Below are 72,089 nucleotides of genomic sequence, written 5' to 3' on the forward strand. Positions count from 1 at the left end.
TATGGACTGATCAGCCGAGCCTCATTGGTAAGGAAATAAGAGGGGTCGGAATCAAATATATTCGTCGACCAAAGAGAAAAAAAATAAGATGAAGAATCAAATCTTGACTATGGACAACATATTATTTCTCAACATGAAAAGAAGAAATAAAAAATGGCTAAGATGAAATGTGGAGATATGAACTCCTAAACAAATCTCTCATCCAAAAATGAAATGGATGGAAAGATTAGAACTTGATTTTGAACTGAAACATAGAGAATGCTCCAAGAGTTTTTTTATTCAGTTCAAAGATCAGAAACTAAGAAAACTCCGATTTGAGTTTACTCCTTATCGGGAATGATTGAGGTATGACCTCGAACTTGATTTCTCTTCAAAATGAAAGAAGAAGAAATCAGATAATGATTCCGATTTGAATCTACTTCTTATCGGGAATGAGTAAGATAGATGGAAATAATGTTGAAATATGGTATGGGATGAATTGAAAAAATGAAGGAGATGAATAGAGTTACTTCATCCAGCCATTATGAATTAATGGAGAATGAAGATGAAGATGAAGATGAAGTTTTGCGGAAACAAGATTGCAGAAACATGTCCTATGAGGAAGCCTGCTCTGATCCAAGATGCAGAGTAAAAGAGACAGGCCATGAAACCTGCTCTGATACCATGTTGAATTTTGAGATGAAACAAGAAGATAAAAGTTTAGAGTTTCAACTCAATTGTATTTCTCTTGATATATTTCATGAATGAAGCAAAACTACACCTACTGATATATATATACACACAAAACGAGAATTTTATAATTACTCTAAAACTAAACATAGATATGGATTACGCAGAACACGGATGTGGACTAATGATTCTTCAATTCATACACATCTAATATCTTCAATACTTAGCATTTCTAAGGTATAGTGAAGACGATAACGTAATTTAAGTTGATGATTCAAACCATCGTTTTATGTCAATATCATTCCAACCAAATTAGTCAAATAAAAAATTATTTAGTGGCGAAGGCAATTGCTGAACTAGAAATTAGTTAACGGGATCAGCTGATCACTTTCAACGATGGCGGAGCGGAACGTTTTATAGGAAACCAATACAAACATTTTGACAAACTCTTACTCTTTAGGAAATTGGGAATTATGCATTCAACATCTCTTCTGATGGAATATTAACAACGATATATATCTGACTGCGTTTGATTTTGAAAGGATAGGTACAATTTGATGGCTTTCGAAGTGCAATTAAATACCAATTCATGCATTAGAATCATCTACTTGATTTTCACACTCAACGAAACTATTAGCTAGTACTATGTGTATAATGGATGGCGTCTAGTACCATGCAATAAATTGTTGCATCTAGTAATGTAGCTGCACCGAAATACTCAATGAGCATATATATACTAGCTAGCATCTCTTCTTGTAATGTAATAATGATCTGTACGTAGGCACTCAAAAATAATGCTTCATACGTACATAACTTTCCTCCTTTTATCATTAAATACAAAATTAGACCTCCACATTAAAATTAAAAACTCATTTCATTTTAGAAAATGCTTGAGACCCCAAAAAATTATACAAAAACTCATTACCAAATGATGTGGAATGTGCCACATAATTAATTATATGGAGTTTTTTCTTTAGTGGATTTGTTACATGTTTATATTTTCCATAAAATAAAGTTAAATGAACATAAAGTATATGAAATTTTCCAGAAGAATGAAACGCTTCACGTATTGCTGCTAGCTTCCACATGGCAAATATATCATAATTGATAAATGATCAGACGACAATATGTAGTTGGTTTGATGCTTTGATTGAAAAGTTTTAAAAAAAATCCTATTAAGGCAGAAAAATTGTGGTTTAAGAGGAAACTCATCAGAACTGCAAAATTGGTGAACTCGTTCTATGGTGGTAGACAGTCACTTTTCTAATGGCCATGAATGAATTAGTATTCAATTCGACCAGCAATTCTTGTATGTACCACCATCACCCATCAATATTCACAACATAATTGCATAGTCTCTTCATGGAAGTAATGATCTGCAGAACCCCATGATATTTTATCATGTAATCCTTTCAAACTCTAGGGCTACTTCTCTCATGACCTTTCTTATTTGTCTCAAATCAGGCGAGTAGTGCAGAGGTTGAAGGAGGAAAAAGAAGAGGCGCAAGAAAAGTGGTGAATTAGGGTTTTTGAATATTAAAACTAAATAAATTGTATATTGCAATTGTTTTACATGATACAAAAATCCACCTATCCATTGAAAAAAATATAAAATCCACCTCACTAATAACTGTTTCCAAAAAGCAATGACATAGTATATGCCACGTCATTTTGTATTGAAACTTTATAATATATTTTGGTGCACGTAGCACTACTTTTTCATTTTTTTCTAAATGTCACCGTCATTAATTGATGTAATAAGAATACTACAATACTAGCTAGAAGAGTGCTAATGCGCCATAATATGACGTTAAATCCGACGCCGCAATCCTATGTGATATGTCACGTCACATTGCCATATCAATAATAAAAATTATGTAAAAATGTTATTTTAAATGAAAAGATAATTATATCATTGTTAATCAAACAGTTCTAAGTTATTATAAAAAATATATTTTTTTGTTCTTTTTATCATCTTCTTTTTTATCACAATAATGGTTCTAAAATACAATTAAAAAAATTGAAAATTACGAAAATATGCTTGAAATATGTGTGTGCACGGGCGAAATATATATATATATATGCACAAAATATATTTATTTTTAAATTTTAGACGATGTAAGGTAAGTATAACATTTATATTTAAATGAAACTTTTGGTAAGATTCTTTTGGTTTTTTTCTAAAAGGGAATATTATTTTGTTAAGATATAATCTATTTAAGAGGATATATAAGGTAACAAATGTTATTTTTCCTAGAGTATACAGATCTTAATCAATACCATATTTAATACAATTCTGTTAATGATAATATTTCTAGTGACAAATATGTCAAGATTCATGATTTTCTAATTAAATTAATTTATATTTATGATTAATTAATGACTATTATACAATTACCGTATAGGCACCCCACACACACACATATATATATATATCTGGCCAGCGCACACACACACATATATATATCTATATATTTCAAGCATATTTTGTATATATTGTATTTTTATTACATTTAAAAAAAATAAATGATATAAAAAAGAACTAATTTTTTTAATAATAATTTAGAACCTTTTGATTGATAAGAATAAGATTTTTTTTTTCATTCAAAAATGATATTTTGTGATTAATGTAATTACTAACATAACAAGATGATGTGGCATGACACTTGGAGTTACGTCGCCAAAAATATGACGCTAAAACTTTTTTCTACTAGCTATCATGGCTTATTTCCAAACATTTAAACTTAAACGAGTATCTCACGTAATAGTTGGTACATTATTGAATCCATTCGAATTGTAACTTTTTCCTACCACCTAAGAATTTACGGTAATGTACCTAGTACCTACAGATTACGCCTATGTTTACCCAGGATGAAATATTCACAAGTTATATACAAAAACCTGACTGTGATGTGACGTAATAAAACAGAGAGAAAAAAAAAAGAGAACATGAGAATAGGTTGGCCGGAGTCCGGAGAGTGCATGGCATTCACATATAGTGCGTTGTGTACTTCAGTCAATGTATGCTGCTGTGGACCGTGGTCCCTTTGAATCTTAGTTATCATGTCGATTTTCCATTTCCATATAAACAACAGTCTTACCTTTACACCATTCTGCTACATTTGCAGAAAAAAGAAACCAAGTTCTGGCATCCCTCATAACTCATCCACATCTGTCCCTAACACCAAATACTTAAATCTCTGATCAATCAGTGAGACTTTCCATTTGACTTTGCTTAACTGGGTTGAAGTTCCTCTCATATTTCAAATGGTGGGGACTGGGGATCACTGAATATTGTCAATGACGGTGTGAATAGTCCTGTCAATTTGCTCTACTTGATGTATCACCGGCCAAAGTTTATATATTTCATCAAGTTCTGTGGTGGGCAATAGTCAATTGTTGTTAAAGTTTGGCACTTCAGGTGAGAGCTTGAGGAAGCAGACAATAGTTTGATGCAATGAGGATCAAACCCAGTTGGATTTCAGTGTTTCTGAGGTGTATTACCCATTTGTTTATTTGATGTCGTACTAAACTATTCAACTAGTTTCTAATCTGAAAGTGAAATGCTTTTTGTTGATTGGGTTTGTAAGTTTTTATTACTATTGGTTCTTTGTCCTTTAGTTTCAGGCTGGATGGTATTAGTAGCTGTAGCACTATCTGGTCTTATGACTGGAAGTCTGTAATGATGAAACTATGAAAGTGACACCATTGTCTTGGAAACTTTTTGGGGACTTGTGAATATTTTTTTTCCAAATTCTTTGATTGTGTTGTTTTGTGAATCTGGAAAAAAAAAATTTGATGCGAGTGGGAGGACCATTCAGTATTCTTCTTTTGCAAGTTGAGATTATGGGGTAATTGCGTCTGTCTGTGCTTTCTGTCCTCTTTCTTCTGTGTGCTAGCTAAGTATGAATCTTTCGCTGTGAACAAGTATCCTAGTGTGGGCTACCCTGTAATGGTCTGGAAACTCTTTTTAAATCATAAAAATATCCATCTACAGTGGTGATTATCCTATTCTGAGGTGCTTTCATATTTAAAGAGCTTGTGGCTTTTGAGTGCTGTATATAAGTAATCTAAAGTAAGGTTCTTGAGCTCGGGGGGATGAAGAGCAGGGGAGGGAACCGCCCTGAGGTTTGCTTTTTATAATAAGCAGTGTACTTTTTGTTGAGTGCTTTTTGATGAATCAAAGATGAGTTCTTGGTTACTGATGTTCTTCAATTGCATTGATTACAGGCCTTCTGGCCTTCCATTATGATGAAGAAATGGTTGAATATAAAGCCCAAGGTTCATGATTTTAGTGCAGATGAGGTTGAGACCGAAACTGAAACTGAAAGTGAAGAAGAAGGTATGGGGTTTTAGCTTCCTACATTTACATTAGGTTTCTTGTGTTTCCTGGTCTCTGCTTAATCATGTTTTCTGCAATGGTTTCTTGCAGTTTCCTCTCCTAAAGAAGCAAGAACGCGCATGCGTGGGGATCATGGCCTTAGGACAGAGGGGAATCAGTCAAGTTTCTCAATTCAACTTCCAGGCAATACTTTTATTGGGTTTTCTTAATTGAGTCCAACCAGTGTTGAAGTCACTTAAAAAATCTGATCTTTTTCCATCATATAACCATTTGTAGGTGTTCAATCTGTGCTATGATCTGGTATTTCTATTTTATGAAAAAGCAATTAGATTGGTTTTGGTTGGTGGGCAGCTACAAATTGATATAATTGCTGCAATCCTGCAAAACATTGGACCTAAGTTCTTTCATTTCTTGTCAATATGAGGCAACAGATAGTATAAATGATGGGAACCCTTTAAAATACCACTTGGGAATTTTAGACATCAAGCTACTTGTTCTATCAAATTTTGGAGTGTGTGTACATTTTTCTTGTCTAATAATGTACATATATTATACTTGGTTCAGATCCACCTTCTTTTGGCTATCGATTAAGACATAGGAGAGGAAATTCAGAAACTGTGCGTGCTCAGTACATAAACACAAAGGATGTGAGGTTTGTCTGTGTTTTTCTACCTCCTGCAATGCTAGGCCTAGAAGTAGCACCAGTTTGGTTCTTAATGGAATTTCCTGTGGCGCTTGTTTTCATGTAGGGTGACAATAGGCACTTGGAATGTTGCTGGAAAAGTTCCAGATGAAGACCTTGAAATTGAAGATTGGATTTCTTCTGAGGAGCCATCGGACATTTACATTCTTGGGTTAGTATTTTCTATCTCCTTGATCTAGGCACATGATTATAGTGTTTTTAGCAGCAGGCGTGCGTCCTTCCTTCATCTGCAAGTTCCATGCAAGTGTTGACCTTTATTCTGGATAATGCTGTTAATATAGTTTTTACATTTACATTAATCTGCCACACCTATAACATATATCTTCTCTGCAAATCACTAGTTACAAAGTACCACGCCTTTCTTTGATTTTGTTGTTGTTAAGGAATCTATTACTTATAGCATTTTATATACATTGCCCTGATAAAAGGAATGAATGGTTAAGTCACTGGTGGAAAATGGCGACCACAAAGAACTACATTAGTGGGTGCGTTTAAATATATGTAGAAGAATATACACAAGATGCTCCTCTGCGTGTTCGACACTTGAAGAAGCCTGCGAAGAAATCATTTATAGTTTTATACTATCATCCTAAATATCATCATTTTTGCTGGCTTAATCTCATTTTCCATTGCTCTATAAATCCACTATGTTTGTAACATACTTGGATTATAATGCTTTTAAACTAGTTTATTGAAGGATGTGAAGAAGTTAGCATATAGTTGACGTCACATTGTTTTAGCTTTTCTAAATGGTTTTAAGCATTGATGCTATTGGTGTGCATTGATGCTTAGCTACTTAAAATTTCAGCCTAGCAGAAGCTTAATGTTAGACATGTCTATCTAAACATAGTCGGTATTCTTAGAAATAACCAATAATATTGTGGGTGCTAAGAAAGTTTTAATGTAATTTTGATTGGCACTAATGTATCAGCTGTATCGTTCAGTTTTCAAGAGGTTGTCCCTTTGAATGCTGGGAATGTATTAGGAGCAGAGGATAACAAACCGATACCAAAGTGGGAGGCAATCATTCGAAGAACTCTGAACAAATCACTGGAACCTGAAAGCAAACATAAATGCTACAGTGCACCACCTTCACCAGTACAAAGGACTTCTTCTGTTGCTGATGTACTTGCTGATGAGATTGATGATCTTCCACTCGGATTGCTGTGCCAGGAATATGTTGGAGCTGCTAATGGTTGTGAATTGGAACAAGTTGCATTGACTAAAGCACTGAGTATCCAAAAGAATTTACAGTTGCAGAGAATTTATGGCATTGATTGCGATAGCAGACTACATTGGCCTGAATGTTCGTTAGATGCTACCCCTCAAGTTGTCTTCTCAAATTCTAAATTGCGGCGTGTCATGAGTACTTCTGCAAGCATTGGTTTTAATTTTCAAAATCCTTTATTATTCGGTCCACAAAATTTATCACTAAAAGGTAGTGGATTGAAAAGATCACACCATAGCTTTGGGAGTCTGGGATCAGTGTTGACGAAGCAGAAAGAGATGCCAGACTTTCTTGACTCTCTTGCTGCTATGTCCGACAGGTTTTCAGAAGAAGAAGAGGACACCTTCAATGAAATGCCATCAGCAAAATCTGATAACGAAGTAATCATAGATGGGGTGAAGTTTCATCCCACGTACGTGCGAATTGTCAGCAAGCAAATGGTGGGCATATATATATCCATCTGGGTGCGGAAGAAGTTGAGGAGACACGTTAATAACTTGAAAGTATCTCCAGTTGGGGTTGGTCTAATGGGCTACATGGGAAACAAGGTAATGCCTTTTATTGAATGTACTGACATCTTTTGCAAAAGAAGTGTGAGGATGTTTTGGAGATATGTTTGCAATTTCTTGTATGTAAATTGCATTTGTTCAAGCTTGCTAATGTTAGGTGCTGTTTTCATTTCTTATGATCATGTTCCCCTTGCATTGCTCTTTAAGATCAGCTTCAAGCTGAAGATTGCATTTATTGTGAAGGAGTTAAACTTTTAAAGCATACACACTGATTAATCGGTAAATGTTCTTGCCTTTATGTTGTTGGCCATCATTTTAATTCATGATTTCTGAATCAGGGATCAGTTTCTGTAAGCATGTCCCTTTTTCAGTCACGAATGTGCTTTGTATGTTCTCATCTGACCTCTGGTCAGAAGGAGGGGGCTGAGCAGAGGCGGAACTCTGATGTGTATGAGATTATACGACGTACCTGTTTTTCATCTGGCTTCGATACCGATCAGCCACAGACAATTCCATCCCACGAGTATGCATATAATTATTCCTTCAATTGTGGATGATATTGTTTCTGTCAACTGGTTTTTAGTCTAGATTTAATTGAAGCACACAGTTTCTCTATCATCTATTTATACCCTAAAGAAAGTTGCTTAAACTACTTTAGTAATTAAATACCTATCACTTTCTATTCATACTAAGCTCATCTGTTTCATGAAAACTCGGTTATGTCTGGAGAATGTCAATATAGAGTTATAGACAACAATTGGATTGTAGAAACTTCCTAAATAGATATGCCAAAAGGCCAGACACATTCAAGTAATTGTTCTTGACCCATGAAAGCAAAATCCAAAAAGGGATGTTGAAAATAGAAACTTTTGTTGTTGTTTATATGCTGTGGATACTGATTGAGAATATTATTAGAAGTTACTGATTCAGAGTATTATCAGAGTTTAAATGATAAATTAATGAGAAGTGTTGACGAAAATAAAACTCCACCAGTGCTTTTCAGTTTCTTATGGCTGAGCTAATTGCTTAGTTACTTTAAGTCTGGGATCAACTTATGTCCTGGCCCATATTAATTTTATATCTGTTACATGCAAACATGAATTGCTATCCAATGAGATTGGGTGCTTTGTTAACAGCCAAAATGTTTATTAAGAGTATTTAGATGATATATTGTTAGAAGTGATGACTGAGCTTAATATTCTGAGGTACTTTTCAGTTTTCTTATAGCCGAGCTAGTCGTTTAGTAACCTTAAGTATGTGATCAAGTTCTATACTGGCCTCTTCCTACTACCTTTACTTCATATCTGTTATGTGCAAACATGAAACTGCTACTTAATGTGTTTGAGGTGCTTTTATAAACAGTCAGATTTTCTGGTTTGGGGATTTGAATTACCGCCTCAATATGTTAGACACAGAGGTAAGGAAACTCGTTGCTCTGCAAAAGTGGGATGAACTTCTCAACAATGATCAGGTGAGATCATCACTCTTTGCAAAAATTATGCTCACTGTTCCAGTCTAGTTATTAGTTCCATTATGTGCTTCTCCGATTTGACAGTTTGAACCTTGAAGGACGTTTTATGTGTATAGTCTTTTAAATCTTATTGTCTTGGCCAAAGAAACAAAGTCTTGTAAATTGAAGTGGTATTTGATGTCATCACCCAATGTGCAGCTAAGCAAAGAACTCCGGAGTGGGCATGTATTCGAGGGTTGGAAAGAAGGGCCGATACATTTTCCACCTACCTACAAGTATGAAATGAACTCTGATAGATATGTTGGCGAGAATCCAAAAGAAGGAGAGAAGAAGAGATCACCAGCATGGTGAGTAAAATTTTGGGGACCAAGCAGAGTATTTTGAGTCAACTTTATCAAATGAAATTGTCAGTGTCCTTAAATTTTGTGAGAATGTGGGGTGTTGTTGCATGAATATAACTTTGCATTAGTGCCGTGGTCTGGAAGTCACGAACCCTCTACCATGTCAATTGGTTTTGGGTTTGGATGCCTAGATTTCTTATAACATGTTCACTTTTTCCCCTTCCGTTTTGGCGAGAGAGAGTTGTTTAGTACCACATGTGGAATAGTTTGCAGCTTCACAAATATAGATGTCTTTTCTATTCAAGATATGGATTAAGTTATCACTATGAGTCGGGCAGTTAGTTACTAGTTCCTCTGTCTGCTTGGTTTGTAACAGGTGCGATCGTATACTATGGCTAGGAACAGGCATTAAACAACTTTCTTATAAGCGGGCAGAAATAAAGCTTTCAGATCACCGACCTGTTAATTCCAACTTCGTGGTTGAAGTTGAAGTCCTAGATAATCAGAAGCTACAAAGAGCTCTCAATTACACTAATGCAGTAACACATCCCGACATTTTCTTGGATCAGGATGAGGATTTTGAATTTTAAGTAGCTGAGACGAGGTAACAATCCTGAGAATCTTTTGTTTTCCATATGATTGTTTTTTTTCTCTTAAGCTGATAGAGATTTGCCTAATGTGAATTGCATTGGCAAAAGCTTGATGATAGACAGTTTACGTATGAGTCTTAGTCATTGAAATAGTCTGGATGGCCTCCTGCCTGTGGTACATACTTGTTAGGGAAATGCTGCTGTTTGTGTCGAGCTGTTTATATTGTGATCATTCGCTGTTGCATATTTTGTATGAAGAACATAATGATCATGTTGCTGCATCTGTATGCATATCTGCTGCCTAACGTGGAATTATTTTTCTACAGACCATTCGACAATGTTGAAACGTTGGTTGGTATCTTTTTTTGACAGACGCGATTCAATCATTGAGGATGCTGCTCACAAATTCTGTTACTGTTATAGCTACATGGATAGAAATAGCTAGCTAGCTAGGATAACAACAAACCTTAGAATTCTTAGATATTATACAAGGTAGTACTGTATAGTTGGGAAAAATGAAAATGAAAAAGAAAAAAAAAGAGCATCTTAAACTTTAACTTTGCACCTTTGACTCCCTTGGCCTTGTCTTTTGTCTATAGTTAGATTTGTTGGGTTGCTTGTGAGGATGTGACACTGGGGGACTTGGAAGTCTATAAAGGGATCATATTCGTAACAGTTGAATATCACATTGATGTGATTAACAGAATATGAAAGTTACAGAGTATCTTCCACTTTGGATGTGTATCTTCTCGTGGATTTCTGAGGATTGTCGACGAAGCAAAACCAATTATTGTTTTTAGAAAATGAAAATGTGTATCTAAAAACGAGGGAGACCTTAGCTGATTTATCACCAATGCACTTTAGCAGAAATGCACGTTGATATCATTAATCAAGAGTACTTAATTAACGTTGCTGCATGAGGGTCTTACACTTCCAGGAACACTTCCATTGTTTGTGAGCGCGAGGAGAGAAGGAGAGGAGAGGGCATCTTATCGATCAATAACATATAGTATTTGCGATGCTAATTCCAGTATTCATTAGAGTTTGAGACTTAATGATAAAGGAATGAGAATAACAAATGTAATTTTTCATCAAATATATTATAACATATATCAAAACAATAAGGTAAGTTTAGAGAGCTAACGCAATATCTATACAAACATGACAACAAATAGTCACAAGCATATAGAATGCAAACTAGTCAATCATATCATATGAATAAGTTGCTAATTGCTTATTTGTTCTACTTGGAGGAATTGAAAGGAGAATCACTCCAAACCAAGCATATGCTAGAGCACAAGGCCGAAGGCTACTCACAATCATCCGCCAAGAGAGCAATGGATCGGAGCATCATGCTTGGACAACTCTAACATGATTTGGTATCGTATTGATCGCCATCCATGCTTACTTCAAAGTGGCATAAGATAAGTAAAATGCTATGTCTCTCTACACACTTACAATAAGAGTTATTGCCACAATCTTTACATAATGTTACTACTTTTTATGTATGCTTACAAATATATCACACTTGATATGCATGCTCATATGACTTTTACGCATTTCCTACATTATTTTTGTAGAGTTAGCAAAAACACATGTCATACCTTACGTCATGCTCTTGTCAAACACCCATAAGCATGTTCACAAAACGCAAAATGCCGTTACCTATCTCGCTACAAGAACTTACTATACCATAACCATGTTTACATTTAATTGTAATTCAATTAAATAAAAGTAATGTGGTGACGAACACACTTAAATATCAAACTTGATTGTGCTAATGAAACTAGGAATTATTCAAACCATTGTTCAAAAGAACAATTAAATTTCTTATGCGAACTGTTTCATTAGACAACAAAGAATACAACGATCTCAAAAATTACAAAGTCAAAGCTACTTGCCTCCCCAAAGAGCAGGAGATTTTCTCGTATAGCACGATAGATTTTTCCTTGCATAGCGCAAGACATTAGCCCAAGCGCATAGCGCGCACAAGGCCACATTAGCCCGAAGAGGAAACATTAGCCCAAGTGCACAACGCGCATGAGGCCACATTAGTCTGACGAGGTCACACTAGCCTGAAGAGGCAACATTAGCCCAAGCGCATAGCGCGCATGAGGCCACATTAGTCCGAAGAGGCCACACTAGCTCGAAGAGGCAACATTAGCCCAAGCACACAACGTCCATGAGGCGACATTAGCCCGAAGAGTCAACATTACCCTAAGCGCACAACATGCATGAGGCCACATTAGCCCGAAGAGGCAATATTAGCCCAAGCGCACAGCGCGCACGAGGCCACATTAGCCCAAAGAGGCCACACTAGCTCGAAGAGGCAACATTAGCCCAAGCACACAACGTCCATGAGGCGACATTAGCCCGAAGAGTCAACATTACCCTAAGCGCACAACATGCATGAGGCCACATTAGCCCGAAGAGGCAATATTAGCCCAAGCGCACAGCGCGCACGAGGCCACATTAGCCCAAAGAGGCCACATTAGTCTAAGCACATAGTGCGCAAGAGACTAAAGTATTAATCCAAGCACATCACGCGAAATAATCCAAAAGATCAGTCCGCCACATCGCGTACGACGAGCGTTGAGACTTTCCTCGCATAGCGTGAGAGTTCATTCAGACGCATCGCCCACAACAAGCGTTAAGACTTTCCTTGCATAGCGCGACGGTTCATTTCGGCGCATCAAACAACCGAGCGCTAAAACCTCACAACTATGAGAGAAAATTCTAGCATAAAAGTGCCCAAAATAAATCATGAGCTACCAGCTCGACATTCTCTCACCAACTAGGGGTTTCGGGGACTCACTTGCACACGCATGCCAAACATATTAAACTCATTAAGCGTGGGTTCGTTGCACCAACTATCAAAACTTGATACGTTCTGGAAATTACGAACTCGAAGCTCACACCCAAGCGGCAACAAAGAGCTCAACGCTCACGCCCAAGAGGCAATGATAAACTTAAACTCATGCGACGAAAAGAGTCCACACTAACTCGAAGTCCTTGATAGTTAGACCTCGTTAAAGTCATACATAGGTGAGAGTCTTAGGTAACTCAACTTAATATGTTGACCTGACTTTTTCTTGCGCTTGGCTGCACATTTACGCATCATGCGCATCATATGCTTACCGTAATATGCTCACACAAACATGTGCACTCTTGAGCTTATATTTCCATATTATATTCGGGACCATACATATACACACGCATCAACATGTGTCAAGCATGCATAGCGTACATATATGCTAAAAGCATATGGTAACTATACATGATTATGTTACTCAAGACAATGAAAATACTTCATGCATATATGCTTGTATCTTTGTTTTGCAGGCTCGAGAGTCCCTTCTTGCTTAAGGAGTTCGGGGACTGGTAGGTGTATGCCTCTGCCCGGACACTTATGCTTGATGACATGTTGATTGAAAGCTCCCCAAGCAAGAAGCGTCTCTTACTTAGGGACTGCGGGGGGACATGTTAGCACCTCTACTAGGATAAGCATAGAGCTAGTATGTCATGCCACCAATCATAAACATCACACTTTAGGCAGATCTATGAGTCACTATAAGATTCAACCATGACATCCATAGCGTACCTCTTCGTACAAGCTTTCCAACGATAGTCGGAAGTCGCCAAGACATCACCGGGAAGTCACATATCTGACCTCACCAAGATGGCTTGAACAACAAGCCTATAAGACTTTTATCCCACATTGAAGAATATGTAAAGGAGAGGGGTTCCCTTACCTATAAAAGAAACCCCTCCTCCTACTTACAAAAGATCTCAACTCTTCTACTTGTATAATTTAAGGCTATTTGCCTATACATAGTGGATTCAAGTGGATGTAGTCTACCCCAAGAGAGAGAGACAAACCATTATACTTCTTGTGTTCAAGCTAACACAAGCATATTCCTAAACACGCACAAATAGCTAACTAAGTGGGCAATCCTCTATGTTAACACTGGCCATGAAACCTTATGACTATAACTGAAATAGGTGCAACAAACTTTTTTACAATAATAATTATCGAAGTAGCACAAACACGATACTTTGGTCACGTATCACGTGTCTGACATGGACACGCACTGTCGAACACGCACACGCGTAGACACGATCAAATACGGGCCGACATGCGAATTGAATTTCGGACACGCCTTGAATACGTGAATTGAATTTCGGACACAGGCGTATCCGCATAGGACTTGCCATTAAAGGGGACACGATGGTTTATCCTTGCGTCTTCTCTATCAGAATTGCTATGCAACCTAGGCCATAGCCTCGACAAGTTCAACCTTCGACCTCCGACCTCCGACTGCGACCTCACTGCCATCGTCACTGAGCCTTTTTCTCTAGTCATCACCACCGCCAGCGGTGATCTCGTTGGCAAGGTGAAGTCTCTCTCCTTTTTCTCTCTCTTTCTCTTTCTAATTTCTACCTTGCTTAAATCATATCTCGATTTCTAGATTTAGGTTTATTCAGTGTTGAAGAATGAAGAAATGAGGGCGGTGATGTTGATCTGCGATCTTGGTGGTGAGGTTGATTTGGGATCTGGATAATGAGGCCGAAAAGGGGTTTGTTGGATAAGAACTTCGATCTGTGATTTCTATTTTGGAGGAGGAGATAATTGGGTGCAACTATCTATTGGGTGCAACCGTGCAAATGTACATCACGTGAGGAATTATACCAAAGACATGAGATCCAAGTTTGACCAATTAATTACCATGAATTTTGACTTAAGTAAAAATAATTATTGAAGTTTGACCACAACTTATATGCTTCATTCTTACATAAATAGAAAATTATATGCAATGGTTCCTTGTATATACCTACTAGTCTACTACATATTGATAAGTGTAGCACAATTCTTTTTTTAATTATTAAATATATATATAAATATTAAAATAAATATTTAATTAATGTGTCAATCACTTGTCCGTGTCCAAATTATTTTTTATTTGACGTGTCCACGTACCGTATTGTGTCCAACACGGATAATCGTGTCCGTGCTTAGATAATTATGCATTAAACTAATTAAAGTTATGGTCATGATGTTATGATCGAGGATCACTAGCTAGTTTGTATATTTGCTGCTGCATAACTTTTAGTGTCAGTCGGTTTTCATTTACATCTGAACCGATCGCGACCACATTCTTATGAATATTCTTAATTATCCCAGATCAAGTTTAAACCATTTTGAAGACTGTGTATGCAGTATGCAAATATGAGCATTGACGGTGCTGTAACTATTAAATTAACGCCAGTTCATCCTCCTCAAGAATGCAAAATGCGTACGAAAAATTAGATCAAGTAGGTGATCGACCACGATGAAAAAGACAAGTGTGAAGATACTTTCTGGTGGCCGGAAGTTACCTTAATTTAGTTGAAGACGAATGTTGCAAATAATTTCAAGGGGATAGCTAGTTTGATAGCAGTTGTTGCATCAACCATATATGATCAAAATATCAAAAGAAAAAAAAAAGAATGTTTGCATGCTAGTTGGTCTGAAAACATGGAAAGAAACACTTTGAATGGAGAACAATAATCAAGAAAACGTCACTCTATGATGACCTACACAGCATGATAACTGGATAGTTACTTACAGAAAACATTCCTATATATCCCAGATCTAGATGAGCCGATCAATGCGGTATTTGTTGTTTTCTGAAGTGGTTCGTTCTTTATGATGGACCAGAAGGGAAAGATATCCTTAATTTTGATAGCAATAATTTTACATGGCACTGGATCTTTCAGTGATGATGATGGACCTCTTGTTCTTGAATATTACAAAGAAAAGTGCCCTTTGTTGGAAGAGATTGTGAGGTACAGTGTTGAAGTTGCTGTTTTTAAAGACCCTCGGATGGCTGCTTCTCTACTTCGCTTGCATTTTCATGATTGTTTTGTCATGGTTCTCTCTCTCTCTCTCTCTCTCTCTCTGATAAATTTTCAAAGGAGAAGTAGTGATAATTGTTATTGTTGCAATTCTAACTTGGTCAGGTACAACTGCTAATTTGTATTTCTTAAATTAAGAAATTACAAGAATAGTAATGCAGGATGTATTATGTTGATTCTGTTTCTTCTCATTAATTCGGTGTCTGCATTTCTTGTATGAATCTTCAGGGTTGTGATGCTTCCGTTCTTTTAGATAACTTTGGAGGCATAACCAGTGAAAAGCAAGCAGGTCCGAACCTAAATTCTTTACGAGGATTTGAGGTCATCGATCAGATCAAATACCTCCTGGAAGAGGCTTGTCCAAGAACAGTTTCATGTGCTGATATTCTAGCATTGGCTGCCCGCGATGCTGTTGCATCGGTACCTCTCTCTCTCTCTCTCTCTCAAATATTTCATCTTACATTACTATAGGTATGTATTTTCAAATCTTTGTAAGAGATGATATCAAATAATAGGGGGAATTTAATTTATACCCAATTTTCAAGACCAATTTTAAATAAAACCCATTAAATATATCCTTTCAATAGACACATAAAATTGCTGACTGTGATATATCTTATGTCATATTTTATGTAATATTTACAAACTGTCACTATTTAAATATAACATAAATATAATTAAAAAGCTTGATTAACGATTTGTATTCAATACCTTAATTATGTGTTTATTCTTTCTTGTAATACTAATTATTTTGCTGTTTCAATCAATTTAATTATTATTGCAAGAATCATGGATTGTTTCTACAATTTTTAATTTTATGAAAATTTAGGTGAAGAGAATTCATTATTTATACATAAGGTATAATTAATCATAAATAAGATACATATATATACATATTTTTGTATGACACATATATATTAGACACCTATATATTAGATTCTTATTTTTATTATACCTATTCGTTAGGTTTCCTATTAAATTATACCTATGATTGTGGAATATATATATATATATAGTTAATAGGTAGATTAAAGTTGTAAATAGTTGAGAGTATAAAGGTTATCTAGATCAGGTTAAAATTTAAAATAATAATATACCTAAAAGAAGAGAAAAACTTGCCAAAGAAAAAAAATTATGTACCTTGCAATTAGACATTTTTCTGAGTATGAAAATCAAGGTATCAATGTGAGCTTAGGACTGAAATGCAATCAAATTTGTTGTCAAAACTCTTTTCCCCTTTCTTCCCTCTTCTTCAATTCTTTCTTTTCTTTCATAATATTTCTTCAATCAACTCACAAAGACATATGCACAAAGTGCTATGAACACTTATCTTATTCCCTTACTTTGAAACAATAATACCAATCTTACTGAAGATTATAATCAAAGTCTCATTTCATCTTTTGAAAGAAAATATGAAACTTTGTTAGAAATGAAATACTTTGACGAAGAGAATATATATAATCAAGGGAGTAGAGTAAATATAAAATAAGGTAAGAAATTAAGAATGTAAAATTTATGATAAAGTTAAATTCAACTAAATTGTAGTTTATTGTTTGAATTCAAATTGATACAAAGATTGTGTCACGTACCAAATATAACATTTTACAATCTGAAGGGCAAATTAATAACATGAAAAATAGAAAACACCCTTATAGACATACGCTCTATATGGTAGGTTTGCTTATGTGGAATGAGTGTAAAATGAAGAAAAAATATGCATGGGTTTACTTTAAAGGAGACTTAACAATATGGTAGGTTTATATCTAATTTTCTCCAAATAATATGGTAGATGTATCATGTATGTGACATAACTATTTCACTAATTGCACTTCATTTTTTTTTTCTGTTTTAATAGAGAGGAGGTCCTAGCTGGGATGTGTGGCTAGGCAGGAGAGACTCCTTGCAAGCAAGCTTCAGTGGTGCCAACCAATTCATCCCTGCTCCAAATTCCTCTCTCGAAACTCTTATTTCACATTTCAAACAACAAGGACTTGATGTAGGAGACTTGGTTGCGTTATCAGGTATGACATGTCATAAATGATATGATTATCTAGTGCTAGAACTCATAGGATTTATGAACAGGTAGCCACACATTTGGAAAGGCAAGATGTTTAAGCTTCAGGCAGAGAGTGTATGATGTCAACTTTAAAGGACAGTACGAATTATACGACAAGTACAGGAAATATACTTCCTTCCGAAGAATCTTACAGACGATATGCCCCAGATCAGGGAGGAACAATGATTTATCACCTCTTGATTTTATGACACCAGCCAGATTTGACAATCATTATTATGTCAACCTACTCCAAGGAAAAGGTTTGTTGATTTCTGATAATGTATTGATGACACAAGATCATGACGGGGAGATTCTAAAGCAGGTGTGGAGTTATGCTACTGATGAGAAACTTTTCTTTGCTTCATTTGCAAACTCTATGGTGAAAATGGGAAACATCAATCCAATCACTGGAAATCAAGGAGAAATCAGGAAAAGTTGTAGGTTTGTAAACACCTAGCCAGGTTGTTCATGTAGCTTACGATCGCGTTATCTATATATGTCAGTCGATATGTAATAATTGCAAAACACTTGAAGAAGAAATTTTATGAAGTTGGCCGGGATCCTATTGTGATAACCTATATTTTTGTGGCAATATTTTACCAATTTTTGTAGCAATGTATTACTATGGTGTTGCCCTTTATTAAGAACATTATTTAGGGGCAGTACTAGAGTGACACATTGTGCACTAAACGTATATGATTATAATCTAATCATTTGAAATTAACCAATGTGTTAAATATTCTAATTGGATAAGATAGAGATGGGGGCTATTCAGATTGGGATGAAGCTGCGATTGCTCCTCCTCCTCTTGCTCTGCCATTGCTTGGCGTTAGAACAGTCTAGAGGCCTCCCTCCCGACGTAGTCATCAGTTCTATAGTTTTATTTGTAGAGGTGAGTTTCACTAAAAGAGAACCAAAAGAGAGTAGGCAGTGAGTTTTTCCGATCGGGTTTCCGAGCCCATGTAGGGCTCTCTCGCGGGTTTTCTCGATGTTCTCCAGCAAAACCATATATCGATTCAGGATTCACCTTAAGTTTCAAGGTGAAACTTGGGGTGGGTCTTGACACCTATGTTGTATGTATGTGTTATGTTTTCAATTCAAAGTTTAAGGAGCTCTTGTTTTGAGCAAGTTCTTAATCTGCAATCAGCAAAACACCAATCCTCCAGTTTCTCTTTACGGTCAATCCTCCAATGAATCTACAATAAAACTGGAATTTGTTTACTCTAATTCGAAAGGGGGCACATTTGCATGAAGAATCCTTTCCTAATAAGAAACCTCTCTTTTTAGTCTTTATGGTTCCTTTCCTAAAGGGGGCCGGGCGGGTTAATGACTAAGAACAAGGTGACCTCCAATTTTTTTATTTTTTTAAGAATAATGAATGCTTAATGAAGTTATAAAATCATTACCAATATTGTTAGGTCAGTCATGAACAAGCTCAATTACAAGAATAAGCTTATTATTTGACTACAACTATGAAGGAAAAACTAAAATAAAACAATTAAACTTTCGCTGGACTCAACGAAAACTAAAGCATAAAAAACGAAAAGCAATAACTTATAAATAGATGAAAAAGACTTGAACCGAATGTATCAGACCTTAGACCCAGCCGTGTACATTTCAACCAAACACAACAAGTGAAACCCTAATCCAAGAAAGTGTAGGGATCGTCCCCAAAACAAGGGGACTATACGCTGCCGGTTTTTGAGTTCTCCCTAATCTTCGAGCCCATCTCTGAAACTCCACCAATCTCTGGCGTTTCTGATGGCTCACCATCAGTCATCGTCTCCTTCCCAGCCGCCCCAGCTTCCTCTGCCTCTATGGCAAGAGTGACCTCTAATCTATTGGTCAATAGTGAAAATAAATTAAATAATATAAAATCATACGATTTAACCTCAATAAATGAATATTCGATAAATTAAAAACCTCGATGAAATAATAATTTTCTCCGGTCCGGACTTAGGACCAGTGTATTTACTAAGAGTGTGCATTTCTTACCGGAAATGCGGTACCACATCGTGTCGCACCGGTTTAAACTGGATAACGGACCACACTGCTTTATGTGGACTGTATTAGGATTGTGAAATTACCAAATCGCTTATAAATAGACTGGATCAAGAATAGACATTTTCCAAACCGGATAAATGCCAAACCGCTTATAAATTAAATAGTTATTATTATTTATTTATAATAACATGGTAATATAGTAATACACTGATACCCTAGCAGTAACAAAACCTTTAAGCCGCAAGATTGCCAAGATCCATTCTAATTTGCTCACTCTTTCTACCACTTCGTCTTTTTTCTCTCTTCATTTTTTATATTCTAGTATATTTCAAGACTTATAGACATTATTATGTAATATTATTCAAAGATTTGTGCCTTCAAAACTTAGTTAGTACTTAGTAGTTTAGTTTATAATAATATTTGGAGACTTGATGACTTTATTTATTTCAATTTGATAGGTAGAAAAAGTGGTTTATCCGAAACCAGATCGGAAATGTGATTTATCCAAACAAATAGTTTGACTAAACCGGATAATGAATATGGTTTGTAAAATTGCTAAAAAGTGGATTTGATATGATTTTACCTCCAACCTACACCGCACATGTGCACACCCCTAGTATTTATTAGGAACCTTGCTAAATGCATAAGATAATAATTTTTTAGATTCTCTTTAGGCCCCAACGAATATATAAAGTAATAATTACTTAATTAATACATAAACATATCACTAAATATGGTTAATAATTAAACAAATGCATAAAGGAAATAGCAACACCAGACATAAGAGACATTTAATAAGTACTCACATGAGCTCCAACGAGTAACAAGTTACCTACTGAAGTCTATATCTATAAGGACGTAGCTACACACGGGCTACCTCAAATTACTAAACAATTTGTATTTCTAGCTAAATTTTAGTATAAAAATTTAAATTTAAAATATAATATACTCTAAATTTCTATATATAATTCATAAAATAATAATATATTTATTTCTAGCTCAATTCATTATGAAATTCTGGCTCCGCCCTGTATATCTTGTAACTACTAGAACTTAGGAGTCAATTTAGAGATGGAAAGCATGTTTGATGATGGAATACAGCGACAGATGATCCAAGTCAAGACTCGTGTGATCATGGGCAGGAGCCTGGAGCAGATGATCCATTTCCAGACACATTAGTACTGCACCTCAAATCTTCTGTGACTTCAAAATCCCAATATATCATCAGGGGAATACAGAGATTGTAGTGAAGAAGATAAAGCAGAAAATTGAAAGATTAGAACCGTGAATTGTTGGCGTAGATAAAAGCAGTGACCGGACCAAGACATTTCTCTCTAGACTCCCAAAACTGTCTGATGGAAATGGTGTGGCAACCAAAGGACATGCCAGGTGGCGACACAGAGAAAGTACAGGGATGAGGGACTAAACGCAAAGAACCGGAGCACGGATGAGGACAAATCCGAAGGGCATACCTTTTATTAAGGGGGTGATATTGAATTCCCACAGGACTTCAGAAAAGAGAATTAGTCCTCCACAATCCTTGTGGCATGAAAGGAGAAGCGTGCCATTTCATACTAAGCTACATGCACTTAGGATCAGTGATCTAGGCCTGAATTACAACCCAAAGATGAATTAACAATTGCTTAAACTACAACTGCTAATCTGCTATATAATTCCTGTCAGAATGAGACCTCATAACATAATGCTTTTTAATTTTAATTTCTTGTTTTTGTTTGGGAGCATAAATAACCATCTGTGGTTCCTGTTTCATGAAATAAACTAGGCAATACATTGCAGGCCATCGACAAAGACAAGATTTTCCGAGTAAATAAGAATATGCCATACCTGCCGGCTGAATTGGTTCATATCTATAAAACCATCTTATAGATTTGTAGCAATCATTCAGAATTCGTTGAAGGCAATACCAAAAATTATATCAGCTCATATTGCAAAGAATGGAGAATAAGGCACTGATTAAAAAAGACCTGGGTGGTTCTCTCCCAGTTGAGAATGTTCAAGCTCTGGCTTCCAACAACTTGAAGGACATCCCACCTCGATATCTCAGGCCTGAAGCTGAGCTTGAACAAGTTTCCATTGAGGAATCGCTTCAGATTCCGGTGGTTGATATGGACAAGCTGGTAGGGGATCCATTGTTCCATGATGATGAAATGGCAAAACTTCATTTGGCTTGTAAGGAATGGGGATTCTTTCAGGTACCGAAGTTGTTTCCTTCAACCTGAAATTAAACATCGTTGTAGACTAGAAACATATATGACTTTCGGTGTGCTAGTTGACATTTATTGCATGCATATCTCAAACTATATAAGTATATATATTTATAGTGATGTTGATGCAGTTGATCAATCATGGGGTATCAGAAGAACTGATTAAGAAAATGAAGACTGACACAGAGGAGTTCTTTGGGCTGCCATTAGAAGTAAAGAAGGCATATGCAACACAGCCGAATCACATTGAAGGATATGGCCAAGCCTTTGTTGTTTCAGAAGAGCAAAAACTTGACTGGGGAGATATGCTGTTCCTTCTCACTCAACCAGTGCGCCAAAGGACACTCATGTTCTGGCCTACCCTCCCCACTTCTTTCAGGCAAGTTACGCTATAATCAGCAACTCTATACCAAACAAAGCATCCAAACTGTGTGATTTGCTAAGATACCATCAAGTTTCAAACAACAGATATGAGCATCTAACTCGTACCTTTTATTTTGGCAGTGAGACATTGAATAGATATTCACAGGAGCTCCAACAAGTAACAATCTACCTTCTGAAGTTCATATCGAGCAATCTAGGAGTGAATTTAGAGATGGAAAGAATGTTTGATGATGGTGTACAAGGAGCAAGAATGAACTACTACCCACCATGTCCGCAGGCAAACAAAGTTATTGGTCTCACTCCACACTCGGATGCTGTGGGCTTAACTCTACTACTCCAAGTAAATGAAGTTCAAGGATTGCAAATCAGGATAAAAGGAAAATGGATACCTATAAAACCTGTAGTTGGTGCATTCATTGTCAACGTTGGCGACATCATTGAGGTAATACAATAGATAGTGAATATTCTACTATAGCATTGAAACTGACTATACTGATATGCAACAAAAGCCTTCTAATTACTGTTATCACAGATAGTGAGCAATGGAATATATAAGAGCATAGAGCACAGAGCAGTGGTGAACCCAGAGAAGGAACGCCTTTCAATTGCCGCATTCCACAGCCCAAATATTGGCAGCATGATCGGTCCTCTACCGGATTTGATCAAGGAGAATGTATCCAACTACAAGACGATAAGTTATGAGGAGTATATTAAACTTATAGTGACCAGTAAACTTGATGGTAAAAGTCTGCTGGACCAAATGAGATTGAACCAAGAACTTCATTGATTCTTACCATTACAGTTATACCAGATCCTTTATGTAATTTACTTCACTTCCAGTATTTAGTCGAACACAAATGTGAATGCCAGTCATTTCATTCTTCGCATCATTTCTTACCAATACCATGCATAAGTAACAATACCATGCATATGTGATTGTTCTACTAAAACTCAAGTTTAAGATATGATGTTAAATTCCTGGGTGTAAGAATGGTTGTCCAAAAACCTCTAACACTAGGTAAGGTCACTCAGTCTAAGCATCTAAATCACTACAAAATTTTACTCCCAATAGAGACATCAATTAATTAACTTCAAAAGCAATCACTGCTCACTACAGAAAATTTCAACTTTTTAAATAAATTGTTCTGCAAGCTGTTCTCATGGACTAATATAATTATAATGAGATGAGCTAAAGTCAAGCTCAATATGAACGCTGAAGATAATTTAACAAATATGCAAATGTTCCATTAAAACAATAACCAAACAAAACAAAATTGAAGCTAACATTAGTGTTGGTTGCATCACTTAAGTATGATGATGTGTTTTTGTGTGTGAAGTTACATACTCCCAAGTATAGGAGGTCAAATTTTAGTAAGGAAAAATGTTGAGTATCGTACCTAAGGGATTGAGAAAACTCAACTCTAACTAGATTTCCGCAAGAAAAATTACAAAAACATGCATTCTAACTTTTTACAAGTTCACAACTTTAGTCATTTGGAAGCTCAGAGTCATAGAGATGGTATTAACAAGTGGTAGTGAATCGGCTTAGTTGATTTTAGAATTAAGCTAAGCAAACTAATTCTTGCACAAAAACAACAAAGAAAAGAAAATGTAAAGATATAATCAAAAGAAAATGTAGGCATTGCACATAGTCTTACTTATGCACAAATGTAACTCAAGATTAATGCATAAACATGTTTGACAAACTTCTCCCTAGTGCTTTGGTGAAGTTACCAAGAAACCAACTAATCATGCAATTTAACAAAGTCTTTTGGAGCCAAATTAAATCACACAACCTTAGCACAATTATATTACCTTATAATGTGAGTGAGCTCTGTACCACAAGCATAACACCACCTTAGAGTGATTACACTCATGACACAAGCATTAAGTTCAAGGGTAAGAAAAATCCAATCAACTTAATATTTTCTGTAAGAAACACTAAGTCATCACCTAAAGGCTACCCATGCTCACGGATTAAAGAAATTGTCAAGTTCAAGTTCTGATTCATTAATTACCTAACATGTTTCTAGGTGACAAAACTAGCAATGCATTTAGTAAGCATTTTAAGTGTAGAAGCCCATAGATTCAACATGCATCAACATCAATTAAGAGTAAAATGAATTCATTAGCACATGAGTTTGGTTAGGGCTAGCCTAGCTTCAAATCCAACTACTCACAATCCATTAAATACAACAAACCCTTGAAAATGAAATATATCAAAAGAGAAGTAGAGTAAAAAGAGAAGAGATTACCAAGGATTTGATACAAATGATACCAAACCGTACCTCTAAAAGTTCACTACCCACAAAGATGTAATAAGAAAGAAAGTGCTTCTAAGTATGGTATTAATGGGTTCTAACAAAGGAAGAACACCATAAACACCATACTTTACTCACACAATCTAGGAACAAAGAACAAGGGATGAGGATGACTATGAGTAGAGGATGAAGAGAGTGAAGTGAGTATAGTTTTTAGGGGTGTTAATTGAAAACCGAAAACTGAAAAATAACCGAACCATAACCGAAAAAAACCGAAAAAAAAAACTGCACCAAACTGCAAAAAAAACCGCACCAAACCGAAAGATTTGGTGTGGTTTTGGTTTGAGATGTTTGAAAACCGAAACCGAACCGAAAAACCGAATATATATATATATTATAAAGAAATTATATTATTTATTGATATATTTAATATACATAATTAAATATGTTATCGATCGAGATCCAAACTTTATCAAAATTCGGTGAATTTTTTACCATATCTGTATTTATATATGCTAATCACATCCGATGGTCGAAATTTAATAATTTGAATTTTAGATATTGGAACCACAACATGTCTACTAATGCGGTATAACTTGTTTAGTGGTCTGTTTGCAAATGTATGCAGTTGTGAAGCAACTATATCTTATAAATAGAATTTTGCAAATCTGTCCGCATGATGCGTTACGTATAGTGAAATATGGTTATGGTAAAAAAATCACATATTTTCGATAACGTTTGTGTCCCGATCGAGGCGGTCAACCCTTTTTACACTTATTATCCCCTATGGGTAGCCTTATCCCTGGAACGTAAAATTTTTGAAAATTTTACACGAGCTGCTACATCACATATATGTGAGAGTGTGTGCATGAAAAAATCCACCAAAACTAATCAAGAAGGAGGGAGTAAGAACAAATTCACTTAATTAGATGAAATTAAATTAATGTTGATCACATCGATCGAGACCCAAATATTATCAAAATTAGATGAATTTTTTACCACATCCTTATTTAAATATGTTGATCACATCTGACGGTCAAAATTTAATATTTTGAATTTTAGACATTAGAACCACAACATGCCTACTGATGTTGTATAACTTGTTTAGTGGGTTTTTGCAAATGTATGCATTTGTGAAGCAACTATATATTATAAATAGAATTTTGGAAATCTGTCCGCATGATGCGTTACGTATTGTGAAATATGGTTATGGTAAAAAAAATCACATATTTTCAATAACGTTTGTGTCCCGATCGAGGCGGTTAACCATTTTTACGCTTATTATCCCCTATGGGCCTATGGGTAGCCCTATCCTTAGAAGGTAAAATTTTTGAAAATTTTACACGAGCTGCTACATCACATATATATGAGAGTGTGTGCGTTAAAGAATCCACCAAAACTAGTCAAGAAGGAGGGGGTAAGAACGAATTCACACTTAATTAGATGAAATTAAGTTAATGTTGACCACATCGATCGAGACCCAAATTTTATCAAAATTAGATGAATTTTTTACCATATCCGTATTTAAATATGCTGATCACATCTGACGGTCAAAATTTAATATTTTGAATTTTAGACATTGGAACCACAACATGCCTACTAATGTGGTATAACTTGTTTAGTGGTTTTTTTACAAATATATGCATTTTTGAAGCAACTATATATTATAAATAGAATTTTGCAAATCTGTCCGCATGATGCGTTACGTATAGTGAAATATTGTTGTGGTAAAAAAATCATATATTTTCGATAACGTTTGTGTCCCGATCGAGGCAGTCAACCCTTTTTACGCTTATTATCCCCTATGTGTCTATGGGTAGCCCTATCCCTGGAAGGTAAAATTTTTGAAAATTTTACACGAGCTGCTACATCACATATATGTGAGAGTGTGTGCGTGAAAGAATCCACCAAAACTAGTCAAGAAGGAGGGGGTAAGAACAAATTCACTTAATTAGATGAAATTAAGTTAATGTTGACCACATCAATCGAGACCCAAATTTTATCAAAATTAGATGATTTTTTTACCATATCCATATTTAAATATGCTGATCACATCTGACGGTCAAAATTTAATATTTTGAATTTTAGACATTGGAACCACAACATGCCTACTAATGTGGTATAACTTGTTTAGTGGCTTTTTGCAATTGTATGCATTTGTGAAGCAACTATATCTTGTAAATTGAATTTTGCAAATCTGTCCGCATGTTCTTTTTATTTCGTTAAGAATCAAGTAGATAGACAAGGAAAGAAACTCCGATTTTCTTTACAAAATAACCGAAAGAAAAACCGATATAAACCAGAGAAAAACCAAACCGAACACAATTGGTTTTTGAAAAAAAAAAGTGAAAAACCAAACCAAACCAAACCGAATAAATAAAACGGTTTAGTGTTCGGTATCACCTATAAACCCCACCATTCACACCGATTAACACCCCTAATAGTTTTGGTAAAACCCTCACACTATCACAACTGTTTACTTCAACCCAAATCTATGAAACAAGTTTGTGATTAATCAAAGGTGTAAAGGATGTTTGGTTTTTGGTGAAAACCCAAGATATTTACACTTTTCTCTACACAACTTGATATCTATGACTTAGGCCTAAGAAAACTATGTTCAAACTATGGAAAAGATGAAGTTTTGATGAAGTTTTAGTATGGTGAAGCAAGTTGCACGAATTTGGGAAGAAGAATGGTATTTAAAGGCCTTATGGTCACAAATGAAGGGTGAAGATGTAATGGATGAATGGCTAGATATGATGGACAAATGTGGAAGTACAAATTGTGGATTTTGTTTTTGAAATGGTCCCCTTCATGTGTCTTCTTCTATTTTGGATTTGAATTTAAATTTAAATCCAAAATTCATGGAGTACAAATTGTGGATCTTGTTCTTGAAATGGTCTCATTCATTTGTCTTCTTCCATTTTGAATTTGAATTTAAATTTAAATCCACAATTCATGATTCAATAATGCTCAATTGACTTATTGACTTCAACCACCACCATTTCCGGCAACCACCTTCTCATCGCCGGAATTTAATGTGCATTTTTCAGCGTTGATTTTTGTTTTCTTGTGAAATATCTACATTTGCTCTTTTTTGCTTGAAACTTTCACCCAAATCTAGAATGCGCTAAACCCACTCATTTTGACATGTTTCTGATCATGTGCACATTTTCCTAACATGAGTAGGAAACGTAATAAGAAATAGACGAATATACAAAAAGATAAAGCAAAAGAATAAGAATAAGAATAAGACAAACATTACTAGGTTAATATTAACCTAACAAACTACCTCACACTTAGACTTTGTTTGTCCTCAAGCAAAACAAAAACTAAAATAACACAACCATACTAAATGGGTCACTTGCTTCCATCTTGAATTCAGTCAATTTCCTTTTAAAAACCATGATATCAATTGAGCATGATTCGAAACTAAAATTTTGAAATGATAGGCTAATAAATGGATTTAGAAGGTCATACTCAAGAAAGTATATATATATATATATATATATGTGTGTGTGTATGTCATGCGTGTCACCTTAAAGTCATTCATATATGATTAACTTGGACTACATTTGCCTAACCATCAAACTCGCATAGATACACTCATTTTCACTCAAGTGTTTTTGGTTACTGTTTACACTCAAAAGTAATTCAATGGACACGTTTTCCATAGACTTGCTCTTCAATCTTTTCTCCACAAGATCATTACATGAGTTCTCTCGGATCACAAGCTTTATTTTGATTGTAATAGAGCTTAAGACAGGAGCTTAAGAAATAAAAGAAAATATATCACAAATTCTAAGCCTCCTAATAAGCAATTCTCTTGTTAAAATCTCATAATACACTTTCACAACGCTATGTTCTTTGTAACTTTCTCATTCCACAAACCCAACTACAACTAGACTACTAAATTATTCTCCTAACTTTTTTTTTATTTTTCTTTTCTTTTTTTTCTCCTTTTTTTTCAACTATATTTTTTCACAACAATTTTTTTTCACTAGCACTAATTTTCGGTGACCCTAGTCCATATTTGATTTTGAATGATTCTTTGATATTGTGAACATGTTTATAGAGTCACCATTTTTCTTTTTCTTGGCTACACACAAGACTAATCTACCTCACCTCACACTTATTCTTTTAAAATACCTCAAACTCATTTACAAACACCAAACTAACAATATGACTCACATTGCTTACCACTTTTTGACTTAGAGAGGATATGAAAAGTGTTTAAGTTTAAAAATGGTAGACATTTATGGCGGTAAAAAAATGAAAATGCTAACACAAAACTACATAGACTCAAATTGGCTTACTAATTTTTTTTTTGAAAGGATAAAAGCTATTTGGCATTGGTGGATACCTAATGCCTTGGTCTTTCCCAATAACAACTCATGCCTTACCTGAAGTCTGTCCCCCATACATCAAATATCTCAATTTCAAGTATATAGTTCAAAGACATTTAGTCTCTTGAGGAAATATTGTCTACCATTTGACAACGATCACAAGAGCTCACATAAGAATGAACATTTTTTAATAATGAAGACCACAAAAACCCATAATTAAGTACTTTTTGGGCTGTTTTCTTTCCTCCATGGTGACTACCACACGCTTGATCATGGCAAAAAAATAAGACATTTTGTATCTCTTCCTCCGAAATGTACCTCCTCACTAGTTGATCCTTGCATTACTTGAATAAGTATGGATCATCCCAAAAATAGTGTCTTGCTTCTTTAATGAGTCTCCTCCTTGCATGGAAATCAAAGGTTTTAAAAAAGCATTTTCCCCCACTTGACAAGAAGTTAACGAAATGTGCAAATCATGGTAGCTTCTTCTTAACAATGGAAAACAACCTCTCATCCGGAAATGATTCATTCAAATGCACCTCATTATCTTCACTTTGATGAGTAAGTCGAGAGAGATAATCTGCTACCAGGTTAACCTTGTCGGGCTTGTCGACAATTTTAATGTCAAACTCTTGAAGAAGTAAGATCCACCTCAAAAGTTTTGGCTTGGCATCACTCTTAGACAATAAATACTTGAGTGCATAATGATCCATGTGGATAATGACTTTAGACCTCAACAGATAGCTTTAGAACTTTTCTAAGGCAAATACCACTGTCAATAACTCTTTATCGGTGGTAGTATAGTTTACTTGGGCATCATTCAAGGTCTTGCTTGCATAATAGATGACATGTAAGTGTTTTTCCTTACTGTGTCCCAACACAGCTCCAAGGCGTAATCACTTGCATCACACATAATTTCAAATGGGAGAGTCCAATCCAGTGAGCAAATAATAGGAACATTGGTAACCAACTCTTTTATCCTCTCAAATGCCTTCAAACATGCTTCATCAAATGGAAATGGAGTCTCCTTGGCCAATAGATCACAAAGAGGCTTCATTATCTTGGAGAAATCTTTTATAACCCTTCGGTAAAAACCGACATGCCCAACAAAGCTTCTTACATCTTTTACATTCACGAGAGGGGTCAACTTCTCAATAATTTTCAACCTTTGTTTTATCTACTTCAATCCCCTTAGATGATATTTTGTGACCAAGAACAATCCCTTCTTGCACCATGAGGTGACATTTCTCCCAATTAAGCACTAGATTCGTCTCTTCACACCTCTTAAGGACAAGGGAGAGATGATTAAGACATTCTTCAAAAGAGTTCTTAAACACAGAAAAGTCATCCATGAAGACTTCTACAAACTCAAGCAACTCGGTAAAAATGGTCATAACACACTGTTGGAAGGTGGTGGGTGCATTACATAATCCGAAAGGCATTCTCCGGTAAGCAAAAGTTCCATATGGGCATGTGAAAGTTGTCTTCTCTTAATATTCGGGGGGTAATTGGGACTTGATTATACCACTATAGTTATCAAGGAAACAATAGAATGCATGGCCCACAAGTCTTTCCAACATTTGATCAATGAAAGGGAGTGGAAAGTGATCATTCCTTGTTACGGCATTCAACTTGCGGTAGTTGACACAAACCGTCCATGTGTTTGCAATTCTTGGTGAAACCATCTCACCCTTGTCATTCTTCACCATCGTCATTCATCTCTTCTTAGGTACCACTTGTATTGGAGACACCCATTTGAAATCGGAGATAGAATAGATGATTCAATTATCAAGGAGTTTAATAATCTCATTTTTCACCACCTCTAACATGTTGGGGTTCAATCTTCTTTGAGCTTCCCGTCTTGGTTTTGCTTCATCCTCCATGTAAAATATGGTGCATGCAAAGAGTGGGACTCAACCCCTTGATGTCACTGATCTTCCATCCAAAAGCACCCTTATGCCTCCGAAGAACATCAAGAAGTAAGGACTCTTGCTCATGTGACAAACTTGAAGAGATAATGAGGGGCAAGGTACGGGAATCATCAATATAAACATACTTCAAATGTGATAGAAGAGGCTTCAATTCAATAGAGGTCGAACTTAAAACCGAATGACTAGCATTCATTGAGAGATAATTAATAGTGGCATGCACCTCACAAGCCTCATCTCTTGAATAGTAACCATCATCTTTTGTGGGCAAAGACAAAGCAAGATAAGAGTCGAGGTGATCCTCGACTTCCAAAGTTTCATCCTCAGAAAAATTCATCCCAAAGTGTGCTAGTGCCGATTCAAATATATCATTTGATGAAGTCTCATGAAAAGTGTGCTCCACCAAGTCATCAATCTTGTCCTCCACTTCAGTAGAGTAAACTTTTTGCAACCTCATGGGCTTCTTTAATTCATCAAAGATCTTTAACCCAATTGTGGTGTCATACACGGTCATGGTGAGCAAACTCAATTTCACATCAATCTTTGTTCCCGCTGTGACAATAAAAGCTCTACCAAAGATAATAGGGAGATCATCTTGGTTAACATCCTCCATGTCAAGAATAACGAAATCGACCGGTATTACCAACTCGTCAACTTGCAATAACACATCTTCCACAACTCCTCTTGGATACCTCACACCTTTATCGGCTAGTTGAAGAGAAATTTGTATAGGCTTGATGTCGCTCAACCCAAGATCTTTGTAGACACCATAGGGCATCAAATTTATGCTAGCCCCCAAATCCATGAATGCCTTCTCAAATGGTCTCTCACCAATCTTGCAAGGAATAGTAAAGGAACCCGGATCTTTGAACTTGGGCGGTAACCTCCTTTGAAGTACGATACTAATTCTCTCATTCAAACACACTTTGTCATCATTCTTCAATGTACTCTTATACCGCTTGTGAGTGCACAAATCCTTGAGAAATTTAGTATAAGTATGAATGGTCTTGATTGCATCAAGAAGAGGAATATTGACCTCCACCTTCTTGAACACATTAAAACATTTCATGGACTTCTTCTCTTTCTTACTCAAATTTTTTTCTTGGTATACCGCTTGTGGAAAGGGAAATGGTGCTTCTTCTTACATTTCTTCCACACTAGACTTAGACCTACTTGCTCCCATATTGTCACGCTTGGTCTTGGACTTGTCTTAGCTCTTCAAATACTCATCACTATACCTCAAAATCACTTCATCATATCCCAATGTATCTTCCATGCCCTTGTTCTTCTTTTGAAACCCGGGAGGCTAGGGGTGGGCATAAAAAGACGAAATCTCGATCTCGTCCCGAAATTCATAGGGACGGGACGAAACGGAATACCAAGAAAAGACAAATTACGTCCCAATCCCGACGGGATTAATCCCGGGTGGGACGAACTTTCAAAAATACAAATCCCGTCCCAATCCCGTCCCGAACTTAATGAGTGGGACGGGACGTGAGATTAGCCTCATCCCGTCTCATCCAGTCTCGTGCCCACCCCTACGAGAGGCACTCTTGACACCTTAGGATTCAACAAAGGTTTCGTTGGTGTATCCACATCCTCATCGTCATCATTAGAAGCAAGCTTATTGTTATATACCTTCCCCTTTCTCAATGTTGTTATGGTCTTAGCTTGGTTGATTCGTGGATTCTTCTCGGTCATGGAAGGTAATTCTCATTGCTTCATTTCTCTCATCTCATTAGCCAATTGCCCCATTTGCGCTTCAAGCTTATGAAATCCTTGAGTAGTGGAGACCATATAATTTCGAATACTTTGAATAAGCTCATTTTGATTGCCAGAACCTTGGCAAACATCTCTTCAAGGCTTAATTTAGGAGCATCCACATGAGGAAGATGCGACACTTAAGTATTAGGAGCTTAAAAATGAGGCCTTGCTTGATAATGTGGCTTATGATAAGTATTACCACCATAACCTCCATTAGTCACACCCTTGCTTCCTTGGAAGTTTTGGCTCCCACTAGCACCTCCATAGTTGTCACTCTCTTCATTGTTGCAATTCATGCATTGGTTCCCACCCCATGAGAAATTAGGGTGGTTTCTCCATCCGAGATTGTAAGTGTTGGAGTAAGGGTCATTCTTCGGTCTTGAATAAGCAATTTTCTTACATTCTTCAATGATATCGGGAAAACAATCTACATGAGGGCAAGATAGAGTGTCATGATTCACTTCACAAATTAAACACACTTGTGGCCCTTAAACCTCATTAACTTGCTCACGGCCTCTTTGCTTGCATTGCTTCAAAAACATATCAAAGTTCTTATTATGACTTTCTTCTAACCTCTTAAACTCTTGATGTACATCTAAGCATGCCTTCACTTCATATATGTCACCGGTTTTCGGTTGAGTTGCGTCTCTTAGAGATAAATGTGAAGAAGAAGGCTTGCGACCTTGCAGGTTATTATCCCACAATTGAGACCGCTCCGCAAGCTTCTCTAATACTCGATAGGCTTCATCCGCCACTAAGTCCATGAAATCATCATTGCTTACATTATCAACATTCCATCGAGTCTCTGATGTCAAGTCTTGATAAAATAGGCTCATAAGCATATCTTGAGATTGGTCATGATTATGGCAACCAAGCTCAAGATCGTTGAACCTCTCCCACGTCTCATGAAATAGCTCATCTTGCTCCTCCTTAAAGGTCATCAACTCGGTTCTTCTTGCATTAGCCTTTTGAGCAAGGAAGTACTTCATAACAAACTTCTTTTGAATATCTTCTCATGAACCAATGTTATTGGATGGGAGCTTGTTCAACCACATCTTCGCATTTTCCTTCAAAAAGCAAGGAAACAACCGGAGCTTGAGTGCTTCTTCCGTCATGCCAAGAGTTTGATATTTGCGCATGCATCCTCAAACTCACTTAACTGGTGATAGGGATCATTGTTCGAGAACCCATAAAATGTTGACAAGGTTTGAAGAAAACTAGGCTTGATTTCAAAGATTATGCACATGGAGGAAGCACTATACATCTTGAGTGTCTAGAAAGTGTAAGTAAGGCACAATCTCGGATAGGCATTTGCTCTCTCAACTCATCCCTTGGTTCACCATCCGCCATGATTATCTTGTATATTCTCGGACTAAGATTATGATTCAATTTCCGTGCCTCTTTGTCAAGATTGAACAATCTCTCAAAGGTAGGTAGGTCATTAACCACTAATTCTGGACTTTCCAAATTCTCACTTAAATATTCCCCAAACAAACTAATAGATGAAGAAGAAGCCTTACACTTTTATGCAATCCAAATAGGAGTCTCTTGATCGTTTGGCTCTAGAACCGTTTGTAAACCTTTTTCAAACTTAGGAGATAAGGACATGAACAACTAAATAACAAATTAAAGATCAAGTAAGTAAATAACATTAAAACAAAATGCAAGATATATACAAGAATTTAAAATTGCAACAATAATTATTTCTTATTATTTTTTTAAAAGAATTTATCAAGGTACTTGTAACAATTTATAAAAAATTAGAAACCAATCAAAACTTGTAGTGAGAAAAGCAAAAAGGACAAAAAATTTCTAAGTTGGTGTAATTCCAACTCAAGTGTAACAAAATTGGCGTAATTCCAATCCAAGTGTGGCTTAGTTCCAAACAAAGTGTGTCTTGACATATTTCCAAAGTAGTTTGGCGTACTTGTAAATAATGCACTAATTAGTTTAACACTTTTTTTCGGTAACTCTTTTCGAATTATGATAAGTTAGCATATGCGCGGCTTTAGTAGGTGAGACCACTTAGTACATGGCACAACGCCCGGGATAAAATCCATATCCACTTACATAGACATTATAATCCTACTAAGCTGCGCCTATTTGGAAGAGCGATAAACAAATACGTTACAAAAACATCAGAATCTGATTCACTTAGTAAAATGGTAGAGGAATTTCATCCTTAGGTGTTGTTTACCACTCAATTTTTCGATGAAGAGTGGTTAAACTCGATGGTACAAGGATAAAGCCCCTAATCCAATTTATACTTAAATTTACAAATTTTAACCAACAAAATATAAGCTTGCACAAGTAATAAGTAAATAATAATTAGGCAAGATTACTTTTCCATTTTAAATATGATTGCAATTTATGTTTTTCTTACTTCAACTACAATTTCACTTATCTAAAATACTTGTGTCAACTTTAAAAATAAAGTAAATATTTACACAAATTAAACACAAAAAAAAATAAAAAACAAAAAGTAAACTAGAAAAAAAATATGGGTTCTCTAGTCCCACGACAACCTAATAGAAATTAAGTTTTACCTCGATCCCCGACAACGGCGTCAAAAACTTGTTGGTTGCATCATTTAAGTATGATTATGTGTATTTGTGTATGAAGCTACATACTCTCAAGTATATGAGGTCAAGTTTTAGTAAAGGAAAGTGTAGAGTACCGTACCCATGGGATTGAGGAAAACTCAACTCTAACTAGATATTGATGAAATTTTAGTGTGGTGAAGGGTGCCATAAGTTTTTGAGGGAGAATGATGGATATTTAAAGGATCACAAATAAAAGGTTAAGATGTAAAAGGTTGAATGACTAGATATGGTGAATAAATTGTGGATCTTATTCTTAAAATTGTCTCATTCATTTGTGTTCTTCTATATTGAATTTAAATTTAAATCCACAATTTATGATTCACCATTACTCTATTGACTTATTGACTTCAGCCACCACCATTTCACGAGTATTTTCCGACGTTAACTTTTGTTTTCTTGTGAAATCTCAACATTTCCCCAAATCTGAATGTGCTCTAAATCTATTCTTTTTGACGTGTTTCCGATCATTTGTCGATTTTCCTAACATGAACATCAAACATAATAAGAAATATATAAATATACAAAAAGATAAAATAAAAGAATAAAAATAAAACAAATATTGCTAGATTAATATTAACCTAACAATTAAGGTACCTTCTAATCAAACTACCCAAGCTAATAAAGTTCTACTAAGAGGAGATAAAAAAAATTAACAGTGGAACTTATATTGCTAACTTAAAGGATTGTGCAAAAACAAATAAGAATGTCAACCTTCAGAAGATAGATCTCAGTTCTCACTCACCAAAATTCGCAACCTCACCATATTGTTTACGATAACTCATAATGCTACCAAGAATTTGAGTGAACAATATAATCTTACTAATGATCTCTAAACAAATCAATACTTAGTGAATGAGACAGTACACTCTAAATGTCAAAATACCAATAGCTATTGAAACAATTGCAAACAAAAAGTATGGTGTAAACATTTCATATTGTTTACCAAAACAGTTCACACCAAACCAAGCTAGAGCACCCGCACCGGTGAGCAAAGGAGGAGGTGGTGGTCGAGCACCGACGGGGACAAAGAGGTTTGCTCAAGCAAACTAATTTTCGATCTCGCACCAGACGAGAGGTGCTCGCCCCTTTGCTCGAGCAAAGTTTGCTCCGGCGATTGCTCAACCAATAGTGGAGCCCACAACACGTGAATGACGTCAGCCGCGGGTTAATTTTTTTTATGTTAGGCATGTGCAATGCACGCGCTAGTAAAAGATAAAAAAAAAATCACAAGCCAATAAATAGCTGACACGTGGCTTACCGAATGAGCCAACGGTTTAATAGATCTGGGCTTTCCATTTTGAATCAAAATTTTCGATCTAACAGTCAAAATTAATAGGCAACGGTTACTATTTGATCAGAATGGATATAAACTCAAAATATAAAAAAAATCCCAAAAATTGCCTATAAATACTACTTCAATATTTGATCAACTCACACCAATTTCTGCACAACAAATTTCACATCTTCCTACATCTTTTCTCATTTCGTTTAGCTTTTTTTTTTAAATAATAGGCACCCATTAGCTTCCTTTCGAAGATTTACAAATGTGCATCTCTTAAACAAAAGAGAGACAAATTGTGGGAGACAATTCATGCCGATTATATGCAAAATTGGGTGCTAACACCAGGTGAGAAACCTCTTAAGGAGGCGAGGACCCGAATCGCGCTCGCTTCTCACTACAACAAGTTCAAACTACTCTTGCAAAACTAGGGTGAATGTTTAGCGGCATCACGGCAACGTATAGCTAACGACACTTCACTAATGAACAAAGTACATTGTTTATCATATATTATAATATTTAAAGTATTTCACCGGTTTCCACCCTACAAATTTTTTCACGATATCCTCGCCTAAAAAATTGTGAAAGCTGAAAAGATTCATCAATGAACAAAGAAATGTTGCTAAATTTTTAGATTGAAATAGGAGTTGTATACTTGAATTCTTCACAATTATCTGAGCATAGAATGAATGATATAAGACATTTTATAATAAATTGGTCAAAAATCATACTAAAAATCTGGTCCAATTATTTTACCGACTTTAACACAGGACAGTAAAACATGTATATTCTCTACTAGTCGAAAATTTTATCAGAAATTTGCTCCAATTATTTTACTGATAATGACAAGTGTTAGTGACGCATTTCAATTCTCTATTAATCAAAAATTTTAAATAATATCAAGTTAATAACGAGACATAACACATTATTAATTATTATAAATATATTCCATAAAACAATTTAATCATTAAAATCTATTTTACAGTTGCAGATACTCTTAATTCAACAACAAAGCAATAAAGCTCCATCCATCCTAAATTTAGGGCATAAATATTTCAGCAGCTACAAGTTGTGCAGAAATCAAGCGTTGCAGTAAGGCGGAATTCGATAAATGGTGTCCCAATACAAATCCAAATAAAAATTAAAGCTTTGCAGAATGGCGCAATGTTAAAAATGGTATCCCAATACGTATCCAGACATCGGGATAGAATTTGTCAAACTAAGCCCTTCTGCTAATTCACTTAGCTCCCTCTTCCTACCAAAAGAACAATTCACATACAGAACTCTAAGAGGAACATACAACTGAAGTGAACCTAGACTATTGCACAAAGAACGAGGGACGGGAACAGAGAGAAAGTGATCAGATCCTGTCGAGATAAACAGTAACATCACAAAGTCAGTGATTTAAAGCATGAATTTTTATCATCACTTCACTTCCTTCCATCCACATACTTATTCAACAGAACATAAACCAAATTCAACAAAAAACAACCCTTACAAAAGAAAGAGAATCCAGAGAGGTATTTATTTGATGGAATTCATCAAGAAAACAAGCCCCTATAGCACAGCTAATTTCACACACAAAAAACGACGAACTTGTTCAGATGCAAATTACCCATAATACTATCAAGACGCATCACTTGCCCAGATTCAAGAGTAGAAAAAGGAATGAAACCTTGACAAGTAGGGATTGAAAGATAAGAAAGCGATCAGAACCACAGCCAATTCAGAGTAACATCATACAGTAAGTCGGTGAATTGAAGATAATGAATTGTATCGTCACGTCGCGTTCTCTCATCAACCCACAAATTCATGAATCCAAATATACTGAAACCATTAACAATTAAACAACCACCAAACAGAATCCTTGTTTGATGTTTCCCGGATTGAAAAACGATTGATAATTATACATGTGCGGAAGAAACAACAAATTCTCGAGGGAAAGCTAACAGCTGAAAAACCTAATATGGAGAACAGATCTACGCCATTGTCGAACAGTCAGTGCTGAATGGCTTATAAGAAAGATCTACGCCTTCGTGGGGTTCAAGTTTCACAATGTACATGATCATTGCATGTCCATAAATTTTATAAACCAAATTGTTTAAATCTTCCCTACCTTTTGATTTCTTGGTAGAAATTTACAGTACATTAATGGAGAAAGCATCTAAACATGGGACTGGCGTACAAACAATCGTGGTGCAAAATAGCTCGAATTTTCTAATACTAAAAATCAATACAACTTATTAACTGAACGTCCAGGCATTGAATTAGGCTAGAAAAATTATCATAAAGATATAATAACTCATTTTGAATTCCAAATAACAAAACAAACAAAAAGGGAATGAGGAGATGATGTGATCAGAAGTAGCTGGTTGTGATATCATATATTAGTTATCATTGGGAATCCGAATGATTCTTTTCATCACACAACATCAATCCCCCTCGATCCAAAAACAAAGTAAAAACAATTTTACAAGGGCATCAGTTCTCCAAGGTGAAAGTAAAACATCAATGAAAATTCAGACGCAAATTACCCATAATACCATGAGACTCATCAGCTGCCCAGATTCAAAAGAAGAAAAATCAAAAGCTCTCAATTGAAAATGGAGAAAGAAAGCGATCAGAACCACAGCCAATTCAGGTTAACATCAAGCAGTAAGTCAGGGGATTGACAGACATGAATTTCTATCGTCACTTCGCTTACTTTCCAATTCTAATTCCAACTCCAACTCTACACAGAACAATCGGAGAACCAGAACTAACATAGTCAACAGTAGAGAAAAACAAGAGTGAATAAGCTCAGAACTTCTTAGAGGGTTGTGTAGCCGTCACAGGCAGAGCCTCTGGCACAGATGTGTTCATCCCGGCCATCATTCAATATAATCATTATAATGTATAAAACATATGAATACGAAAATGGAGTTCAGAGAAAAACTGAGAAAGAAAGATAAGGGCAGAGAGACTTGGAGTGATGAGGAGGCAATTTATAGAGAGGGGTTTTGAGAAACCCTAGCTTCTTCTAATTTGGGCTGATGAGTTGGGCTTGCTTTCTTTCCCATATCAAAAACCCAAAACAGTTTTGGGATCAAGTTTTTGTACGAGATCGCTTTAGTTGATGTAGCTAACAAAAACATTTAAAGACGGGAGAGTTTTTATTGACATTCTAATGAAAATTTGGTAAGCACTTTTTAAAGACGGGAGAGTTTATGTTATTTGTTTGGTAATTTCTTATGTGTTGGTTGGTTGATCACATGTATATATTAGTTTAGGTTTATTTTATGTTTGATCCGAAATATATTCCAAAATCCTCAAATTTTTATGAATTCGTTGTTAAATGTTTGTGATTCTTTACCCTGGATTGATCCCCGGTTTGTGAACGATACCCTCTTGCTTTATACTACTAACGATGCTTACAAGGTTAATATTGATCTCGAGTAATCGAACCGATCAAATGGCGCCGTTGCCGGGGATCCATCATTATGGATCCCAATCTTTTAATTTCGAATTCACTGTTCATATTGTAAATTTGTATATGTTTTTTTTCTTACTTTGTTCTAATATTTACTAATTTTATCTTAGGTTGTTATTTTTTATGATTAATGAATGATTGTTGTAGGTTGTAAATCAAACGGAATAGGTAAAGTCCCTTTTGTTAATATTAGCCTCAACCCCTCATGTTTTCTTCCAAAGTTTTTGCATGAGGTTGAGGGCGGCTTTTATTAACACTTGGAGAATTGTCTAATACCCAAGTTTAAGTTCAGCTGAGTAAGAGGCATGATCTTTTATTACCCTGGTGCATGGGACCAAAATTGGACCTCAGAGAACTATTGACTGGCATACATCTCGGTGATGGAGTCGATAGGGAGTTCGCTCTCCGTAGTTCAACAAATGAGTCCTACCATGTTCACTATCTCTAATTGAGCTATACGGTCTTCTGAAACAAAGACTTGATCTTGTGTCTAGACATTCATACTTAGGCCGCACGTCCACCTCGGTTTACAACTTAGAATTAGTCGTTCATTCAATCATTGAAATAGCAAAAAGAACTTGTGAATTGTGTGAACTTTGTAAACTTAAAGAACTAACTTGTGAATCCTTATCTTATTTTGTTGTAACATATAATAATTATAATTGTGTGTAATTTCTTAGGTTTTTAAGTAGAGAAATTAAAACGAACTTAAACATAAGATTTGACAATTTGTTGGATTAGTTGTTAAGCTAGTTTTTTTTCCTTAACATGTGATTATTATAATTTAATGACTTTTGACATGTGTGTGACTTATATATATCAATGACTTCCTAATTGTTATTTTCTAACTTTTGCATTGCATCTTCATTATTTATTCTAATTGCATTCATTTTGCATCTCATTCATGTGGCATTTTAAATTCCACGAAATATCATATGGCTAGAGGAACATAGTCTCTTAAGGACCTCACGTCCTATGTTATGTTTGGTAAGTTCTCACTTTCACTAATGATTTTAATTGAGATTCTACAGATTTATAGTGAAGTGACCAACAATGAGCTCGAGAATATACTACAAGGTTGGACAACAAAATGGCGGAGGAGAAACCCCATAATGTGTCACCTACAAAATGATTGAAAGGAAAACTCGGTCTAAGCTTTTAGACTTTAAACTTAAGCGCTTGTTGGGAGGCAACCCAATATGTTTTATTTTATATTTATTATTTTCTTTGGTTATTGTTTTATTGTTTTTTTTCGTTTTGATTTGTTTTGTGCGTGTGTAGGTTAGTTTTCGAGAAAACGTGAAGAGGAGCAAAACATCGTTCAACAGAATCTGGCAGAAACAGTCTGTAGACTTCGGCATACTGTATCTCCCAGCTCATAGGGCGTTGGAAGATGTGCTTTATATGGAAACAAAGATCGTTGAGTCTAGTTTCTGTAGCTTTTTACAAAACTGGATTTAGAGGTCTACATCATTCTCAGTTGCAATTTGAAGGCAGCAAGGTCGTGTCAGAAATTTAGAACTCGTGCAGTTGCATTTCGGAAACGGCAAAACAGCGAGCACTTCCGGCCTAACTGGGCAGTCGTGCCATATATGGATTGAAAGCTTGTTGTGTTATCTTCAACTTTTATTCAGGCCACGTTTCCATTCCAGCTGTTTAAATCAATGGAATTCAGATACAAAGAGGTAAAAGTCATTCCAGTTTTTGATTCTATGAACTTGTTTTTCGTGACAAATTTGCAGGGGCATAACTTTTTCCTTATTTGGAGTTAGCGAACGTACTTTATATGCTTGGAAAGCTAGAAACATTAACTTTCTATTCCCACTGCTGTCTTACTGATCGAATATTATTTTCAAATGTTACGAAACATGGAATGCAGGCTGTTGGACCGCGCCATGGGGGAGCTTTTCTCATCATTTTCTCAACTCTTTCTCATGTGTTTATTTTTGTGTGTTTATTTCCTTCCACTATGATTTTGTCTTTCATTGCATTATCTATTTATTTTTGATATTCATTGAGGACAATGCATGATTCGAGTGTGGGGGAAGGTTTACATGTTAGAGTCATAAAATAAAATAAAAATAAAATTTTATTTGTAGTTTTTATTTTGTTTTGAGTCATAGGTATGCCTTTAACTGTCTAGGATGAGTTGATCTTTGAATGATTGGTTGAAAGATGATCACAAGACTGGAAATTGAACTTAATTGCAATTTGATGGTTAATCAATGTGTAGATTTTGTACGAACATGTAGTAGATGAGGATTTTGAAACTTAGGTACAAAATGAACATGTTCCCTACTTGTTTGAATTCATGTAACCTATGTGAGTTTCGAGCCATATATGTGCCTTTCTTTGGAGAGTTTAATCTATCGTTTATTGGCTATATAACCTCATTACATCTATTTTGATCAATTCATATGTCATAGAATTGCAATGAACTAGAGAATGCTAGAACTTACTTTGTGAAACTTTCGAAGTTTTATGTCATAATATACTCTGATTTTGAAAAGGATTGTTGGATCTTTTTAGGATTTCCACCACTTAAGCCAAAAAACCGTTCCCTATTTGGAGCCCTGCTTGGGACACCTTAGTGTTAACCCTTTTGAGCCTACGTTAAGCATTTTCTTTCATTACCAACATGTTATATCCTTGCTTAGTATAGTTATATTTCTACCTTGTCTTTAAGGCTTGGCAGAGCCGATTCGTGGTCTTAATATGGATTGATGATTTGATTCAAGTGTGGGGTTAGGCTATTGTATGTATGTTGTGCCGTGGAAAAGAAAAAAATGAAAGATGCCGTGTGAGAAAAAGAAAAGAAAAAGATATATACACTGTTAGAAGAAAGAAAAAAAGATAGAACAAGAAAGAGAAGTAAGATGTCACGGCATGGCATTTGTTTATGTGAATTTGGAGTTGTGATGTATTTGTTGAAGGCTCAATAATGTTGTACTTTAGCTTTTGTTCGTTTTCACAATGTTTAGAGTGAAGAATGGGTCCAACATGATAAAATTGGCTCTTGTTTTATGGAGTATGGCGACATAAGGTGGATGATTCTTGCTCTGCTAAGTCTTGAGGATGACCTTTGTGATTCATTTTACCTGAAAAATGATATCCTTACTGAGCATAAGCCTACCTTTTATAAAGATCCGCATGATTCTTAAAATGAGTAGCTCTTGATTTGTGGAGTTTGTTTCATGAGTAAGCATATGGTTTTGGTTCATTTGTGCATATGATTGGTATCTTTCATGAGGTTTTCGAATTCACTATGTGTTCATAACTCTTATTTGTGAAAAGCTTTTAAGCATATGCCATGTTCTTGAGAGAAAATATTCGGAGTGCATATCCCTTGTGAGTTGAATTTTTGAACTTGTTTTGAACATGTCGAGCTTAATATCACCTATGTTTTCTGCCTTGTCTTACTTGTTTTGCGAGATCTCATGTTTATTAACCATTAAATTCATTCTATCTATTTCGATGTTGAAGGCATTATAGTCGGTTCGATTACTCGAGATCAGCATACCCACAACTTCATACTCGGTACTTGGTTTCAATGTCATAGCACATTCGTGGGTAACATCTTTGATGACTCCATTTGTGAGGGTATTTCCCTTTTGTAGAGGACTAGTTTAGGAGATTATGTGCCCCAACGTTGGAAGCGAAGGCATTTTTCAAGGACTTCAGATTTATAGGCAACTTCTGCAATATTAGCGAAAGGAACTCCTGGCCAAACGGCGAAAGCTTTCAAGTAGGTACTTGCAAACCTTTGGCTGGTTACAGGAATTCACTGTGGAATGATGCTGTATCCGCTAATAATGAGTCTCAAGTGATATAATCAGTTTTTACAAAGGATAAGTTACCTTCAACCCATCCAACATTGCATATGCAACAAGACACATTGAAACCGGTTGAAGTAGTATAAATGTCAACTATTACATTAATCCTAACATCATAACTTCAATAAGCTAACTGTGTACTTATTAAGCTGTTTGAGCAAGCTCATAACTTATCTTGAGGGATAGCACCGTTCACTTGCGAGCCTGAACCAACCACCTAAATTACTAAAGAGCACTGTGAGATCTACAACTGTTATTACCATCCCAAATGACATGGCAAGATCCAGTTGGTGAACTAATGAAAACAGAGGAGGATTCAATGTGTAGATATGATATACTAGAATAGATTAGATGGAGCCACTGGCACCGTCTCGTATTCTGATTTCACTGAAATATGCTACTCACAGAAGAATCATCGTGAACACGCCAAATGGTTTCACCCAACAGGTTTGCTACTGAAAGGATAGTCAACTGAGGGAAATAATTCTTCTCTGCAACAGGGATTGTGTTTGTTACAATCACCTCCTGAAACAGGCCACTCGATAACCTTTCAATTGCAGGAGGGCTGTGAATGGAAGCAGCAAAAGAATTATTGAATGATTGAGATGGTTGTTGTAAAACGTTGCATTTCATAACAAATTGAAACAACAAATAATGAACTAAGCTGCTGGTTCATAGAGATTTCACCTTTTTCGATAAACTAGTGGACAAAGATGGAATAAGTTATCTGTTCTTATTACTCCAGATATAAAATAGTATATTTATAAGCACCTTAATCAACTTGAGAAGACAAACAAATAATCCAAAAATATTAGAAGGTCTAGTAGGCAAAAGTAAATATAAAGATTATATATGGACAGTAGTAACAAATAATAGAAAGCCAGGCATCAACTGAACCAAATGAAAACGATCAAATGCTACAACAGTATTACAAAAACCCCTACCTTAAAAAGCATACTGATATACTTAGACAACTCGATCACAATAGAAAGTCAGAAAGGCATACCATGCATCATGTGAAAGTGTGAAACATATAAACTAGATCAAATGCTACAAAGTTCATACCTAAACACAGCATGAGTACAACATGCATAGACTTCCCTCGCTCCCTCTTCATGTAACAAAGCTGCGCCTTTCGAAATTGTCCCTACAATGTACAAATCATTCAAAACAAAATGAAAACTGTATCTAGTTTTGATTGGCATATAATATCACAAATGAGAATCATCTCATTGACAACAGCTTTAAACTAGAGAGATGGATGAGCAAAGAGTTTTGATAGGAAATGAGAATCATGTCATAGTCAACAGTTATCATATATTATTGAGAATCATTTCATAGACAACATGCATTACGTATGCTTCCATCATTCAATTAGACTTTTAGCTTCTATTTCAAGGTTGAAACAATTAAAATCTCTTGGCCATTTGGCTATTCGTACAGTTCTTTCTGTTTACTGTTATCTTTCTCCATTTGCTATTTGCCTTGTGAGTAAGGACAAATATATAACATAAAAAACAAAACAAATGTCACTCGACTCACCAGCAGTGTCAATCATATCATCCACCATCACTGCAACTTTTCCTTTTACATCGCCAATCAAGTTCATCACCTGGAAAGGTAGATATAGGCATGAAACAGATCTGCGCTTGCCATTTTTTTGAACTAGTACTCGTACAAAAGCAAGATTTCCATACATTACTGGGGCCACAATCTTGAGACCAGTATTTATGCAGTTGCCAACAGTCCTAATATATATAATCCCAAAGTATCTAATCGTGGTACTCACTGGAAGAGTAAATGTACACATGTGTAGCATCCTATGCCCGACAAATGTAAGTAGGCATCAGAAAATACCTCGGCAATATTGTGTCCATGACGCCTTTTGTCTATGATGGCTAAAGGTGCATCCGATAGTTTTTTCGCAAAAGCACGTGCTCTTGCAACTCCCCCAACATCAGGGGATACTACCACCAAATCATCGGAACAAATTGCCTTGCTGGCCAGGTAATCAAGGATAACATGCTATATTGGACATAAGTAACAACATAAATAATGGTAAAGAGGCCATCACAAGTCAAGAAAGATAACTGTGAGCTGATTACCTCACAATAAACATGATCCACCGGTATGTCAAAGTAACCTATTGACTGCCCGGAATGAATGTCACAAGCAAGAACACGATCGGCACCTGCAATAGTGACAAGGTTTGCCACCAATTTGGCTGCTATGGATTCACGCCCTTGAGTCTGTAGTGGAATAAACAAAATATGGTCAATGAGGAAAAAAAAACGTACTTCTACCAATCGTATGTAAACAGTAAACATATTTCAGTTCATCTGCCACATAAGCAGGACATCAATTACCGGGAATATATTACACTATAGAGATGAAACTTTAAAAAAGGTTACAAACTTGATTCATTTTCCTGTTATAAACCAAGTGTGGATGAAACTATTTGGACTGCCACATTTCCTTTCAATTGTTTGTACTCTTGAATCAGAAGAATTTCTGCTGATGAAATTCCTAAGCAACTTCAAGTAAAGAAACAAAAGAGACTTGCCTTTCTATCAGCTCTGGCATATCCAAAATATGGAATAACTGCAGTAACATTTCTGGCTGATGCCCTCCGACATGCATCAATTACAATTTGTAGCTCCATGAGGTTCTCATTCACAGGAGGGCAGGTTGGCTGCAATAAGAATACATCGCATCCTCTAACACTCTCTCCCAACTGAACATATACTTCACCATCAGCAAACCTCTTTATGCTGATCTTTCCAAGCTCCAACCCCATGTACCATGCAATTTCCTATGCATAAATTACAGATAGTTAGCAATCACATGCACCAGATGCCAAGAATTATAAGAGGATCTAAGTGTATGTTGAGATTCGAGAAGTTTGCAAGTACTATGGCCACCAGCTCTAAGTATATAATTAACTTAAAAGCACCCAGCATAGGATGACCACAATGTCTTATATTAACAACTTCTTAAATGTAAGATGCAGAAGATAGTTTTTAGCTCAATTTCAGATTAGTGAAATCATTAAACATGTTCAAAAAGAAGTATCAACTATGTGCCATTAATCTGGATTAGTGACAAAAGCTTGAATCATACTTTACTCCCATTTCAGTGAATGTGACAGTAAAAAATCACTGATGGTTGAATGTGTAGAACTGTAAATCAAACATTAACTTCCGTTTACCTGGGAAAGAGCAGGGTTTGCTGTGCCAGAAAACAACTTGATCTTAGCATTATTTCTGTTAACGGATTTCGCCAAGCGTGCCGATTCCAAGAACTTGGGCAGTGTCCGCTCATTAACAACAGGAATAATCGGCTTCCCATTTCGGTTTATTGGTTCAGACAATTCACATTTCTACCAAAATCATCAAAAACACTACAACCAATCAACTCCAAAACTTGACCATAACACATTGTGTACACAGTGATTAGCAACAAAATTGTATGTTCACCAAACTAAAACCAAAAACTTAACAAAGCCCCTTTATTTTATGTTATCAAATTGCTTCATCCTTCTAAAATCAAACTCGAAAATTTGATACGTATACGAAACCCAATGAACTAATAATAAATTAAAAAGATAAGTATGAGTTTACATTACAAACATGGTGTAACGTGGGAGTATTATTATTCTTACAACGCAGTTAGGAGCGTAGATTCGGGAGCCATATTCATTCCCGCCGAGCATATTCCAATGGCCGCGGGCGAAGAGAGAGGACCGCGACGAAGACACTGCCGCAGAGGAAGACGACGCCGGCGACGGCATAACCAGCGAGGCAGCCATCTCCGTAATGCAGAATTAGGGTTAGGGTTTGGGAGAGAGAGGGAGAGAGGAGGAGGAGAGCTCTGCGGCTCTTGTATCTATGGCGGGGGGTCACCTCTGGTTTTCCAAGGACATTTGGATTTTATTTCTTCTCTTTATTAAAGCGGTGGTGGCGGAGGTGGGTAGGGACGATACGGCGCCGTATTGGACTGTGGGGTCGGTGGATAAGTGGGCCCAGTCAAATCCAAGTGTTGGGAATCTTTGAATTTAATGGGGAAAATGCCGAAATGGCAAGTTGATGGGATTCTCTATTTTCTTTTCTCTCTTAAATTTCTTAATATTGCTTTCCGCCTTTCCCCTACAGGGCCAAGCCTGAAAAAGACCTGGTGTCTTTTTCTTTCCTTTTTTGTTGAGAATGGAATCGACTCCTTCGGTTAGGTTCATTTTCAGTTTCTGTCTTGCTCGACTAATCATGGAAAATCTTTGATTTGTTTCACTTTCCAATTTATTCCATGGTTATCTTCCAGGTTATGGTTCAAAGACTTTGAAAAGAAGATGTCAAATTCGACCAATAAGGGAACGTCTGGAAAGTACAGTTACCCCGTTGCACTCCTATTATGTGGCAGTTTATCATTGGCGGAGAAGGCATCTGCAAAGCTGACTCAGCTTTCTTCCACTTATTTGGCTTTTGGCGCGTGTAGCCCATCGAAACTCAATCTCTCGGCTCACTTAAACTCTACTCAGCCGAATGGAGCCGGTAACAAAATTAAGATTATAACACCCCGTCTTTTTTTTTTGTTAAATTTTATAACACCTCCTCTGTCTCTTCCATCATGATCGTTTTTTCTCCTTGTTAATTCTCTGTTTTCTCCTCTTTTTTCTAATTTGTTCCGAACCCAATCCATTTGTTTCCTCCCTACTGTTCAATCCTCTAGCCTCCAATCGTTTTGTCAAAGTTGATTTTGAAGAGTTTGTTAATCGTTGCCTTTTCCTCTGTGCAACATCAGAATCGATGATTACCATACATTTCGTCGAAACCCAGATAACCTAATCAAGTGTCTGGTTCATCAAGGGTACATTTGTTACCATGTTACTATTATATCTTGTTTTATTTCAATTTACTTCACCCAAATTAGTGAAGGTCTAGGAACTCAGCTACTTATTCTAATTTCTATAGCTCATTTAAAGTATTTATTACAATAATTTTATAGTAAGATCACTTACTCTAATTTTTACTTTAACACTAAGTAATGAAAAATAAATTTCAATTTTGTTATATATGTTCTCCATTCTAATTTCATTCATGTTCCATCATGAAATTCATCCCGTAATTGAAATATAGTTGCACCTCAAACGACCCTGGTCAAAGAGTTTGTGTTTAGTAAAAACACACGTATTTTTTGTTGACTCGCGAAACTTATAGTCAAACATTCTCCAAAATTGACGAAATTTTGACTGGGTACCTTAATAAATATAGAGATCACATCGGCTGGCATCAATCGATCATTCTCATTATTTAGGTTGTTGATTACCAAAGTGGTCACTAATATAGTATAACCTTTATACTACACTTGAGTTACATTTGTAACATTATGAAAGCGATTACATGGAGGAAACGTCTTGTTCTCAATCGACACCATACGATGCGATTGTTACATACAATTATGCATATGATAAAAAAAATTATTGAATTTCAGGCTTGTTTGGCCGTCGGTTTCTCCGGTCAACTTAAAACGCTAATAATATGCCTTATGGGTAGATCTATCACGGAGACCGATGACTGAATGGGGCTTACATGTTCACAACCATATAATATTATTGGATGAGTGTGTGCGGTCGAATCCAAAAAATGAATTTCAGAAGGCTCCGGTCAAACAATTTTTGTTTAATAAAAACACTCGTTTTCCTGTTGACTCATGAAATTAACGGTCAAACGAGATCTAAAATCTACGAATTTTTAACAGGAAACTGTATTAAATATATAGATGACATCGGTTGGTGTCGATCGACCATATTCATTACTTAGGTTGTCAATCACTGAAGTGGCCACTAATATAGTATAACATTTTATACTACACTTGTAACATTATAAAACGACTACATGGAGGAAATGCCTCGTACTCAATCAACACCACACGATGTGATCATCACATATAGTTATGCATATGGTAAAAACATTATCGAATTTCGAGTTTGTTTGATTGTCGGTTTGTTCGGTCAACTTAAAACGCTAATATTATGCCCTATTGGTAGACCTACCACCGGGGGCCGATGGTCGAATGAGGCTTACATTTTCACAACCACGTAATATTTTTTAACGAGGGTGTGGTCGAATCCAAAAAAAAAATTTCAAAAGGCTCTGATCAAAGAGTCATCGTTTTGTAAATATAGGTGTTTTTCAGTTGACCCGAGAAACCGATGGTCAAATGAGCCTGAAATTTGATGAAATTTTTATGTGCATAGTTATATATAGCGATCATATCGGCTAATCTCGACTGAACATTCGTAGAGCTCAAGTATGCGATCATCAAAGTGTCCACTAATATAGTATAACAATTTACTTTAGTTTAGTTAAACTTGGCTATAAGAAGAAAATGTCTTTTTCTCAATCGACACCATACAATATAATTGGTATATTTATTTACACATGCACGAAAATTTTAATAAATTTCAACCTCGATTGACCGTCTGTAACTCGGGTCATTCAAAAACTAACATTCCCTATGGGTAGACCCATCTCCGAGAGGTGATGAGCAAATGGGGTTTACATGTCCATAACCACATGATATTCACGAGTGAGTGTGTGTGGTCGAATAAAAATAAATAATTTCATACGACTCCAGTCAAAAGGTCAGCGTTTTGTAAATATTGGTGTTTTTTAGTTGATCCAAGAAGGAAATGGTCAAATGAGTCCGAAATTTAATGAAATTTTTATTACATGCATGGTTATATATATATATATATATATAAATCATGTCGACCGGTCTCAATTTAATATTCATAGAGCTCAGGTTTGCAATCACCAAAGTGCACTAATGTAATATAACAATTTACTTGAGTTGAATTATATTTGCAACATTATTAAGAGACTCATGAAAAAAATATATTCTACTCAATCAACACCATACGATATGATCGGTATATTTATTTACGCACCGTAGAAATTTTGGTAAAATTTCACTTGAACACAGATTGAATTCAAATAGATGATTATGTCCTCACTACTTTTGAGTAGTCAATATTTAATGCCATGGAATTTGGGAATTTCTGTTTCCAATCTCATACACTGTTCTAGCACAGAATTTCGCATCCGCTTTAATCAGATGCTCCACGATATAAGACATATCTATCGATAGTTTCACATACACCATTTGTCCTCCCAAAATAACTGGCCAGCACCACTTATATTATAATTGGGGGGGGGGGGGGGAGGGGGAAGAGGTCACATTTACAAAGGTCCTGCACAAGTAAAATTGATAGGCTCACCACTAGTCATCCCCGTGTTGCTGTAGAACCCTGAAAATATGATGTAACCAGGAAAATCAATACAATGCATCCAACATGAAATTGAATAGAGCAACCAATGGGAAAAGGAGAAAGGAGTAAACACTAGACCTGCATAGTGGCGTAAGAATTGTTAAGCTGCAAGGGGATGCACAACTGAATGACTGCCAGCATTTCCAGTTGCATCTCAATTACATCTACAGTCTACAGACTTCAATCACATCTACAGACTTAGTATTGGACAATAACACATACATGCATAAGCTTCAAAATCTAAAACCTTTCAACCATTAGCCACTTAAGAAGAAAAAGCTAAGAGTAATCAATGAATTAATTCCCATGTTCCTTGTTCCTTGAAGAAATTGCAATTGTATGAGCAAGTATCAATCATACACAAGTAATTCATTGTCTACTTGATCAAATGCAAAATTAGAACATATTGAACCTAATATATGCATGCGGAGTGCAACATAAGCATTGGAATTATATGGAGAGAGCATCAGTTCAAAACAAAAGCTTTCAAACAGAAAAGGAATAAAGTCAGATCGAGTAGAGGAATTAAACATATCAAATACCAATAACATGCTATACAGATCAAACGATTTCCAACACCACTTAGCACCTGAACCCGGTCAAGCAATTTATCTTCAAGATTTAGTATCAAACTTATGGACAAGCTAAACAAAAATCCACACCACAATTCCTATTCCCTCAACAGGTTTAGGCCCCAGAAATCATATCCCCGCTCTGATATGACCAAGTCGGGTAATTGGTTTGATTGAGACGGAAACTGGAGAGGGAGTGGCCATTGAGAATTTCAAACCTGGATCTTGAAATTGATTGATAAATTGCTACAATCAACGAATAGAAATGAAGAAATTGGCGGCAAACAGTAGATGTACAAAGAGAACGAAAGTGGTACATGGTAAGCTGTAGATGAAGGTTTGCTCGATAAACTGAAGAGAGATTGGGGATTTGGTTGGTAATTACAAATCCGAGTAAATTAGGGTTTAGATGTATGAACAAATGCAAATGCAAATTCATCTTCAAACCCAAACCCCAGACCCAATTTCATCTTTCTTATCCATTCTCCAATCTTTAGCGTAAAATCGATTTGTTGCCGGCTCAAATGGATCAATACAGCTTCAGTGAGCCGAGAGAGAATGGGACGCGGCTGCCTAACGCGCGTTGGATGACAAGTAATAAACAATGACGAAAATGGCGGGACCAGGGCTCTGCGCTAATCATGGACTGCCACGTAATACGTCAAAATAGGAGTGTAGCTGGGTAACGGTGCATTATAGACAACGCCATAAATTTTGTGTCAACACTAAGTTATGTTACAGAGGATATCAAATTATCACATAATCATTGTCTAAGAAAAATAGTTAAAGAAGTTATCTAGTAACGTTTATATTAACACATCTCCTTAACGAGACATTTCCCGGCGAAATCTCCTCTCATTCTTGTCGCCGGACCAGCAGGAGGGGACCCAACCCGGTCAGGTGACAGACTGATATGACCTGCCACATAATCTCCAACTCAAGCACCGCCGTCAACACAGTCCAAAGTAGCTCACCAGAACAGTAAATACTCAGTGCTCAGACACGTTTTTCCCACATCGGGAATAGGGAATTGTACTTCCTCCAATGTGCATATAAAGACCCGCCAGAAACCACATAAAAATGTAACGTATTCATAAGTCTTTAACTCTTGAACTTGAATTCTGCATTGAGCTGACACATCGAAATGCAGGCTACGAGGCGTAGGATCCCCCAAAATTTAGCATCCGCAACATTTGGCGCTAGAAGGAGGGTCCTCGTCAGCACGACTCTTCCAGTTTTGCAATGGTCACCCTAAACGAAAATGAGAATCCTCCATCTCCCCCTCCAGAGGGTGACATACTTTCGCTAAGGTTGTTTTCCGATTCGAAAACCACGACAAATAACCGTCCCAGGTCTCGTTCACCGATCCCACAACGACTCTGGAAATAACACTCCAGGATCTTGTGAAACTTCAGGCTGAGAGAGAGGAGGAGCAGCGAGCCACCCGGGCTACCCTCGCGCGGATAACAGAGCTTGAAAAGGAGCAATTGCTCTTTTGAACCACTTTTGAGAGTCGTCTGGACACAGACGCGGGTTTGGAAGCCGCACAACGGCGACTCCTCACTCTAAGCACATGGATTTCGGCTGCAATAGTAACACTTGGAGCGCTGCTACGACTCGGCCCGGTAGTGCATATCTCCCAACCTTTGATCTCTGAAATACTAGTTGGATCGCCACTGCCACCGCGGTATATATAGGGGTTGGAACCATGGAATCCCGGGTTAGCCCAAAACTCCAATCAAGAAACACTGACGGGGCCATCGGCCGAGCAAGATCTCTAAACCAGGCTCATCCTGCAAATGAGCGACACTTTGAAGGGCATGACCGCGTATGGTAGATGGGATCGAGGCCCGGAGTAGAGGTGGCAAACGGCCGGGCCAGTCCATTTTAAGCGGACCAAAACTGTGCTCGTGTTGTGCTCGGGTCGGCCCATTTATTTATCGTGACGGGCTCGGACCGGGCCCAGGCCCGTGCCGGCCAAGAAGCGGGTTGGCCCGGCCCATTAGCATTATATGACACAATTAAAATAAAAAATATTATGTACATGGAATATTTGTTTTATATAACTATTTAGAGTAGTAAAATACATAAAATACTACAACATATTTCATAATCTTATTTCTAAAACGTTACGTATGTCAAAATAATGACGTTTTCTTCAGTACTTTGATAATATTTGTGAAATATTGTAGTTAAAATAATGAAATAATCAAGAGATTTTAATTTAAAAAGTCTAATATTCAAGTCTAATAATGATAATTATTTAAATATTTATATAAAAAATATAAAATTATGTGTTTAACGAACCCATGAATTTATCGTGCTCGGGCCGTGCCGGGCTAAAAATGGGCTCGGGCAATGGGCTAAAATATCTTGGCCCGGCCCATTACAATAACAGGCTCGGGACATGTCGGGCCGATTTTTAACGGGTCGGGTCCGGGTCAGACTCGGGCTTTTAGGCCCATTTGCCATCTCTAACCCGGAGTGTGCCATGCCCGTTGCACGGGGGATATGGTGGTCGCTCTAGGCCGTTCACCAAACAAATACAAGCAGAGCAGCAGCCGGCTGGGGATAAGCCATTTAAATTCACCAAGTACAATGATCGCTCAGACCTGTGGACTCATCTGGAGAATTTCCAGTTTGCTTTCAACTGTACCAGATACACGGACGCCATGACATGTCATACTTTCCAGGAAACCCTCACGGATGAAGCCTTAAGTAGGTTCTTGAACCTCCCATAAGACTCGGTGGACAGTCTGGGGCAGCTCACCAATAAGTTTTATAACCGGTTTACCCTCCGGACCAGTATGTGTTCAAGGAAAGCTGAGTTTATTACCTGGGAATGGTCTCCCCGTGAAGCAAATCGTGCTGCTCATACAGTAGCCACGCTTGCCAATTCGAAGGTGGGTCTTAACAGATGGGTGGAAACACTACCACCTTCTTTAGTTGATGTTCTTCGCAGTGATGGTTTGCTGGGCCCGCCGGTGATGGAGGAGGGAGCAGAGTAGGTCTGCTCTCTGTTTTTTTTTTTTTTGTGATGGAACTTCTCAGACTTGGTCTCTTTCTTTTCTTGTTTGAGCTGTTAGTTTAGTTCTTTTACTCTACTTGTTATTTTACTGGGCTAGTCCCTCTTTTGGGTCTGCCTTCTTTTTAATGGAATCTGCATTATCCAAAAAAAAAACCTTAAAGTATGCTTAATATCATTCGATGACTAAAAGTTATACTGTTTTTGGATTATCCGGGAATTAGTCAATAAAATGTCAAACAAGGTCAACATAGTCAACTCCTAGTCAAACCAAGAATGAGTTGGTCAACAGAAAGTTAAAGGTTAACTTTCCTGGTCAAACTTGGAAAGAAGGTTGAGTCATTAATCTACGAGTTTCGGATTTGAGATTGACTCTTATACATTTCGTTAGAATTCAGAAATGAAGCTATACGAGTTGCTTGATACTTGGAGCAGCAATAGGATTGGAGCGAGAGCGGGAGCATACATTTTAAATTCGGGAATTCTGCACATCATTCCAAGTAGAGGAGCTAACCGTCTCATGTTGGTTTGGCCATATATATATAATTCATTGTCTAGTTCTCGAAATATTATGTTATTGAAATATTTATTGATACATTAAATGCTTGTGAAAACCCGAGACTATGCACTTTTTTAAGTTATGATTGTACGAGTGTTATAGACCTGAGAGTAATGGAGTTCTGGGATACCGGTCCAGAACTCCTTAGTAGGACAACTGGGGTCGTTCGACCCTTATCCGACCCAGAATATGAGATCTCCGCTGGGGCATAGGCCATCACCTCCCCTCCCCCCCCAGAAATCTTGGTGTGTCTTAAAATGTTACTCACAAGCGCACGAATTTATTGCACACAGAAATGCAAGAGCGAGGTTGAACATACAGAGAATGTATGATATTAGGATAAGCTAATCAAATCTAAATTAATTTAACACTAACCTAGTTGAATAAAAGTTGGTTGTGATGTAGCTAAAATTAAGACAAAATAAAGAGATAAAGATTACCTTGATGACGAAGTAACTAAGGTATTGGAATCTCTATATATTATCCACTAATTCCCAATTAGGAGTAGCAATCTAGAAATCTCAAGATTTAACAATGAAGCACACATGAATTAATTTTAATGTAGACTCTTCTTCACTTCTTAATTATGAACACCAAAGCATCACTTGTACACAAACTTATTGAAATTATAAAAGATCAAAGTGTTTGCCAAGCATCAGATGTGAAACAATCTCATTTGAATGACAAGAGATCATAGGATTTCATATTAATATGATATAAAACCAAGCATGGATTAATAAAAGTGACTTCCAAACTACCAAAAATGCATGACATTAGAGGTGAAAAGAACAAAGATTTTATTAATGCATATTGAAGCAAGAGTCATAGGTATGGAATATGTGATTATGAGAATCACTGGATAAATGAATAAAACTTATTTCATAATATGGTTTATTCCTTAACCTTAGTTAAAGAAATTTAGCAATGCATAATACAAACTAAAAACATGCTCAAAACTATAAAATGCAATATAGGAAAATAGCTAAGGAAAGGGAAGAACAAAGAGCAACAATGTGTCTCTCAAATTCTCATCTCTCCAGGCTCTCTTATTCTCTTGAAACAACATCTATTTATAGGCAAACTTCATCTTCATTCTAGCTTCATCTCCATGTGAATGTGATTTTTCTTCCGTCCAAAATCTCAAGCTTGATGGACATGCTAGTATTCACACATAAATGCTTCCACACGTGTTTTCTCCATCAATTCATTTTGTCTTTGAAATCATTTGCTTCTCTCATTTTTTATGCACAAGAAGTACGTACAAAATCTTTGAATGGATGAAAGAGTAGGCTCCTAGATTCATGCAAGCTTGTTTCATGCAACATTTCTCTATGCAAATTTGGTGATTTCTCATGCATCTTTCCATTTGCATCAATCTCATGTACATACCTATGAATCAAATGGCAAAAGTGAATTCAATAATTGATGCCAAGGTGAATGGTTTCAACATAACACAATTAATACAATGGAAAAGCACAATGGCGGATCCAGGATTTGAATGTTACATGGGCTAATTTAGACAAACAAAAAAAATTTGCTTGACGATATTAAACTTCACTGAATCACTAGCCAGAGGCAGTTAAACAAACTATTCATATCAATTAAACCTAAATATTCCCGGATACCTATACAACAGCCGAATAATGTCAAGCTCACAAGTCATTTATTGTCTAATTCTACATAGCACAGAAGCTTGCATTGACGACCGATTCCCGCTTCAGAAGCGGAAGCGGGAGTGGATGCGCGGGGAAGCGCGATTCCAAAAAAAGAGGGTTTGGGAGCGCGGCGGAAGCGTTGGCTTCCAAATTGGAAACGTGATTCCTTCCCTTCCTCTATTTCATCAATCAATGTCTTGAGTCTTTTCTTGTCGTCTCATATTCTTTCAATTTCTTCAAGCGGTTAAAGATGAATAGTAACAATTGATCTAATGTGTCAGAGAAAAGAGAAAGAGCTGGGGAGAGATATGAAGAAAATATTGATGAGACAGAGATAAGACATACCTTTTTTTTATTCAATTTCATCTAGTGATGTCTCTTTGACTTGCACGTGGCCAATACCTTCACACTATACTAGACCGTTTTTTGTTTGAATTTTGAAAGGAAGCTTTAATATTGGTATAACCAAGGATAATCATGGTTTATAAAAGAAGTTATTAATAGTTATCAAGTTATTTTAAAAGTGGATAAAATAATTAAAAAATAAAAGATAAAAATAGTATATAATATATATTTATTATTCTAACGCTTCCAAAACGCACCCGCTTCCTTAATTTTGTTTTTAAAATCGCTTCCGCGTTTCCAAACATTTCGCTTCCACGTTTCCAAACATTTCGCTTCCACGTACCCGCACCCGATTCCATGCATCGTAGGTCTAATTAGACCAAGTTATATAACATGGTGAAGAATCTATGCAACCAAGATTGATCTAAAGAAGTTAATCTAGATTGAAACATGGTGAGTGATTGTCCTAAGACTCTTAATCAAACACAAGTATATGATGCTCTTTATATTTTCACTCAAAATACACAAGTAACCTTGGGGCTATACTTTGGTGGCATTATCCATTTATAATTAAAAAAAAAGCTCTCTCTTGCCACTCCAGCAAAGCCTAGGTGCTAAATTCCTTCAAGTTTGTCTTGTCCGGCAGCGCCTGGAAGCGTGGTCGGGCCGCTGGTCTTACTGTAGTCGCATGGTTTTCTTACGGACAAGATTCCTTTAATTTTTTATCAACCCCATGGAGTCTCTCCTTGAAGGTTTCGTCGAGGGTTTGAGGGCTGGATTTGGGATGGGATTTGGCAAGGGTGGCGTGCTTGGTGGTCGGCTATCGACTCTCCTTAGATTCCTCCTTGTGCAGCGGCGCCATTGACTGCAATCGCTGGTGTTGTTGCCAAGACCACTTCTTTGGGTTTTTGTTTTTCTCTGTAGGGACCTGGCTTGCGGCGACATGGCTTGGTGTGGTGGGTGCAACTGTTGGTGGTTGTGCTTACTTGTTGGTTAACGATGGCATGCCTTAGACGGAGGTCTGCCAATCGGGAGCACGATAAAAGATGGTGGAACTGAGTTGACCTAGCTTTTGGGCCCAAGAGGACTCTTTTTGAGTTGGGCACCCTTCGTTTACTATCGTGGGCTGTGTTGTTAGGCCTATTACTTTTAGTCTATTTTATATTATTAGTTTTAGTTTATTCTATATTTCTATGTATCTATCATATCATAGGCTTGCTTAGTATGATATGAGTTTATTATCAAAATAGTTTTATGCCGCATACTAGTTTTGAGTTTAGGCTCATAACTTCTTATTTGGTGTCATTATCAACAGATTGATATGTAATGGTTATTCAGACTACATAAATATATAAACACTAATGGTTTCTCATTAAAAAAAAGTAACCTTGGGGCTTGGTATCCTGAAGTTATAATTATGAAGACTTTGTATCTTATGGTCCCATTTTGAATGCTACAAATTTCATAAATCTAAAAATGCAGCATTTTTCAACATAAGAGGCAAAAATGAGGAAACATTTACACAAATGATTGAGTACTAAGTTGTACAACAATAGCAATGACACGGAAGAGTACAATCACTAGACAAATACCTAAGGCTGGCATTTTTCGACCGAACGAAACCAACCAATTGCCTACCAATCGAACCAACATATGTCGGTAGAGGAGGGTTCGGTTACCGAAGCTGTCGGTATGGTACAACTGAACCAAGTAAGAAAATGTGGTACGGTAGTGATATAGAATTTCGTAGAAGATGGTAATACCGTACCTAAGGGTGGGCATAAAACCCGAAATAAAAAATAAAACCGGTCAAATCGGACCGAACTGGCCCGGTCGGTCCGGGCTTTTAGAGTTTTTTTACAATGTTATGGCGGTCCAGGCCGGGCTTTGTTTGAGTCGGGCCGGGCTCGGGCCTTCACAATTTTAAGTCAAAAAGCCCGATTGAGCCCGGGTGTATACGTGTAGTCTATTTATAGGTTAATTTTAGGGTTGTATATTTCTATCCTAGTATCACTCACAGTTGATTATATCCAAAAAAAACCCTCAGAAACCCCCAAACGGCATCGCGCCGCTCTCTTTCAATCTTTCATAACTTTCAAAGTTTCAATCTTTCATTTTCTCTTTCAAATCGCGCTACTCTACCCACTTACCCAGTGTCCACTCAATGATTCAACAATGAATCTCTGAAACTGAAAGTAGGCACAACGATTTGCCCAATTCTTATTATCGTCAATTTGCCATTTTGCCCAGAGATTACGAGAACGTCGAGAAGTTGAGAAGGTAAGCTCAAATGCTTAATGAATCTCTGCTTTATATCTTGAATTCAATGAGATTACTTCCACCTGATGTATGTTTGATGTAGAAGTGTAGAACTTGAAACTAAACATTATACGTATTCACTCTACTTCAGTGCTTCACTTTGATTTCGATTTGATTGAAAGTTTGAAACTGAAACAAATTGAAACATTATCAACTTGATTGTACTATGCTTCATTTTCAATTTGATTCAATAGACAATAAGTTTTGTTCTTGATTTTTCGAATACAGAAGTACAGAATTACTGAACTAGAATATATGTATAATCGTATGCATAGTGTGATTCTGTGAATATGTATGATATGTGTAGTAAGTTTAAACAAACTATTAGTCTTGACACTCTTGAGTTTCTGTGATCATCAGTTGTATTACTTGTATGTTTCATCATTTGAAACACCACTTTGTGTCTTTGAGTCTTTGACATGTTACTTTATGGTTTAAGGAAATTAATGGTGTTACTAGGTCAAACAAATTAGATAATGGTCCTCTAGTTCTAACTTCTAAGGTTGCTGAAGTTGATCACAGAACGAATATTAGAATTTAGAAATGAAAGCTAAAACAACTATGGTCAATTAGATAGGGATAACGAGTGTTCAGTAATCATGCAGTAATATATTGTGTTCCTAGAATCCTAGTTATAAAACAGTTTACTTGCAAATAAAAGTCAGGATTCAAGAACTTATCATGCCAGCTGAAATGACTTCAACAAAGTGCTTCTAGCATTTAGTTTGATGTTTAATTTGTTGTTTGAGTGTTTGTTGAATTTATAGGGAAAAGATGAACAATGGAGCAGAGGCAGAGAGGGCTGAGAGGCTGTAGGGGAATGAGAAAGTGAGAGGAGCTACCCATGAATTGCCTACTATTCAAGTGTTTAAATTTCTTTGTCATTTTTGATTTATGTTGAACTCAATGAACTATTGATTATTGAAGTGTTATTTTTGTTAGACATTTAGGTTGTTGGGTGTAATGGTTTACACCTAGTATATGTTTAACTCAGACTCTTGCTCTCTTAGTCTTAGTCTCTTAGAAGTTAGAACATAAACTTGAGCAGTTGAGCTATTTGTTATTTTGAAATTTTGCTTGATGGTTATTTTTTTCAGTGGACACTTGAACCTATTTGATTGTCATCTACCAATGTGCCATTGTTTAATGAGTTCATCAATTCATTGTGTTTATTTGATGCTGCATAATTGCATAATGGACTGCTTGCACAGTTGCATTGGAATTTCTGGAAAAACACGATGAACTGATGAAGACATGCTTTTTTGGAGAAACAGTACTGTTTTGGGCCCGTTTTGGACCGCCGGCCCGGCCCGACTCAATCCGGTCCCAACCGGTTCCTCCATTTTTTTTCCAAAACCCGGCCAGGAAAAAGAGCCACTGGTCCGGTCTCGGGTTCAGGAAAAAAATGGCCGGTTCCGGCCTGAGCCCACCCTTAACCGTACCGTACCGTACCGAATTCAGTATAAATACATATAATTTCAACCCAATTGCAAAATGTGTTATGAGTTGCTAGAGGCAAGAGTCGAAACCTTGACCTCTAACATGCTGAACATTGCCTCAAACCACTACACCACGTGTTCTCCTTGTTACTTATTGAACAAAACCTATTTTATCTAACGTTTTGGCAATTTGTCTCCTTCAATTAATATAACATTGACGTTCCTTCTTCTCCTTCATTCAACTTCGTAGAATCCCAGATCAAGTTTTTGATAACAAAGCTTCTATTCATCTCCTCCTCGACTCCTTCCATCCAATGAATCGAAGAATCTATCCAGGCATTCAATTTCTAGTTCTTTACTCCTTGAATCTATGTTATCATTTCTTGTATTTTCCAAATCTCTTTGCTAAGGTTTTAAAGGAGTTGGTCTTCGTTTTGGCTTGATAAACTATATGACTTGGAATCGGATTTTTCTGTGCAAGCAGTTAACTGATCCTCAGAAACCGAAATTGGAGCTGAAGGGGTAGAAGACCCTATTGGTAGCCTGCCAGCATCATCTTATGAGAGCTGTTTACTGATAAAGTCTATAACCTCTTAAATCCTCTTGATGTTATTATCCCTCTTCAAGGATGAAGAGCTCCATCAATTTTGGTCGGTAACCGAACGTTACCAGCCGAGAATTCCGGTTGCCGATTGAGTCGGTACAGTAGGACTTTGGCTTGGCAATGGTTTTAAAATCCCCATTACCGATAGAAGTCAGTCGGTAGACGGTTGGGGCAAAAAGTGATCGGTTTTCTACCGAACCCAGCCCTACAAATACCCAGTTCAACCAATATCAATCCACCATTTTACAAAAAATAGAGAAACAAGCACCAATATAGAATTTAAAGAATATGAGTGATACTGATATGACTTTGCATTCTCTTTCTCGTACACTACAGAAGAAAATGCACAACTCTCTCCAAAGTCTAAAAAGAGCAATATTTCTTCACAAAACATATGTAGATTATACTTACACAACATGTACATTGAAACATAATCTATACATAATACATTAATACATCAATCATAACATGGATGTAAAGTTCATGAATGGGACAGAGGACAACTCATGATTCAGGAATCTTACTCGGTGCTCGGCAGTGGCGGATCCTCCAGTCCTCCTCTGATTTACGATTGGGACCAGCTAACCAAGTGCAGGAAGTCGCAAGAGTGAATGACACAGAGGAAATGAGGGATATACTCACAGGCATGGTGATGGCGTTGACGTCTTGGCATCTTGATGGTGGCGTTGGAGTTTTCAACGAATCTTTTGAATGCGGCAACCTTCTTTGTCAATGATCTTGCCGATCTGTTTGGATGGGAAGAAAGATTCGAGAAGAAAGAGTGAATGATAGAGAAAACGTCACATCCCATAAAGGATGCAAGTAGTATATTTAACTTAAAATAGAGATTAGCAAGTGAAACAAAACGAAGAAGTTCATTTTGTACACTCACTAATGATAAGGAAATCTATGAATATAATTTTTCGCAATGACAAGAGACACTGATGCATTTTATGTCATGGATAGATGGATCATGCATCAGTTTTGAGTTGGAATAGAGAATCCCTGCTTTTGAAAACTACTTTGATTGAATGTGTATCAGAATACCCGTATGATCATTCCTGCATGACCACATACATTCATAAAGAGTGAAAGTAGCCCTGGTTGGGAGTTCAATTGTACGAGACTACTGAACTTTTAACATTTGACTCTTCGTATGATCTGATTGAGTAAACATCAGTGTAAGTATACACCTCAATTGCTAGAATTGGTAGGGACAATATTGGTTCTATCTATTTGTTAGTGTAGATGGGTGGAAGCCAAACTGCAGAACTTCACATATAGAATAAGAGTGACATTTGCCAGAAATTTTTTTTTTGGCTGCCTACTATCAGTTTTTCATTTCCGTTCACAAAATGTCAAGTTGTCTACATAGAAATCAACTCCGTACTAAGGCTAATTGAAATTAAAGACACAATTGTTTCACCTATTACAGTTCTTTCTACATCACTCCAATTTTTTTCTCCCATGGTGCCCCTCCATCTCCTATCAGTCCACCACAACCAGCTTCGATACTCATCGCCGGATATGGCCAACTCCATAGCCACATTGGGATTAACTTCCCCATCATTATCCAAAAACAGCTTCAACAGATTTTTGAAAAGCCACTCAACATGGCCACTCCAGCTTGCTTTTCAATCACTGGAGTAGACATAGAGCGCCTCAGATTCCAAAACACAACGTTAGTTTTGGAAAAAGTATATTTTTCATATAAAAAATTGTTTATGAGAGGTTATAAAAAATTTGATGAATATACATTATATGAAAGTTCGATCACATGTATTTTTCCATGATTCCATATGAACATTACATATAAAAAAATTTCGTCTCAAAGCGCATGGATGACTATATAGAGTGCTGGCACAACGCTCCTCAAAGAAATTGCGAAACTATGTAAACGCGCCTAATATCTACAGCCCGATCATGAATTATTGTGTTCAAAAGAACATCACATGATGCACGAAAGAATTATCGATCACATTTAAGAAAAGCAGTGCACGCACATAAAACATAATATTTTGCGAATTCTCTGCTGTCCAGCAGTAATAGTGATACCATGCTAATACATATTGACCTATCAACTAGGCTAAAATCCACATAACTATGGCATGAGCTTTATTTCAAATTAACTTGAAACAAGAAGTTATAGTCATGTGGAATTTCTACATGGACCTATCAACTAAGGCTAAAGATCAATGTACATAAATACATAATGCATGTAAATGTATATGTTGTACGTTGTTGTTCATGTAAGTATGTATATGTTAAGACAGTCTGACAATCTATATGTTTTTGTTCATGCAAATTCCGAGTGTCAATAACACTGAACACTTCTTAGAGTCTTAGTGTTAAACAGCGACAAGCGTGGCCCGTTGACCAACTGTACTGATATTGTCCCAACTTAGCCACCTCACAGGTGTTGGGTTTTAATCACAAAAGGCCTCGGTACAATTGGTTATTATCAACCCACTTATAAGCTTTATTTTCTTTGTCACTTCTTAGATGTGAGATCTCTCCTCTCCAACACGCCCCCTCACGTGCAACCTAATTTTTTAGGTCTGCACGTGACAGATTAACATCTCACATACTGGGATGAAAGAAACTAAGGTCCAGTAACCAACGACACTTAGTGACCATCCAATCAGAAATCCTCCGATGGCATGATAAAGTGGCACCCAACTCGAGCCCATAAAAGATTGGAGGCGCGACTGGAGAGAGACCCGCTCTGATACCATGTTAAACAGCGACAAGCGTGGCCCGTGGACCAACTGTACCGTTATTGTTCCAACTTAGCCACCTCACAGGTGTTGGGTTTTAATCACAAAAGGCCTCGGTACAATTGGTTATTATCCACCCACTAAGCTTTATTTTCTTTGTCACTTCTTAGATGTGGGATCTCTCCTCTCCAACACTTAGTTGGATGGCTTCTATAGGTAGAGTTCTAGTTGCATATAAATACACTTCAATCCAATCTAATGCAACATCAGGAGGAATATATAGGGATAATAGTAATATATCAACAACATAGTTCTAGAAAATACAACATAGCTAGCTAGAAGATATACCTATAGTGCCATCTCAGCCTGCAAGGGCCGAGGGACGTATATATTATGGAGGCAAAAATATATGTACATCCCTCTTCAGATGTAAATTGACGAGTTCAAATTCCTACAATTACAAATTCAACTTCCTCATTTCATTAAAATCATGCTCTTCTCAATTTCTTGAGAGAGACCATGACATGTTTTAGAACAAGCACAAGATCACATACCTCTTCCCTATTGTCACAGGGTTGTAGCCTAGTATTAAACTTTTTGCCCTATGATGGCGTTAGATAGCCTCCCCTACCTAACCAGCCTCTTTACATTCACACACTCGTGTAGAGTTGCACAGCGGATCTATTTCTTATGAGCTACAATGGGACATTCAACATGCACACTCAAACATTCAACACACACACTCACAAGACACTCGTGTTTACGGGGACCATTCCCCAACCTTTAACTTTATTAAAGAAATACAAGAGTACAAGAGACTTTCAGCCTTAGCAATCGAACATGCTCGATCTGCCTAGTTCTCCCTATGCCTATGATGCACTACTCTCGTATGTCTTGCTGTTTTACAAAAACACCAATACTCTCTAACCTCTCCAATGACAACCCCATTGGCTTAGGTATTGTTGCACTGCAATTGTGCATGGTGGTTGACACCCCCAACCGCCCTAGGGTTATGTGGCAGCCTGCATGCTTGCCAAGCAAGCCTTGTAACTTCCATGCCATCCCACTACCTTGCAAGTAACTGCTGGTCCTATCTTCAAGCATTGGTAACCACCTCGGAGGAATAACTGCCCACCAAGCATGGATAACTTCCCACTACTCAGTAACTGCCTTGTCATGCTTGGTAACTGCTCCCCACTTGCTAGTAACCGCCCATTAGTTGATAATGCTTGGTAACTGCCGTGTATGCTTGATAACTGCCCTTCCACTTGCTCAGTGGGTAGTAACCGCCCACTAACTGGATAGTGCTTGGTAACTGCCGTGCATGTGTCATGCATGCCCCTGCATGCCAACTGTCGCAGCCTCTGCTATCGACTTGCATGCACGCTGCGCGCGCGCATGCCTGCTTGCTTGCTGCCTATGCTTGTCTGCCACTGTTTCCCCTGCGCGCCGCCACCCTGCTGTCCGCGCCTTGCCATGCATTGCCTACTCTCAATGCTGGTCTTGGTTGTCAGTCCTAGCGAGGCTAATATCCCCGCGCTGGTCCTGCTAGTGAGGCTAATCTGCCTGCACGTATGCTAGTGAGGCTAATCTGCCTGCACTTATGCTGGTGAGGCTAATACTCCCGCACTGGTATCTGCTAACGAGGCTAATATGCCTGCACTGTCTTCGGGTGAGGCTAATATCCCTGCCACTGATCTGCTAGCGAGGCTAACGTCCCTGCTACTGATCTTGTTAGCTAGCGAGGCTAATGTCTCTGTCTGCCAGTGTGCTAGCGAGGCTAATATCCAGCCATTGACTTGCCTTGCTTAATCATGCACATGCTTAGACTTCACATGTGCGTGCCTTGCCCAGGTGTCACGGGCCTACTTACTACACAGCGGAATATGACCCGTGCGGCGCCAAGGTTACTCTTAACCAAGGCCATCCTAACTCTTCATGCATACGTGATGCCAACTTTCTTTTCTTACTTGTGCGCCTCCCGTGTCATTCCGATCTTTCCCTCTTACATTCCTTGATCGTGAGGTTCCACCAACGAAAGCTACTCCCCCATGAGTCTCACAACTTGTGACTGATCGATCGCTTCCTCGTGTCATGGTACTCCCATGCCACTCGCCCAACCGATAGGCTTCCATGCCATCCCCTTACCGATCGCTTCCTTGTGTCATCGTACTCCCACGACACTCGCCCAACTGATAGGCTTCAATGCCAACCCCTTACCGATCGCTTCCTCGTGTCATGGTGCTCCCATGACACTCGCCCAACCGATAGGCTTCCATGCCAACCCCTTACTAACAAGCGTGCACCTTGCACCTCGTAGCAGGCGGCATTACAGTAGGTTGAGACATTGATGGTCCTCGCTTCCTTCTATCTGACCGTCCGTTTGAAGCATGTGCACATCACTTGCCTCCTGAGCATCCTTCATCAAGCTCACTCAGCATATAGGCATCCTTTGTCCACACTTCACCCATGGGGATAATCATATGGGCAACTCGGCCCCTAGGGTGTTAACTTTATTGGGCGAGGCTCGCCTCCACGGCTCACCTCCCACATATCATCCGGCATCGTATCTGTCTTGCCAGCATACTCTTTCATAGGCCACTTGCCTGGATCTGCCCACTATAGGCTTCCTTCCTTCTAGCACGGTGTCGCCCTCCCGTGCTTGCTGGCAACTCATTCCTTTGGGGCAAGGTCGAACCCCTAACCTATGCCCACGTCGCTTTACTCTGTGGCCATTCCGCACCACGGGGTTCCGACACATCTTCCTTAAGCCCACAAGTTCGCTCATGCCGCTGGCATAAGGATCGCCCACATACGAACCTCGCCACCCACATGGACCCGCAATATCGGCCAACCGGCCAATACTGTCCATGAGACTTCCTGACTCATGGAAACACATGCCACCACTCTTTGGTGATATCCGCCCGGCTCCTAGGTTCCCCAAGGTCCCCCAGGAGTGACTCGCTTAGTGCCCCATAAGGCCGGCACCGAGGGTGGTGGAGAGTCAAACACCAGGTACCCCCCCTATAGAGCATATTGGAGAAAACTGGACTTTGCAGGAGGAAACATCAAATATCCGAGGAGGGGCAACTTCCATAATTAATTCATACACGCTCATAAAAATATGCCGTCAAGTGCATTGAACTCTTTTCGACGTCCCGGACATTTTATGTGTTCAGACTTTTCCCAAAATCCGAGCCTAAGTGCCTCGAACCTATAAGTTCGTCTTAATTACGAAACTGCCACCTGGACATGCAACTAGACCGCCAATCACCCTGCAAACAGCCTGCATGCTTGTCGCTCGACACTATCTCTTCGGCATAGCCCCTAGGAAGTGTCACGATGGCACAACCAATTGTGCAGCTCGTGACACCAGGCATGGCCCAAGGCTCATGCCGTGCCCAGGCATACTCGGCACTAAGGGGCTAACAAACCTCCCCCACCAGAGCTGGATGACGCCCTCGTCGTCGATGGGTTTTTGAGGTAGTCTTGAATCTGCTTTTCAAACTGCCATAGGGTAACATCCCTCTCCCAAGTTGCATCTGCCGTGCTGCTTCCTTTCCATTGTACTAAGAAGTCGGTTCGACGATTCTTCTTACTTTGCCCCAAGGTCCGGTGATCAAGTATCTTCTCCAATTGCTTGTCGAATTGCTTTCGAACAACAGGAGGTGCTCTCTTCACTTGTTGACGTCCCATATCAACTAAATCTTTGTGAAAAGGCTTTAGATAACTTACATGGAATGTAGGATGAACTTTCAATCGTTCGGGTAGCTTCAGCTTGTAAGCTACCTTTCCAACCCATTTCACCACTTCAAATGGACCATCGTACTTAGGAATTAAGCCTCGGTGCACAACCTTGGAATTTATCTTTTTCCAAATCTGTGGTGTCAATTTCAATAACACCATGTCACCAACGTTGAACTCGAGTGACCTCCTGCTTGCATCCGCACTTTTCTTCATGCGTCTTTGAGCTTTTGCTAAGCTATCTCGGGCTTGCTCAATCAGTTCCTGCTTTTCCCAAGCAAACTTATATGCAGCAGGGCATTGACCTCCTGCCTTCTGCCTAGCCACTTCAACGGGTGTTTGGGGTTGCTGCCCCAATGCTATTTCTGCCGGACTCATACCAGTCGACGAAGACCTGTGCAGATTGTAAATGAACTGGGCTGCATCCATGAGACTGAGCCAATTCTGCTGACTTGCTGTAACATAATGCCGCAAATACTCTTCAAGTAAGGCATTAATCCTCTCCGTTTGGCCATCCGTTTGAGGATAATTGGCTGTTGAGAACTTCAACTCCGTACCAATCATGTTGAACAACGAAGTCCAAAATCTACCAGTAAATCTAGTGTCGCGATCACTGATTATGTCTTCGGGTATCCCAAAATACTTCACCACGTGCTTAAAGAAAAGCTCCGCTGCCGTGTCCGCTGGGCATGCTTGTGGTGTTGGTATGAAAATAGCATACTTGGAAAATCGGTCTACAACGACCATGATGGAAGACATTCCATCTACATTTGGCAAACCGCCAATGAAATCCATGGAAGCAGATTGCCATGGTCTTTCAGGAATAGGCAGGGGTTGCAGCAGTCCCACAGCCTTCTTCTTCTCCGACTTGTCCTGTTGGCATACAACACAAGTTTTGACATACAGCTCCACATCTTGATCCATCTTAGGCCAATAGTATGACCTAGTGAGTAGTGCTAGCATGCGTTCTACTCCGGGATGTCCAGCCCACAGTGGATCATGAGTATCTTTCATCAACTCATTTCTAAGTCCCCCTCCGATGGGAACATATAATCTGCCGCCCTTTGCATAAAGCAAATCTTCACTGAGCCAATACCTTCGCACCAAACCGTCTTTCACATCTTGCTGCAATTTGGTGTAGGACTTATCAACCTTGGCTTGCTCTTTGACTCGTTCCAGAAAATCTGAGTGTACCGTTGTAAGGGCTGCAACAAATGCTTGCACCTCCTTCCGGCTGAGAGCATCGGCTACGTCATTCTGCCTCCCTGGCTTGTGCACCCATTCAAAGTCAAATTCCGCTAGGAACTCTTGCCATCTCGCTTGCTTCGGAGTCAATTTCTTTTGAGTCTTGAAGTAAGTATTAGCCACGTTGTTGGTAAACACCGTGAACTTCGTTCCCAACAAATAATGTCTCCAAACATCTAAGCAATGAATAACAGCAACCATCTCCTTTTCATGGGTTGAATAACGCTGCTCCACATCCTTTAACTTTCGGCTTTCAAATGCCAATGGATGACCTTCTTGTACAAGCACGCCTCCAATTGCTCGGTCCGAGGCATCCGTGTGTACTTCAAAAGGTTTCTCAAAATCTGGAAGACTGAGCACGGGTGCCATAGTGACTGCTTCCTTCAATTTTTCAAAAGCATTCCGACACTCCTCCGTCCATGCCCATTTCTGGTCCTTCTTTAGCAGATCCGTCAAGGGACTTACCTTCTTTGAGTAATTCTTGATGAACCTACGGTAGTAGTTTGCTAAACCAAGAAATGAACGCAGATCATGCACCTTGGTAGGGGCAGGCCAATCTATTATGGCCTTGGTCTTCCTTTCATCCATTCGAATGTGACCTTTGCTCACCCAATGTCCTAAAAACATAACTTCTTGGTGACAAAACTCACACTTTTCTTTCTTAACAAAGAGTTGGTGTTCTCTAAGCCAAGAGAACACTTGTCTAAGGTGATCAAGGTGATCATCCAAAGACTCGCTGTAGATCACAATATCATCGAGGTATACTACAACAAAGCGATCGAGGAACTCGTATAGCGTGTCATTCATGAGATTGCAAAATGTAGCAGGTGCATTGGTGAGGCCGAAAGGCATCACTAAGAACTCATATGACCCATATCTAGTCACACACGCCGTCTTTGCTTCATCTCCTTCCGCAATTCTGACTTGCCAATATCCTGCTCGCAGATCCAGTTTTGTGAAGTAGGATGCTTTGCTTAATCGATCGAACAAATCTGCCGCATTTGGAATCGGGTACTTGTTCTTGATTGTCACCTTGTTGAGTGCGCGATAGTCCACGCACATGCGCAAAGATCTGTCTTGCTTCTTTTGGAACAAAATTGGGGCTCCATAAGGCGCCTTCGATGGTTGCACATAACCAGCGTCCAGCAACTCATCTAATTGCTTCCGCAATTCCGCCAACTCCGATGGTGCCATTCTGTAGGGGGCCTGTGCAGGGGTCCTTGCACCAGGCTCCAACTCGATCTTATGATCAACAACACGACGGGGAGGAAGTGTCTTGGGCAGCTCCTTGGGCATCACGTCCTTGAACTCTTCCAAAACTTCCCTAACTTCCTCGGGAACCTCGACAAACTGCTCCGGCTTGATTTCGATCAAGGCTGCAACGAGAGTTTGTTCCCCTTTTTTCAATCCCGCCTTCAATTGCTGGGCCGACATTACTTTCTTCTTTTGTTTGCTGTACAACAAGCGACCGATAAACGATGCTTTAACAAAGCATGGGGCTCTTTCATCATGTATGAAGAACCCACTTAAGTAGGGGGCCACCGCTACTTTAGCCTTCACGAAGAAGTCTATCCCAAGGATCAAATCAAAGTCGTCTAGAGGGACTATCATCAGGCCACACTCGTCCTCCCAATCACCAACTTCCAAAGTCACCCTTGCGGTACCTTGAACTGGTTTGGCATCCGAGTTTACTGCCTTTAGCTTGCAAGAATTCTGCTCTACTTTCAGACACAACCTACTTGCCTCTCTTACAGTGACAAAGTTGTTTGATGCTCCCGTGTCCAACATAGCAAGTATCTCCGTGCCATTGACTCTAACCATTGTATACATGAGTCCTTTTGGTGGACCTTCCTTCTCGGTTGTCATGGCATTGAGAAGTTGTAATGGTGATAAGAGTGTGGTAGTATCCCCATTACCATCTTCACTGCTTTCCGCAATCAAGGCATTGAGTTTCTCTCGCTTCGGGCAATCCTTTGCACGATGTGGACCTCCGCATAGGAAGCAACCAGCAGTAGATCTCCTATCTCTATCATAGGACTGGTTCAAATTCTTTTTGCTACTCCCGGCACCTTTCTTCTTACTATCAAACTTCTTTCCCGGTCTGGACGTGGTTTCTTTGCCCTTCTTGCTTTCGGAAATCTTCTTTGAGTTTGTAGAAGAAACAGGTCCGTACTTGAAGTCAACTAAGCCATCCCCTGCTGCCATGGCTCCTTGTAAATCCTTTACACCTTGCCTCCGCAGTTCAGCCTGCGCCCAGGGTTGTAATCCGGACATGAAGTTGAATAGCTTATCCTCTTCTGACATATTTGAAATGTCCAACATCAAGGAACTGAACTCCTTGACATATTCTCGTATGGTGTTTGTATGTTTCAGCTTCTTGAGTGAGTCCCTTGCAACCCAAGCGGCGTTGCAAGGTAGGAACTGACCCTTCAATTCCCTTTTTAGCGTCTCCCACTCGTCAATCTTTGTTCTGCCCACATTTGCATCATCTTGTACACGAGTCCGCCACCATAACTTAGCATCTCCGGCAAGATACATGCTTGTAATGGATACCTGCTCCTGGATGGGGATATGAGCAGCAGTGAAGTACTGCTCCATGTCCAAAAGGAAATTCTCCAATTCTTTGGCATTGCGCACACCA

The 72,089-nt window shown here is 37.7% G+C and overlaps 5 protein-coding genes and 6 non-coding genes across 11 annotated transcripts; 3 read left to right on the top strand and 8 right to left on the bottom strand.

The window, feature by feature from the left end:
- The first annotated feature begins 4,441 nt into the window (after positions 1-4,441).
- Positions 4,442-10,529, top strand: LOC126795148 (type I inositol polyphosphate 5-phosphatase 2). The gene is made up of 11 exons (XM_050521974.1): positions 4,442-4,797; positions 4,900-5,011; positions 5,102-5,194; positions 5,576-5,663; positions 5,761-5,865; positions 6,659-7,490; positions 7,790-7,974; positions 8,814-8,922; positions 9,121-9,269; positions 9,640-9,867; positions 10,180-10,529. Exons 1-10 carry the CDS (start codon positions 4,768-4,770, stop codon positions 9,851-9,853), a joined length of 1,917 nt encoding a protein of 638 aa, XP_050377931.1. The 5' UTR covers positions 4,442-4,767; the 3' UTR covers positions 9,854-9,867; positions 10,180-10,529.
- Positions 10,530-15,530: 5,001 nt separating this feature from the next.
- On the top strand, positions 15,531-18,332 carry LOC126795152 (peroxidase 20). The gene is made up of 4 exons (XM_050521982.1): positions 15,531-15,764; positions 15,977-16,168; positions 17,604-17,769; positions 17,831-18,332. Exons 1-4 carry the CDS (start codon positions 15,540-15,542, stop codon positions 18,259-18,261), a joined length of 1,014 nt encoding a protein of 337 aa, XP_050377939.1. The 5' UTR covers positions 15,531-15,539; the 3' UTR covers positions 18,262-18,332.
- A 3,431-nt stretch (positions 18,333-21,763) lies between these two features.
- On the top strand, positions 21,764-23,208 carry LOC126795155 (S-norcoclaurine synthase 1-like). Its single transcript, XM_050521986.1, has 4 exons — positions 21,764-22,021; positions 22,165-22,412; positions 22,538-22,859; positions 22,950-23,208. Exons 1-4 carry the CDS (start codon positions 21,764-21,766, stop codon positions 23,202-23,204), a joined length of 1,083 nt encoding a protein of 360 aa, XP_050377943.1. The 3' UTR covers positions 23,205-23,208.
- A 7,688-nt stretch (positions 23,209-30,896) lies between these two features.
- LOC126795526 (uncharacterized) lies at positions 30,897-32,021 on the bottom strand. The gene has a single exon (XM_050522352.1). The coding sequence runs from the start codon at positions 32,019-32,021 to the stop codon at positions 30,897-30,899; it is 1,125 nt and encodes a 374-aa protein (XP_050378309.1).
- Positions 32,022-37,954: 5,933 nt separating this feature from the next.
- Positions 37,955-38,032, bottom strand: LOC126796525 (small nucleolar RNA snoR14). Its single transcript, XR_007672371.1, has one exon. It is a non-coding gene; the product is annotated as a small nucleolar RNA snoR14 (small nucleolar RNA).
- A 271-nt stretch (positions 38,033-38,303) lies between these two features.
- LOC126796526 (small nucleolar RNA snoR14) lies at positions 38,304-38,386 on the bottom strand. The gene has a single exon (XR_007672372.1). It is a non-coding gene; the product is annotated as a small nucleolar RNA snoR14 (small nucleolar RNA).
- A 565-nt stretch (positions 38,387-38,951) lies between these two features.
- LOC126796567 (small nucleolar RNA R12) lies at positions 38,952-39,030 on the bottom strand. Its single transcript, XR_007672407.1, has one exon. It is a non-coding gene; the product is annotated as a small nucleolar RNA R12 (small nucleolar RNA).
- A 41-nt stretch (positions 39,031-39,071) lies between these two features.
- Positions 39,072-39,165, bottom strand: LOC126796570 (small nucleolar RNA Z101). The gene has a single exon (XR_007672410.1). It is a non-coding gene; the product is annotated as a small nucleolar RNA Z101 (small nucleolar RNA).
- Positions 39,166-39,214: 49 nt separating this feature from the next.
- LOC126796523 (small nucleolar RNA snoR14) lies at positions 39,215-39,298 on the bottom strand. Its single transcript, XR_007672369.1, has one exon. It is a non-coding gene; the product is annotated as a small nucleolar RNA snoR14 (small nucleolar RNA).
- A 95-nt stretch (positions 39,299-39,393) lies between these two features.
- LOC126796572 (small nucleolar RNA U61) lies at positions 39,394-39,468 on the bottom strand. Its single transcript, XR_007672412.1, has one exon. It is a non-coding gene; the product is annotated as a small nucleolar RNA U61 (small nucleolar RNA).
- A 4,404-nt stretch (positions 39,469-43,872) lies between these two features.
- LOC126795151 (ribose-phosphate pyrophosphokinase 1) lies at positions 43,873-47,807 on the bottom strand. The gene is made up of 8 exons (XM_050521981.1): positions 47,562-47,807; positions 47,109-47,279; positions 46,464-46,712; positions 46,006-46,149; positions 45,758-45,925; positions 45,443-45,512; positions 44,966-45,047; positions 43,873-44,465 (listed from the first exon to the last, which is right to left on the bottom strand). The coding sequence occupies exons 1-8, from the start codon at positions 47,706-47,708 to the stop codon at positions 44,285-44,287; spliced, it is 1,212 nt and encodes a 403-aa protein (XP_050377938.1). The 5' UTR covers positions 47,709-47,807; the 3' UTR covers positions 43,873-44,284.
- Between the last annotated feature and the right edge of the window lie 24,282 nt (positions 47,808-72,089).

This window comes from Argentina anserina, chromosome 5, assembly GCF_933775445.1.
Source record: "Argentina anserina chromosome 5, drPotAnse1.1, whole genome shotgun sequence".
Taxonomy (NCBI): Eukaryota; Viridiplantae; Streptophyta; class Magnoliopsida; order Rosales; family Rosaceae; genus Argentina; species Argentina anserina.

Bases quoted from the DNA above. Each gene is read 5' to 3' on its own strand.
- LOC126795155 (XM_050521986.1), top strand. From the start codon at position 21,764: ATGGAGAATAAGGCACTGATTAAAAAAGACCTGGGTGGTTCTCTCCCA. The intron at 22,413-22,537 runs GCAAGTTACGCT...TTATTTTGGCAG, and splicing joins ACCCTCCCCACTTCTTTCAG to TGAGACATTGAATAGATATT. The intron at 22,860-22,949 runs GTAATACAATAG...CTGTTATCACAG, and splicing joins ACGTTGGCGACATCATTGAG to ATAGTGAGCAATGGAATATA.
- LOC126795148 (XM_050521974.1), top strand. From the start codon at position 4,768: ATGAAGAGCAGGGGAGGGAACCGCCCTGAG. The intron at 5,195-5,575 runs GCAATACTTTTA...TACTTGGTTCAG, and splicing joins TTTCTCAATTCAACTTCCAG to ATCCACCTTCTTTTGGCTAT. The intron at 5,866-6,658 runs GTTAGTATTTTC...TGTATCGTTCAG, and splicing joins TCGGACATTTACATTCTTGG to TTTTCAAGAGGTTGTCCCTT.
- LOC126795152 (XM_050521982.1), top strand. From the start codon at position 15,540: ATGATGGACCAGAAGGGAAAGATATCCTTAATTTTGATAGCAATAATT. The intron at 15,765-15,976 runs GTTCTCTCTCTC...ATGAATCTTCAG, and splicing joins TTCATGATTGTTTTGTCATG to GGTTGTGATGCTTCCGTTCT. The intron at 16,169-17,603 runs GTACCTCTCTCT...CTGTTTTAATAG, and splicing joins CCCGCGATGCTGTTGCATCG to AGAGGAGGTCCTAGCTGGGA.
- LOC126795526 (XM_050522352.1), bottom strand. From the start codon at position 32,021: ATGAAATGTTTTAATGTGTTCAAGAAGGTGGAGGTCAATATTCCTCTT.
- LOC126795151 (XM_050521981.1), bottom strand. From the start codon at position 47,708: ATGGCTGCCTCGCTGGTTATGCCGTCGCCGGCGTCGTCTTCCTCTGCG. The intron at 45,048-45,442 runs GTGAGTCGAGTG...TGTACATTGTAG, and splicing joins TGATATGATTGACACTGCTG to GGACAATTTCGAAAGGCGCA. The intron at 44,466-44,965 runs GTATGAACTTTG...TTCCATTCACAG, and splicing joins TGTACTCATGCTGTGTTTAG to CCCTCCTGCAATTGAAAGGT.